This window comes from Lathyrus oleraceus, chromosome 5 (assembly GCF_024323335.1).
Source record: "Lathyrus oleraceus cultivar Zhongwan6 chromosome 5, CAAS_Psat_ZW6_1.0, whole genome shotgun sequence".
NCBI classification, from domain to species: Eukaryota; Viridiplantae; Streptophyta; class Magnoliopsida; order Fabales; family Fabaceae; genus Lathyrus; species Lathyrus oleraceus.
In genome coordinates, this window is record NC_066583.1 from 635,062,602 (window position 1) to 635,134,690 (window position 72,089).

The following is a 72,089-nucleotide window of genomic DNA, read 5'->3' on the forward strand; positions in this document are numbered from 1 at the left end:
CCCCCCTTTCGGATGATGAGTGTCTTGGCGTATATACCAATTCACGCTTTGGTCGGTCACCTATTATATACCCAGTAACCGGTATCCCTGGTGTTCCTTCCTTTCTGCTCCCTATTATGACCTTGGTCCCCTGTGGAGTCAGATTTTCCTGAGTTGATGTACCTTTTTCAGGTCTTTCTCAGATGTTTGGTTGATTGATATCTCTCACCCTCATACCGGTCTTAGATATTCATTCTTCCTGAGTTTGTTACCCTCATACCGGTAACACCTCATTTCTTTGTTGCTTCCCTAGTGGAGTTTCTAGTGGTGATTCTTACCCTCTTGCTGTATTTGCGTTTTCCCCAATATATGCAATTTTCCCGGCAGGGAGGTTCTTTGTGAATCTTTTCCCTAGTCCGAGTTCGAATTTTTATCTGAAGTATCCTTTGTGGGTAGTTTGAGTCAGCTTGAGTCTTTCCAATGGATGTATCCTCCTTTGGAATTCTTTCTTTCCCCAGTGTGAGTCCTTTACTCCCCAGTGAGGTCTCCGGTCCAGTCGTGTCTTGTTCGTGTTGTGTTAGTTTTCCCCTAATTCAGAGTCGTGTCCTGCTCACGCACTCTTTTTCTTTTTCTTATCCCCATGAGAGTCCTGTTAGAGTCTCTGTTCCTGGTGAGTGTATTACTCCGATGGATCGTCTTTTCTTCTTTGTGGATCACTATCCCCCACAGAGTTGTTTCTTTTGCATGCATACATCTACATCATGAGGTCTCTTAGGGACCAAAATTTGTCTCATTACTGTTATTTAAGCCCATTCTACCGCGTCGAGATGAAGATTTCTAAACTTCACTTCTCCGGATAGAATGACCTTAAATAGGGGCATCTGTAAGACCCCAATTTTGTCCCTAAGATCCCTCATGGCATCATATCCTATCATTCATTGCCTCAAGGATCATTGTGCACCTTGCTTGCTTCCCTGTGGGTGGTTTACCTTTTGAGAGTGATTCCTTGATCACCAAGCATGTTTTGCATTTGTATATCATTTCTTTTCTTTTACCACTAACCAAAAGTACAAAAAATATGTCATCTAACCTTTGTCTTGCAGATGAAGCAATCACAGGTCAAAGCAGTCAAAGGCAGTCATTGAACAATAAATGGTGGTCATTCTTGAGAATTTGGACTCCACAGTCATTATCAAGAGTTCATATGAGCTATGATATCATTTTGAATCAAAATCCCAAGTGGTAGAGACTTGAAATTCATCAGAACATTGCCAGGTCATCTGAAGACCTAGAATGTCAACTGCCAGGTCAACTGTGGATTTGGAGGTGGGAAGTGATTAGAAATACTTCATTCATGTTCAAACAAGTCTCATTTGACATTTCAAACATCAACATTGAAGAAAATAAAGTCAGGTCAAAACTTTCCAAAAATGGAAAGTGATCTATAATTCAAAATTGCCAAAAATGGAAAGGTTTTAACCTAACTTCAACTTTAAATTACATCATCAAGAAAGCTTCAAATGAAATTTTGTTGAACATGAAAGTTGTAGATCTTTCTCTCCCATTTTTAAAAAGTCCAAGATCATCAATTTCTCATGTGTGGTTAAGGAGATATGATCAAAACATGACCAAGTGTGCATGAAGCTTCAAATGTGCATAACTTCTCAACCAAAGCTCCAAATCAAGTGGCTCTTTTTTGTACATTCTTCTTTTGACTCCTACTTTCCAAATCATGCATTGCATTTCATGAATTATGATCACATGAACATTTGGTATTTCACTTGATTTTTGGAGGGAAAATGTGAAGTTTAAAATTGGTCAATTATTTGAATATTTTACCACTTCCATTGGCTCTAAAATAAAATTTTAAGTGAAAACAAATGCATTTTCGTGCACTATTCATCATGCATACTATGCATAAGGGTGAAATCCCAATTTTGCATTTACACTCCATTTTAGCTAATTCCAATTACCATTGCCTAAACATGATTAGGAGAGTGATTAGGAGGGAGTATATAACACAAACCCTAACTGTTTTTCACTAACAACATTCATAATTTTCAGATCTAGAAATTTCTCAAACTTTTTCTCTCACTTTTTTTCTTTCAAATTCTTCAAACACATTGCACTTTTCTTGATCAATTCATCATCTGGAAGCATATTTGAGCAAGTTTAAAGGAAGATCCATAGCAATTCGTGCCTGTTTGAAGCAGCTTGAAGCTTTGATGCATCAATGGTGAAATTTGATTTTGGAGAGATCGTGCACATCTGAACTTCAATTCTTCATCCAATCAATCATACAAGCATTGTAGAAGAAGTCTGGAGCATTGCAAGGCCTTGGATCCACCAATTCCAGTTCTGTTTCTTCAAGAGGTCATTGAATCGATCTCTTCAATTCTTAAAGTCATTATGCTATTGTTGTAGATCTTGCATTGCTGAGTAAACTGAGCTTTGAATCATTAAATTCCATGCCGAATTGAGTTAGTTATGCTGATTTGAAGATTCACATGTGAAACTTGATTGCTTCGATTTGCTCTTGATAGTTAGAATTAGGTTAAACCATGCATGGATTCGTGTTGTATGTTGCAAGATCTACACCATGATATGTTTGATTTTAATTTCTGAAAACTTTTGTTCTTGAGCATGGCACTGTTCATGATGAACATGATGAAGATGATGAACTTGCGTTTCCAGAATTTGTTTTGATCTTCCAAATGTTTTCCTGCGTGTTTGCATGTGTTTATGAAATGAAGCGCATGTACTGGTCCACGCTTGCATTCGCCTGGCACTTTGATTGGTTGGTAGCGTTTTGACTTGGCCACATGTGCATTGACTGGCCAAGTCATTTAATGAAACGCTGCGTTTGCAGCTTGGCGCGCTTGGCTGTTTGAAATGCGCATATGTTCGGTTCCAGCTTGTGTCAAAATTTCAAATGCCATGCTATTATTTTCCAAGTTCCCTCCATTCATTCATATGCTATGCTTCATGGTTTTTTTTTCATCATCTTCCAAAAATCATATTAAATTGAATAATGATCCAAAAAATATGAGGTTTGTTGCATTGTGTCACATTTTCTGTCTACTATTTTTTGGTTATTTTTCCATAAATTGTGCTTGGTTGGAAATTTTTTTGCCCTAGGGTTTGTGAACATGTATCATATCTTGACCTTGCCTGGCTTCTTCATTTGTGAAATGCTGAGTTTTAATTCAATGCTTCTGAAAATTTACATGTTGAAACTAGACACTTGGCTTGACATTTTAGTGTTGATTTGGTATTTTTACCATTTGTAGTTTCTGTTTTATGATCATGTGAAGGTAGGTGTGACAATTTGTGTCACACCTTTGTTTGTTCATCTTATGTGATGTGTTTGACTTGCCTATTGATCACCAATTGTCCTGATTTTTTGCATGATGCATATTATGGATGTTGTGAATGAGCATGAATTTTCTTGGAATTATTTGATTGATTTCTGATTTAATTGAGATTTTTCATTCTGGTTGGTCATATTTGAGCTTTAAAATAGTCTTGAACTTCAATTGATCATGAAATGGATTTGGTAATTGATATTGATGTGAGACCTTTTGGATTATTTCAAGATGTGTTTAAAGTTGATTCATGTTAGTTTTCAGCTTCTGTTTTAAATTTTTTCTCCATCTTTGACCCTAGGCTTTGACCTAGTGGTTGGTTGCTTATCTTTGAGCTTTGATTTCAAGTTAAGCATTCAAGTTCCACAGTTGTTGATGCTCCATCACTTGAGCATTTGGTGTTTACCTTTGACTACTAACATTGTGTGTTTTGTAGGGTTGATAACTCATTTGAGTTTGACTTGTGGCTTATGCCTTTGCTTATTGGGTTTGACTGTTGATATTGACTGTTGTTTGATTGTCTGAGTTGTATACTGATTTGTTTGATGTTTCAACAGGTACATAAGTTGCTTAAGTTCACTTTGAACTTGCTTTTGCTTGGTTGCTTAACCACTTAGGTATAACCTCTCTTCTTCATGTAGTCTGGAAGACCTGTCCTGTTATTTGGGCAGGCACCTGTTTGAAGCCCTCCTTAAGAGGCCATGTTCTTGTGTGTTTATTTTTGTGCTAAGCAGGAAAAGTCCTTTGATAAGGCAATTGGCAGATAAAAGAGATGTGTAATCCATCTCCTGCTATTCAGTGTGTCATCCTTTTGCTCACATAACATGTTGATGAATTGTGGATACTAACCCAAGATCTATAGAGTCAATCACTTGTGGAGAAGAGTTCCTACTTTCTGAACTCCCACACCTTCTATTGTTCAAAGCTCTCCCAGGCCAGGGATAAGAGCTATGAGGCACACCCCTCATCTCCATTTCATCTGCTTCACCTTAACTCTCAATGTTAAGGTTAAGAGCTCACATTACCCCGTTCCAGTTGACTGTAAAGTCTAACCCTGTTTGAGCCTAATTGCTTGTGTATAGTGTGTGCCAATTGACTTGTTTGGTTGATTACTTGATTCATCTATGCATACTTGCTTATGTGTGCCTTTATGCATTTATCATCATTAATTGTACATAATTGCATAATCATTGTTCATATCTGTGTGATCATCTTGTTTTGAGGAGTCAACTGTAAGTCCATTTATTGGCAATTGTTTCCTATGACCATTGAGGAGTCAATTGTAAGTCCAGTTATTGGCATTTGTTTCCTGTGATATGGTAGGAGATTGGTATAAGTCCAGTGATTGGCATCCGGTATCCTTGTTTCTTTGCTTTAGGAGATTGGTATAAGTCCAGTTGATTGGCATCTGGTATCCATTATTTGTGCTTCAGTGAGATTGGTGTAAGTCCAGTAATTGGCATCCGGTATCCATTTGTTTTGCTTATTTGTTATTGCTCATTGTTGCCTATTCCAAAGGAATCACTTGAATCATCTTTCATATGATCTCAAGAGGTGAACATCTGAGAAGTTTTACACTCCCTCACCCTCCATCCTTTTGTTTCTTTAAACTTCCATTTGCATGTTAATACCAACTTGAAAACTATTGTGCAAACATTTTCATTCTTTTCAAATTAGAAACCTAGGCCTTAAGCCTTTGATTTTTCAAACTTCATTTTCATAATACTTCTTTTGAATCAAATTCTAATCATACTTTGACCATCTTTTGTGAATAAATTCTAATTGGTTAATCCAACTCATTCAATTGTTTTGTGGCTTTGTCCATTTTTGCTAAGTTTTCATACATTAGCCATAGGTTTGATTTATCCTAGTTGGTTGATGTTAATCTCACCTTTTTGTCCTTAGTGATTGAATTGTAAGACTTCCTTGCTTATTATAGGGTTAACCCCTCACTAGCAAGTTGAAGCTTTTCTCACATGGTGGACTTGTTGTTTGTATAAGGTTGAGTATAAGCTTTTCTCACATGGTTAACCCCTCACTAGCAAGTTGAAGCTTTTCTCACCTTTTAAAACCAATCCACTCATATTTTGGAAATCTTTTAGCCGAACTACGGCGTTTTGATCCTTACCTTCCATGGAAAGGTACGTAGGCAACGGGTTCATCCGTTCAAACACAAAAATAATAACTTGTATATTCTTTTCTCATCCCTTCCATCCATGTTTGCACAATAAATATTTCATAAACAAATAACATTTCATTCAACAAGTGTGAAAAGGGCTCCCTAGGAGTACCTATGACGTTTTGGGTGCCTAACACCTTCCCATTGCGTAATTTACCCCTTACCCAGATTCTCTGATCTTTTCAGTAGTTTTCTATGTGTAAAATTTCTTAGGCTTTTGTTCGCTTTTTAGCCCTTCCTTTGGATAAATAAAAGTGCGGTGGCGACTCGATTCTTTGTATGCTTTGCTTTTGGTTTAATCAATAAATCATAAAGTGACGAATACACCGCTACAGTTTGCCAATTCTCTGTGTTCTTCTCGTTCCAAAAGTCTCTTCTTCTCTCTCTCGTAGAAACTCTTCTAAAATAGTGAAAAATCCCTTGACAATGGTTGGAAATCCCCAAAACGTCCTTACATCTCAAGCCCGGGTAAAAAGCCCAAAAATAGGAAGATTCTGCGCCTGGGCTGACACGACCCGTGTCAGCTCCCTGCCTTGCCATTCTCTCCTGACACGCCTCAGGTGACCTGACACGGGTCGTGTCTGCTGACACGGATGGCCATGTCAGGCCCTTATCTTGGACATTTATTGTATTTGCTTTGCCTTCCTCTTGACACGGTCCGTGTCAGGTGACACGAGTGGCCGTGTCAGGCCTCATGTACTGAAAAATCTCCTTTCCTCGAATGCCGGAACTTTCCACTTTCCCGCATTGAGTTCGTTGGATCTTCTACGTGGACCTGGAGGGCATAAACACAAACAATCAAAGCATAAAATCCCGAAAACACAAAATAAAACTAAAAAATGATAAAATACTTAAATAACTTACGAAAGAGAAAACTAACTCAAATGGTACCATAATGTGCACAAAGTGTTTCAGAATCCTTGGTTTCTTGTCGAATAAGTGTTGAAAACATAGTGAAAATGATGACCGATCAATGTGAAATGTGCATTCCTGAATGGCCCCTTAGAAGACGAATTTTATGTTTCACAACCAACTGGGTTTGTGAAACAAGGCAAAGAAAGAAAACTGTACATGCTGCATAAAGCCTTGTACAGACTTAAACAAGCTCCAAGAGCTTGGCATAAGAAGATAGATGGCTTTCTAAGGGATAAGGAATTTATGAAGTGCAAATCTGAACATGGAGTATATGTAAGAATAAGCAAGAGTGAATTGCTTATACTATGTCTCTATGTCGATGACTTGTTGATAACAAATAGCTGCAAGAAGGAGATCAAAGACTTCAAAGCTGGTCTCAATAAGGAATTCGAAATGTCAGATATGGGTGACATTTCATACTTCCTTGACGTCAAATTCTACAAGAGTGGTAGAGGTTTGATGATACCCTAAAGAAGGTATGTAAGCGAAATACTCAAGAGATTTGAGATGCAAGATTGCATCCCAACTTCGACTCTAGTTGAGCCCAGATTACAACTGTCGAAAGATTCAGATTCAGATGATGTCGACCCAACCCAATATAGAAGACTTATTGGGTCACTTCGATACCTTTGCCACACAAGGCCTGACTTAGCATACAGTGTAGGTATGGTGAGTAGGTTCATACAGAAGCCAAAGGTATCATATCTAGCAGCGACGAAAAAGATACTAAGGTATCTGAAAGGAACTCTCGACTATGGAATTTTGTTTCCTGCAGCTGATGAAGGAAAAGAATGCAAATTACTGAAATACACCGGCTCAAGTTGGTGTAGTGATGCTAAGGATCGAAAATCCATAGCTGGCTATGTGTTTATGCTAGGTGGTGTACTAGTTGCTTGGAGTTTGACAAAAGAGCCAGTAGTGGCATTATCGTCGTGCGAAGCAGAATACATAGATTCTTCTCTTTGTGCATGTCAAGCAACACTGATGGTGAATCTGGTAGAAGAGATAACAGCGAAGAGTCATGAAACAATTAGCATGAAGATCGACAACATGTCAGCCATCAATTTGGAGAAGAATCTGATAGCACATGGCCGAAGCAAGCACATCGAGATGAGGTTCCATTATATTTGAGAGCAGGTAGCAGATGGGAAGATGAATGTGGAACACTGCAGAACTGAGAATCAGATTGCAGACATTATGACAAAAGGAGTGCAGGTCGAAGTGTTCAGAAGACTAAGAGTTATGATGAATGTAGATAGCTTAGACATAATAAATTAGGTGATGTGTTGAATTGTAATTCCTTGTGTCGAAGCAGGTTGCTCGACAGGAACAAGGAAGTGCCGAACTATCCAGGGTGTTGAGTTGTGTTAGTGTGTTGAAGTATCGAAGCATGTTGATTCACATAGGATTTCGACTTAGGCCTATTTTAGTAGTGTTAACTATTTTGGGTTTTTATAGTTTTGGGTTTTGGCTTGAGGTCCAAGTTAACCTAAAATCTATAAATAGAGAGAGTAATCATTATTCTTGTAATGAAGTTAATAGAGTATTCGTAACATTTGTAATTCACAGTATTTTGTAGTCGCAAAATGAATAAGAAGTTTTTCAGAGTTTGTGGGCAGAGAGAAACTCTAAATAATTTAATTTTTCTTCTCCTTCATCGTTCTTTACTTTCTTTGTTTCTCCATTATTCTTTTCTTTTCATTGCTATTGTGTGAGTGATAGCAATCTTATTTATTAAGATTGATTGAAATTCTTCATAGATTGTGAGGGATTTCCAACAAATAATTTGTTATTTAGTATTTCGCTTTTCTTTTTTGAGGAACATATTTTTCATCTTAAAAAACTTGGAAAAACTTTATTTAATTAGTTTACATAAAGTAAGAGAAAAGAAATGCGTGCATTTGTGGGAGAAAAAGAGTAAAAGTTGAGAAGGCAACAAAATTTGGGAGGGTCCAGCTAGCTACAGACATATTGGTGGAATGATATTAGGACAAGTAAGTGTGTACCATATATAATAATATAACAGTTTGTACAAAATATATTTAATTGATAAAAGACTAGAAAGAGAGAACAGAAAATATTGAATATTTTTACAACACAAAATTCTGCAAGGTGCTTATGGCCGAGAGTAATTTCTAAACTCAATATATAATACAATCCTTCAATTTATTCTATATTTTTAGAGATTCTGTAATTTATTACCTTATTATTGTTAAGCAGCAATTAAATTAAACGTCTGTAAACGCATAATTAACATGAATCAAAATCCCTCACTTATATGTATATATCATGAAAATAACCACACAAAAAAAAGAAAAATAAGGCTATTTGATTATCCATTAAACAAGTTATGTTGAACTATTATTAATGAATCAATCTTGATTCCTCAATTGACTGTAAAACCTTTTTATGAAATCTTCCGCTGCCTTATCAACTTGATTGTCTTTCTCATCATCATCTCTTAAAGGGGAACCTGGAGACGTTTCTACAATCGCTTGATCATTGTTAAGGATCTCCAACATTGTCTTCATTGCATTCATAGTCGTCACATCATCGTCATGTGTAGGTGGTGCTTGAGCATTGTGCTTATGGCTGTGATGACGCTTCCCTATTGAGAACAAGTGGTTGGGAGTGTTGCTACAGCTGAATTCGTACTCCCTTGAGTATGTGAATTGGTGGGAGTGGCGGTTTGAGATGGAGCCACCATGGTTGGGATGGTGGGATATTAAATTGGCAACGGTTTTTCCGGCAAGCTTGGTGTGGCGTTTGAGTATCATGTTTAAGTTCATCATTAGTTTACCCTTTGATATTCCTTTTCTCGTCATGATGAAGGCAAGACGTACAAGACTCCACACTCTCTTTGATATGACAGGTAGGTTGTTTTCCATTTTTATAGAAACTGTTTTTCTTTGAGAAAGAGAGATGGATTTGATTTGAGGACAAGAGGGAGGAGGGTGGTGAGGTTATATATAGATGGAGGAAAGCAAAAAGAAGGAAAATAAAAAATGAATATTAAATCCACCATATGGAAATTGAATAAACCGTGGGTGGATACATGTTTTTAGAATATTATGTTATATTTTAATCAGAACATTATTGGAGGGAGTCTATATATGCTTTTGAAGAAGGACTAAAGCAGTGCTTTACTTTAGTTTGTTGAAATAGTTGAAATCAAACATCTACGAAAGCCACAATTGAGTTTGTGCATCCAGCAATGCAATCAAACACGTTTGTTTAAGAAGCTGCGGTGAACTCTAATACACTTGGAGCGAGCCCCAATATAACTACGGTTATAAACTGTGACAAAATATATAGAAATTTTATTTATATATTATTCAAAAAAATTTACTTAACTATGCAAATAGTTCAAGAAAATATTAAGAATTTTGTTTTACTTCCTATGAAAAAAATTGTTTACACAAACAACCGATATAATGTTTATTTATGTACTTTCACCATATTATTTGAATAGATTAAAGTTTCAGTGTTACAAATGATATTTTTATGGTTACTAAGGCGTGCAAGGGTGGGAGGCTGTTATGAATCAAGCTAGCAATGAAATGGAGGGAGTTTATTCAAAAGAGGATGGACCAGTCGAAATTGAAGAGGAGTCCATTCTACAAGTCTAAGAGGAACAATGTCACGTCCAAGTCAAGGATTATGTTACCGTTCCTCTTAAGTAAAGAGAGAAGAAACGTGTCACCTAGAGAGAGTGATGGAAGACATCTCTGCTATGAGCCATCACAATTCTGTTATGTTTAATTCACGAAGATGTTAAGCTGGTGAGTTGTAAGAAATGCATGTGCTCCATCAAAGAATGTACTATTAGAACAAGGACTATGCTACAATTGTGATGAATGTTATCAATGTGGTCACCGTTGCAAGCGACAATTTCACCTCCTAATTGTTGAGAATGAAGTGGTGGATGAAGTAATTTCATTTCAGTTATAGGGTACTGGGACTTAGGTTGAAAATGATGATTCAGATCCCAATCCAGTCCAAATTAGCTTCCATGCTCTGATGGGTCACTCTATCCCACATACTCTGCGCGTGGTGGGCCAGATAGGTCAGAACCCAATTGCAATTTTGATTGATAATGGGAGTACTCACAATTTCCTTCAGGATCGGGTTGCACGATAGACCTCCGCATTGAACCCGTCCAATCCTTTAAAGTGTTGGTAGGGAATGGAGAGGAGCTCCACAACACCTTCATTTGTCCTTAAGTTTCACTGTTCTTAGGCCCTCATAAATTTTGTCTGGACTTGTTTGTCTTACCCCTAAGTGGAGAAGAGCTAGCCCTTGGGGTCAAATGGCTCAAAACCTTAGGTCCAATTATGAATGATTATGCCAAGCTTACCATGTGCTTCTCGAAGGATGGCACACCGTTTCACTTAATTGGGGTCCCAAAACAGGGTTTGGAAGAAGAGAACATTCATCAACTTCAACATTTAATCACCACCGACGCCATCGACACCTGCCTTCAACTCCAACTCATAGTTCCTGAAACTGAAACCACCACTCCAACACACCCTAACCCTCTAATTCAACAACTCCTCACCAAATTCTATCCACTATTCCAAAATCCCACCACCCTACCTCTTAAAAGGCCAATAGACCACAAAGTTCCCCTCAACATAAATGCCAACCCTATTAATGTGCGTTCATACATGATATAGTACCATAAGAAGAAGAAAGATGTAATTCTCATGTATTGATTATTAATAGAAAGGGTACAAAGGCACTTATATATAGAAACCTCAAGACTAACAAACTGTACAGCTGGCATACAGCTGTAACAACACTACACAATAACAAACTATTAGTTGTAACAGCACTACACAATAGTAAACTAATCTACTCTCTATTAGTCCCCCTTAGAAACTGAGGGTGTGTCAACTAAACTAAGTTTATTGAACACTTTCAGTTTGTCACGCAGTGGTAGGAACTTAATGGCTGAGAGAGGTTTGGTCAACAAGTCTGCCCACTGATCTTGAGCAGGAACATGCTCCACAATTAGGTTCTTAGAGATCACTTTCTCCCTTACAAAAAATATGTCCAATTCCATATGTTTTGTCCTATTGGGCAAAACAGGGTTATGTGCAAGAGTTACAGTGCTTAGGTTATCACAAAGCAGTTTAGGAGTGTGAAATCTGCAGTGAAGTTCCTGCAGTAGAGACTGCACCCAGATGATTTCAGATGCTAGCTGAGCCATGCTCCTGTACTCAGCTTCAGCACTTGACCTTGCCACCAACTGCTGTTTCTTGGACCACCAAGAAATAAGATTAAGACCTAGAAATAAGCAAGCTCCTGAGATTGACCTCCTGTCATCAGGATCTGATGCCCAGTCAGCATCACAGAAACCAAGTAAAGACAGCGGTTGATGAGGCACAGCAGGCTGAATCAATAAACCATAGTGCAGAGTACCACTGAGATATCTCATTATCCTTTTAACTTCTTTCCAATGCTCCTCCAAAGGGTTTGACAGAAATTGGCACACTTTATTAACAGAGAACGAGATCTCAGGCCTGGTGAGTGTAGCATACTGAAGAGCACCCACCACAGACCTGAACTGTGTGGGATCAGAGACTGGTTCAGACCCAAACCTAGAAAGTTTACTAGTAGACACCATGGGAGTGGGCATGCCATTGGCATTGAGCATGTTTACTTTAGCTAGCAGATCAGTCAAGTATTTGGCTTGGGAAAGAAGCAAGGAACCATTTGGCAGATGAGTCACTTCTATGCCAAGGAAATAGTCCAAATTCCCAAGTTGTTTGAGGGAGAAATCAAAATTTAACTTAGTAATTAAGCCACTGATAAAAGCAGAAGAATTGCCAGTGATGATTATATCATCAACATACACCAAAACCATAATGCTTAGGCTACCAGTATGAAGGAGAAAGAGGCTAGGATCACACTTGCTAGCATGAAACCCATGACTTAGGAGAGAACCCTTGAGTTTATCAAACCAGGCTCTTGGAGCCTGCTTGAGGCCATAAATGGCTTTGTTTAATTTGCAAACCAGAGTCTTATCTGCAGCTTCAAAACCAGGAGGCTGCTGCATGTAAACTTCCTCTTCAAGTGTGCCATTTAAGAAGGCATTATTCACATCAATTTGCTGTATAGACCACCTGTGAGTCACAGCAAGAGTGAGAACAGTTCTGACAGTTACAGGCTTGACCACAGGAGAGAAAGTTTCTGTAAAATCACTGTCAGCCTGTTAATGGAAACCTTTGGCCACTAATCTAGCCTTGTATTTGTGGATGGTTCCATCAGGGTTCTCCTTGACCCTAAAAACCCACTTGCAGCCAATTGGCTTCCTAGAACCAGTTGAAGACACCAAGGTCCAGGTCTGATTCTTCAACAGTGCATTATACTCATCTTTCATTGCCTGAAGCCAATGAGGAGAAGACAAGGCTTGTCCAACAGAGCTAGGTTCCATGTGAGTAAGTAAGAGAGTAGGATGAAGTTTAGGCTTAGTGATGCCACTCTTAGCTCTTGTTTGCATGGGGTGAACATTGTTAGGATGAAAAGAAGGGTTAGGAAGTGTGGGAACAGAATTGTTGGATGACTCAGAGAGAGGGGTAGAAGAAGAGGAAATAGTGGCAGCCTCAGCAATGTCAGAATGCAGAGGAGTAACAGACAGAGAATTGGCTGGTGTAGCAGATATAGAAGAATTAACAGAGTCTGCAGGCATAGAAGGTAGGGCAGAAACAGGGGAAGCAGCAGAATTAGCATGAGTAGGACTGAAACTGCTAAGAGTTGCAGAGTGAGCATGAGAAGGAGTGGTGGGAACAGAGGGAATCTGAGTAATAGGCACAACAGAAACGGCCCTAGTAGCAGAAGCAGGGATGGTAAAAGCAAGAGGAAAAGACCAGTCAGAAGAGGTAGAAGAGGATGATGAGGGTTGCATAGTGACAGAAGATGGGAAAATAGTAGAGTAAGGAAACTTAGACTCATTGAAAATAACATCCCTAGAGACATAAATTTTTCCAGAAGCAGATAGACACTTGTAGCCCTTATGAATGGTGGAGTAACCAAGGAAAACACACTCTTGAGATCTAAAATCCAATTTGTGAGCGTTATAAGGGCGTAGGAAGGGAAAACAAGCACAGCCAAAAACTCTTAAGTGAGCATAATCAGGAAACTTGTGAAACAGCTTGAAATATGGAGTTTTATTCTCAAGAGACACACTAGGAAGTCTGTTAATGAGATAAGTGGCTGTAATAAAGGCATGATCCCACATTTGAAAAGGTAAGTGAGAGTGAGCTAATAGGGACAAGCCTGTTTCAACAATGTGTCTGTGCTTGCGCTCAACAATACCATTCTGATGGTGGGTATGGGGACAGGTAAATCTATGAACAATTCCAAGATCATTGAGGTATTTGGTGAGAGGCCTAAACTCACCACCTCCATCAGTTTGAACTACTTTGATCTTATGGTTAAATTGAAGTTCTACCATAGTTTTGAATTGAACAAATTGGGAAAAGGTTTCAGACTTTAGCCTAAGAGGGAAGATCCAGGTAAACCTAGAGAAAGCATCTACACAAGTCAGAAAATAGGTGTAATCACCTGAAGATTTGATAGGTGCAGGGCCCCATAAATCACAGACCACTAATTCCAAGGGATGAGTGTAGACTGTGGTAGAGAGGGAAGTAGGAAGTCTGTGAGATTTGCCTAAGCAACAAGCAGAACAAAACTCTGCTGCAGACTTAGAAGGAAGAGAAATGCAGCAGGTTTTCAGCACTTCAGCAAGGACTTGATGATGGGGATGACCCAACCTGGTATGCCAAAGAGCATACTTGCTGAGAGGGTGAACAGAATTGGCAGTAGAATAAACCATAGGCAAATTAACAGCAGAAACATCACTTTTATTCACAGAAAATGAAGTATTACAATCAGTAACAATATGACTATTGTCATTAGAGTGAGAAACAGTGTTACATGAAACCCTATGATTACAATTATTCAAGTCTAAAGTTGTGCTAGAGTTGAGACTAGACAAAGACTTGGACACTTGAGAAGAGGAAAGCTGAAACTTGTAAAGACCATCATCTCCAACAATACCATGAAGAAGAACCTCAGAAGAACCCTGAGATTTGACAAGACAAAAATAGGGGTGAAATTCAAAGAAAACCTGGTTATCTTGTGCAAATTTACTCACACTAATGAGGTTTTTGGTGATGTGAGGAACAAGAAGTAAGTTGTGAAGTGTGTGTGGTTTGTGAGACAGATGAGAAGAGGGAAATTTCATGGAACCTATGGAGTTGATGGACAAACCTTGGCCATTTCCCATGAAGACTTGTTCAGAACCAGTCACAGATTGAGCATCAGGCACGTTAGAAGAATCAGGTGTAACATGATGTGACGCACCTGAGTCTGGATACCACCATTGGTTGCTGAAGTTGGAATCAGAACTAGCCACAAAGGCTTGAGGTAGAGAAGGTCGTGGTGCAGCTGATCTAGGCGAAGGATAACCAAACGCAGGAGCATAAACAGGACGAGCATTCGCCAGAAATGGATTGAAGGGAGCACGTTGCGGTGGAAACGACATTGAAGAAGACTGGGAGTACCTGTAGTAACAGACAGATGCATCGTGTCCACCTTTGTGACAGATTTGACACTGAGTCTTGCCAAAACGACCATCATTACGACCAAAACGACCGCCACCACGCCCTGAACGGCCTCCTCTTGAGTTGTAACCATTGTTTTCAGCGTGAGCAGTGACGTGACTAGTACCAGTGGGAAACGAGTCAGAAGTCTGAGAAACAGAATCAGCCGGAGAAGATGATTCAGACGACGAAACCTGCGTTAAATTAACAGATGCAGGTTCAGTAAGAATCACTTTCCTGTGTTTCTCCAATCGCGACTCATGAGCAAGAAGACTTGACTCAAGATCCTCTAACGTACTGAGATCTTCCTTGCTATTGACAGCAGCAACAATAGAATCATACTCCTCAGGAAGCGCATCCAGCACAATTTCAATTAGGTTATGAAGCGGAACAGGATCGCCAACTGAAATCAACGATTCATTGATTTCACGAACACGCGCCATGAACGCATCAATCGTGAGATTGCCTTTGGACAAACGACGTAGTTCGGAGCGTAATTGACGAGCCTTCGTCGTGAGTTGCGCGACGAAGTAACGGTGAACTTCCGTCCAGACTTGCCACGCGTGAGTACAGTCAACGAGTTTGGGAAGAAGTGAGTCAAAAATCGTGGAGAGAAGCCACGTGCAGACGAGAGCATCCTGCTGTTCCCAATCGAGATACGCATCCTTGACTTCACCGAGATTCGGATCAGAAGACACCGGAGATCGCCGTGGAATCATCGGAACAGTGAAAAAGCGTTGAAGCTTATGGCCACGCACAACTCCATCGATTTGCTGCTTCCATTGCTTGAAATTTTTTATCATCAAGCTTAATGGAGAACTTGACGTGAGCGGAAGGAAAAGCGCCGTCGCTGCGAAACGGTGACGCCATGGACGAAGATCACTGGATCGGGAAACTAGAAGCTCTAGATACCATGATATAGTACCATAAGAGTGAGAAAGAAGAAGAAAGATGTAATTCTCATGTATTGATTATTAATAGAAAGGGTACAGAGGCACTTATATATAGAAACCTCAAGACTAACAAACTGTACAGCTGGCATACAGCTGTAACAGCACTACACAATAACAAACTATTAGCTGTAACAGCACTACACAATAGTAAACTAATCTACTCTCTATTAATACAGATACCTGCATTTACAAAAGGCGGAGATTGAAAATCAGATTAAGGAAATGTTGTTAAATGGGATTATTCAACCTAGTTCGAGTGCCTTTTCATCACCTGTCTTATTGGTGCGCAAAAAGGATGGTACTTGGCAATTCAGTATTGACTACAGAGCACCCAATACTGCCACAATTAAGGATCGCTCCCCAATTCTAGAATTTGATGAACTCTTAGACGAACTCTATGGTACACATTGGTTCTCAAAGCTAGTTCTGCGTTCTGGTTACCACCATATTCGCATGGCTTCCGGTGACATCCATAAGACTGCATTTCAGACTCACCAAGGACATTCAAAATTTTTGGTAATGCCCTATGGGTTAAGCAATGCACCCTCTATTTTTCAGTCCACTATGAATATGATATTCGAACCTTATTTGCATTGTTTTGTGATTGTGTTTTTCAACGACATATTAGTCTATAGCCCTACCTTAGATACCCATGTCCAACATCTAGAAATTGTGTTGTAGTGTTTAGTTGATAATGAGTTTTTCCTAAAACAATCTAAATGCTCCTTTGCTCAAAATTCAATCGAATATTTAGGTCACATTGTTTAGGAGAAAGGGATAGGGACAAATCCTGCTAAGGTTAGTGCCATGGCAAACTGGCCAACACCTTAAAATGTGAAGCAATACATAGGCTTTCTCTGTCTCACAGGTTTCTACATAAAATTTGTGCGAAATTACTCTACCATTGCCTCACCTTTAACTGCACTGTTGAAGAAAGAGGCTTCCAGGTGGGATCAAAATGCTCAGGCTGCATTTGATCAATTGAAAGTGGTTATGACTAAGGCCCGGTACTAGGTTTGCCCAAATTTAATGAGAAACTTATTCTGGAAACTAACATTTCAGGCTTAGGGATGAGAGTAATTTTGATTCAAAATAGGCATCTTATATGTTATTATAGCAAACAGTTCTTCCCTAGAATGTTACAAGCCTCTACTTACGTTCGTGAGTTATGTGCCATTACGTTCGTAGTGAAGAAATGGAGAACATATTTATTGAATAATACCTTCACCATTCACACGGACCAAAGGAGTTTACGTGAGCTATTGACACAGTTTATACAAATACCAGAGCAAAAATTTTACTTGGCTATGTTGTTAGGCTATTCGTATGATATTGTCTAAAAATCAGGAGCTTAAGACCAGGTTGCATATGCTCTATCCAGAGTTCAATCCATGGTTATTACAATGCCACACCTTGACTTCATACTCGAATTCAAGGAACAATTGATCAAAGATGAGGGATTCCAGACACTATTAGAACAACTTCAGAGTAATCCCAACGAGCATGTAGAATTTGAAGTATTAGATGGGTTGTAATTTATTAAAGGAATTTTTTTTATCCCAGCTACTTCACCACTTAAGTAAACACTATTGCAGGAATTTCACTCTTCATCCATTGGAGGCCATAGTGGGGTCCATAGAACATTTGGGAGACTCCAAGAAAACATGTTTTGGTACGGAATGCGCAAGTATGTGACACAGTTTGTCAAAGAGTGTTCCATATGTCAACAGACAAAGCATGTAGCTCATTCCTCGTATGGTTTGCTGCAACTTCTTCCTATACCAAAGAGAATATGGGAAGGCATTTCTCTTAGTCTTGTAGTAGGGCTCCCTTCCATCCAAAATCATACTATGATACTTGTAGTGGTGGATCACTTAACAAAGGTTGTGCACTTTAGTATGCTACACACCCACTTTACCGCAATTAAAGTAGTTGAGCTCTTTGCGCACATGATATGTAAACTCCATATGCCTAGAAGTATAATCTCAGATATGGATCCTATATTTTTAATTCACTTTTGGCAAGAGATTTTTCGATTGAGTGGCACCATATTACACATATGTCACACCCCAAATTTTACCCCTAGATTTCATAATCATTTGCGTCCTAGACATCATTCATGCATAGATAACCTCAAGATCAAGATATGTCTGGTTTTGTTTCATTTGTGAATTAGGATTTCCCTCAAAGAGCTCAAAGGATTGATCAGTCAAAGTTTTAGATTGCTCATTAATAAATAAAGTTCTCATACACTTAAGAGATCTATCTCCATCAACAAATAAGTATATTATATCCTAATCACAAGTGCATCAAGCTTTACTTTCATCTGGCTCACCAATTAGGGTTTCTCAGCAACATTCAATTTCATCTTAGAATTTTGATCAAGACATGATCTCAAGCCTTGAGACATGACTCAACACACTCAATTACATCCTTATAGCCCATACAGTATGTTAAATTGACTCAAGATTTTGAAGTCATTGAAGATCAAGAAATTCAAATTCATATGATACACAACCAATGCACTACAAAGTCATACCTTTGACTTTTAAGATTTATGATCAAATATGAACTTCTCAAGTTAAATTTCATGAAGGTATGTTTAATTGATGAATTTTATCAATAAAAATCATGATAATTGAGGTTACGTGCAAAAAGGGTAATCTTGAAGACATTGAAAATTTCACTAAGTATCCAAATTTCATGTCAAAAGTGGCCAACTTCCCAAAGCCATAACTTCCAATCCAAGTAACCATTTTCTTTGCTTCAAATCATAAATGAAATATATTGTTCCATATGTCAACTTTGTACTAGAGGGTTGATTCCCTAAAAGTGTAAGTATTTTGAGTTATGATATCATGAAGTTGGTGTCTCAAATTGAAACACTTAGAAAATTTTCAAGTCAACTTTGATCCCTCAAAAGTAATAAATATTAGATCCAATTTTCATTATGATCCACTTTGATTCAGGAAAAACTCAAAACATGAAAGTTGTGGAGAATGTCTGGGGCTTTCCAAAAAGTACAAGTACATGTTTTTCCCATGCATGAGCTATGATTTTATAAAAGGGAAAGTTAGGGTTCCAAACTTGAAGCCATGCAAGATCTTTTATTAACTCCACCTTTTCCTCATGAAGCCAACTTGAATTTTTGTGCAAAATGAAACCAAGCATCCAAACTAGAATTCAAATTGAACTAAGATCAATTTCGCGAGTTACTTAAGCCCTTTAGAGCCTCTATAAATAAAGGTCCAAGCCTTAACCATCAAAACACCAAGCATCGCATCCAAAACTCCATTGTTGCAACTTCCAAACCTCAAACTTCCAAATTCCATTTATGTTGAAAATTCTTCAAACCAACCATCCAAACACCTTCTAAACATCAAATAGAAGTTGTCCAAGCCATTAAAACACAATTGTAACACCTCCATCATCATTTTCCAACTCTCACTTTGCACACTTGAAAGTTGATTTGGTCAGAAGAATCCAAGGGTTCTCAAGCACAAGTGAGCATTCAAATAACTTCCCTATGGTACAAGCAAGCTCACCAGATCATCAGTTCTCATCTGTAACCAGTAGAAGAAGCATTGGACTTTCTTCAATACGTAAGTGCACTTCCACTTGAAAACTCTTGTGCATGCACCATTCTTGAATATTTATTGAAGTAAAAATGTAGTACATAGTGTGTTTGTTGTATGCTTTCTATTGTATGCATTATACCATGGTCATACATTGAGATTTTATTGTTAGAAAGTTAAAAGTGAAGTTCTGGTTTTTCCCTTGACATACTTTGTACATTGAGTTTTAGGATGAGATAATGATACCATTAGATTCTTTACAAAAAAATAGAGCAATTTATGTTCTTACAGTTTTTAATTTCATGGAAAATTGAGAGAGTTGTGGTTGTTAGAAGTTTGAGAAAAAAAATGAAAAGAAACAAAAACAAGGTCGTGAGGTTGAAGAAGATGGTGAGTTGGCGCCATTTTTAAATTTCTGATTTTGTTTTATTATATAATTAATTGTTTGCGATTTAGTTAATGGATGTATCACTTCCCCAACGGTTAGAGCGTGCGTGTTAAGGCTTTGTGTGTGCAAGAGGTCTGGGGTTTGAGTCCTCCTCGCCCCTGGCCCATTTTATTCATTGTTTTTTTTGCCTATTTATTTTTGTTATTTTTCATAACTTCGAAGGCTCATAACTTGATGATCCATAAGCCTCTTTTAGCCACTCTTTTTGTTATGTGTTCATAATTTTATCTATTTTATGATGATGAAAATAAAATCCAGAATTGATTTATTTTTCACATACTTATACTTGTCTAAAGTTGGTACCTTTTTATGATTGTTTTAGGGTTTCAAATGACTTTCTTTGGTTGATACTTTAATTTTTCTTGATCACCATGACTTGTATGAATGTTGTGCATCATATATGAACTTTGTTTGATGTTGTTAATATGTGCCTCTTCGTTTTGACATAATTTTGACTTACTTTAATGTATGTTTACATGTTTATGTGCTTTGAACTTTGCTATTATGCCATGAACTTTTGTGTGTTTACTTTTCCATTGATCCATGATTCACATGTCATTCTTTCATGTATTGTTGAACCTTTATGTGCATGTGTGATTTTGTGTTTGTCTTTGTTTATGTGTTTGCAAATGCTTTAAACTTGTGATAACATGTGTTTGTATGACTTGTATGCTTACATGTTCAAACCTTTCGTATGATGTTGAACCTTTGATTGTGATCATATTTAACCTTAACATGCATGTCTTGAATACCTTATCTTGTTTTCATGACTAAGTTGATGTTATGTCTAAAGCATATCTTACTTCATGCATATACATATTCATTCATAATTATTATGACATCCATATACATGTTCATGCATTGTTATGTCATTCATCTTTGTTTCTTCATGATGATATAGCCATGTCATTAATATTCATGTTAACTTTATACATCTTTGATTGATGTTGTTGTATCTTTGTTCATGTTTACATGTTGCACATATGTGTTTACATACCATGTTTGATATTGTTATGATCATGCTTTCATATCTTTGTATTTATGTCATGTATGAACATCTTCTTTATTTGCTTATCTTTGTAGATGTCATGCTTGAACATCTTATGCATTTGCTTATCTTTGTGGATGTCATGCTTGAACATCTTCTTTATCATGTGTTTACCTTTATGGATGTCATGCTTGAACATCTTTTTCATCCTTGTTTGTCCTTTTTGATGTCATGCTTGAAAATCTTCTTTACCATTTGTTTATCTTTGTTGATGTCATGCTTGAACATCTTCTTTATCATGTGCTTATCTTTTTTGATGTCATGCTTGAACATCTTTTTCATTTGCTTATCTATGTTGATGTCATGCTTGAACATCTTCTTCATTTTATTATCTTTGTGGATGTCATGCTTGAACATCTTTATTTACCATTTGTTTACCTTACCATTTGTTTACCTTTGATGTCATGCTTGAACATCTTTCTTTATAATTTGCTTATCTTTCTGGATGTCATGCTTGAACATCTTGCTTATATTTTGTTTATCTTTGTGCCCAAATCCAAGGGAAAGAACTCTTTATTGACTTAATGTCATAGATAGTTTAGTAATCTCTAGTTTAACCTTGTTAGAGTCATTTTCACTTTCAACTTAGATTTAAGTAAGAGTTTATAACTCTTTTAAGTGTGCTTGTTATGAACACTCACTTCCCCTTTTGGAACCTTGATCACTATCAAGTGTTATTTCAACCTAAGTTAGGTGAATTACGGTTGCTTTGATTCCATCCTTATAAGGATACGTAGGCACATGACCGCGAAGTTTTAATGAGCAAACTTAATAAAACCTTTAGGTCCTTCCCAATAATTTTTTTCCAAATAATAGAAAATAAACAATAATATAACACAAATACTTTCAAAAGGTGCCTATAGGATACTATAGATACTTAGGATGCCAATACCTTCCCTTAGTATAACCAACCCCCGAACCTTAGATCTCTTCGCATTATTTTTACATTTCACAATTAGGGTTTTATTCGATCTTTTCCTTTTCCCTTGGATAAATTAAAGTTTGGTGGTGAACATTCAATGTTTTGTGATTCAAGTTAATACAATAGCCTGATATCTGATTCTCACCGCGACAGCATGTCTGCAACGTATCAGCCTTAAAGTAACAAACAAATGGAGATTGTCAACAAGAGTTTGCAGCAGTACCCTAGGTGTTATATGTGTGACAAACCCAAGAAATGGGGATTGTACTTACATTAGGAAGAATGTCACTACAATATGGTCCCTCATACCTCCACTGGTGTCTCTCCATTTCAAGTGGTGTGTGGTAAGAGTCCAAATACTCTTCCAGATTATATTCCTAGATCTTCATCATTGTAGGCAGTGGACTGTAGCTTGACTTACAGAGTTGTAATATTGCAGCTTCTGAAGAATAAGTTATCGAAGGCACAAACAACTATGAAATAATATGCATACAATAAGAAAATTCTTCATCAGTTTAAAGTGTGTGACTTAGTCTTTGTGAAGCTAAGACTTTATAGGAAAAATTATATGTTAGGTAGGAGGATCCATAAGTTGTCTAAGAGGTTCTATGGGCCATTTAAATTGATTAGTGCAGTTGGGGATGTAGCCTTTAAATTGGAACTTCCTCCCTCTAGTAAGATACATCCGGTTTTCCATGTATCCCAGCTAAAACCATGCTTTGACAATTCTGTTGTAGCATTGGAATTACCTCTCAAAAATGTTGGAAATCAACCAAAGATTCAACCTTTAACAATTTGAATTGGAGGCAGGACACTATTACTGGACATGAACATGTGTTGGTTCAATGGGAGGGACTTTACCCTGAAGATGCCATCTGGGAAGAATATGAAGACATCAAGGCCACCTATCCTGAGTCTGACCTTGAGGACAAGGTTATTTTTTATGGAGCAGGAGATGTTATGAATCAAGCTAGCAATGAAATTAAGGGGGTGTATTCAGAAAAGGATGGGCCAGCTGAAATTGAAGAAGAGCTCATTCCACAGTTGAGGCCTAAGAGGAACATTGCGAGGCCCAAGTACTTGAAGGATTATGTTACCACTCCTCTTAGGTAGAGTGAGAAGAAACATGTCACCTAGAGAGAGTGATAGAAAGCATATATGCTATGAGTCATCACAATTCTATTAAACTTAATTCACTAAGCTTTTAGGATAAGGTGATAAGTTGTAAGAAATGTATGTGCTACATAAAATAACGTGATATTAGATTCCTTTCATAGATAGTATTATTTATGTGCAATTTATTGCATATGAATAAAGCAGAGAATTTAGCCAAGAGTTCAATTGGAGTTTTTTTACTTAACTGATAACTTTTCTATTTTTTCTTCTTTCATACCTTTATTCATAACAGAGGCAGAAGGAACCCCGGGGATTCCCGAAGATTTTTCCATGATATTCAAATTCTAAAAAATGGGACATACACCATCTTCTTAGCATTGGAAAACATGAACAAGTTCAAGCACCGATTGAACTTGTCGCTAGTTACTATTTTGGTCAATATATCAATTACACTTTTTGAAATATGATCATTAATATCTCTTCAATATGCAAGTGATTTTTTTATTTTGTAAAACCCCACACAATATGTATGATCCTAGTATGATATATCTGATAATTAGCAATTTAATGACATTATGATGACTATCACAATGTAGCTAAATTCCACCATTCTCAACACCAAATATCCTAACCAATCACACTACTTAAAAATGTCATCTTTCATAAGGGAATTTAAACACATTTTGGATAAATTTCAAGAGATTTTAAATGGACTGTTAATTTAGACAGTTAATTTGGATAAATTTCAAGTGATTTCAAATTTATTCATGATTCTTGAAACATTATGGAAACATTCATGGTTATGAAAATACTCTAGAATTTTGAATTTTTTTATGAAATCACTCATAACATTTTCAAAACAATATGTCTTTTTAAAATAGCGCTCACATTTCCTTATTTATGATTGGAATTGAAAAACACTTAGATATGCAACAAAATAAAAGAAAATCATTAATTATATTAAATAGCGTCAAAAAACTTAATAGAGAATGAAGTATTGATTAAAAATATAAAAGTATCAAAATTTGTCAACAAGTCGAAGAAACTCATAATTTTTCACCAAGTTGAAGAAAACTTATAATATGACATGTTGCATTTCTCTTTTTTTTTATAACTAACATCTTTCATTAAAAAGACACAAACGAAGACCGTACCGGGCAATCAGACAGTATTGGAATGAAACCTAACCAAGTTTTACTACTGATCCTTCTACCTAATCCAACTAAATTATAAACACCAACATTGAAGGTTTTCCTAATAAAAATAACATAAACAAATTCAAACTTGTTCATTAAACTATTACAATCCACCACCAAAGGGTCAAGATTCGCACACACTATCAGATGATTAATACAATCAACCGCAACCTTAGTGTCAGGATGTAGCACAATATTTTTTAGGTTTAAATGGCAATCCAACCCGAGCTCGTTCAATTTTCATTGCTTCCATTGTACACGGGTCTACATCAACCTATTTCTTACAACAAGAAGACATAATCACATTGCGATTGTGATCCCGAATGACAACTACCATTGTCATTACTCCATCATCAAAACACCATGCATCCACCTGTGCAATGTAACAACCAGACAAGTAATCCACATTCACATCCCCATAATGAATCTTCTTCTTAACGCATAAATGGGGATTATCAACATTAAACTCCATGACATAGTCCCAAGCCTGTAAGCCTGTAGGAAAACATCATGTGGTCGCAACTGCGCATTAGAGAAGACACTATCATTTCTTGCTTTCCAGATTTTCTAGAGGGTTGTTGATCAGTCACCGTTTATGCTATATATTATGTCACTTATTTGCCAAAAATCCAGGTAACTTGTATTACTTTGTTCTTAGTTAATGATCTGTTGAGTCAATTTCTTTCATCGATAGTTAATTTTATTGTTTCATCATTTTTAGTGTCATTTCTATTTTTTGTCGTATTTTACGCTTTGGGTGTGTGTCTTTTCTGTGTTTCAGGTTCAAGCGGGTACTAAAAGCCGATCGAATGTAGAAACCAAGGAAAAGCGAAAAGAATCGGAAAGATGTTTTCATGGTCGAGTAGGCCTGCTACGGCCACCCATAGCACCTTCTACGGTCAGCCGTAGCACCTGCTACGGGCAGTAGCAGGAAGTCCTGAAGCACATAGTAAAACCATCCAAACAGGGGCCTACTACGGCCACCGGTAGCACCGGCTATGGGCGTAGTATAGGGGTCTGGCACAGAAGCAAAACCCACCTAAAACAGTGGCCTGTTACGGCCACCCGTAGCACTTGCTACAGGCCGTAGCAGGGGACCTGGGACAAGACCACCAAAATAGTGGCTTGCTACGGACACCCGTAGCATCGACTACGGGCTGTAGCAGGCATGCGTGAAAAAAGTCTAATTTTGTCTCTTATTTTGTTATTCTTAAGTGATGGGCATTTTGGTTAATTAGGAGGCGGATGTGATGGACTTTTGTGGATTTGTTTGAGGAGAGAGAAGAATTTTCTATTAAAAGTGGAAGCTTTCAGACAAAAGAGGACACTTTTTGGAGAAGCAAGAATTCACACGATTCAGAATTAGAGAAATCAAGGTTTTGGGAGAAACGAGATTTTTCATGAGCGGAAGCAATTGAAGATCAAAGTTCATCTGAATACTTGTAATGTCTCGATTTTATATTTTGTTTTGCTTGAATACTATGAGTAGCTAAACCCCCCAATGCTATGGGGGTACCTGATTTAAATCTGTAATGACTTTGAGTTTATATTTGCAATGAAAATATTGTTTTTCATAATTACTTTAATCTTGTGATGTGCTTAATGCTTTCTCTTTCAGAACAATTGAGATTGTTATACGATTATCAATTAGGCTGGTGATAACGAGAAATTGTATCGTGCTTTTAGGCTTATTTCACATGTTATTCGTCTGTGTTTTCATGTATTTTATCGCCTTTTACTTCCGTTTTATTTGTTTTGCATTTGTTAGCCGATTTCATTGGAGATTTGGAAGCCTTGCAGAAAAGGAAGGAAAAAGGAGATAAAGAGGAGCAAAAGAGTTGGATTTGGCCATTCTGAACAGATGGCATTCGCCACCTACTATATGGAACTCGCCACCTCCAATGCCTGCCACATCACTTAAGTTTTGAAGGAATGATGTTCTCCATTCCCCTAATGGAATTCGCCATTATCATGCAGAATGCAGTTCTGCATAGTGGGCAATTTTTCCAGCAGTTTCTCAACCTCCACTCCCTGGTCTACACGTTCCAAGCAGTTGCCAAGGGCTTGAACTCTCTATATAGGGTCATTTTTGGAGTGTTTGGCATCCACCGGAATTCGCACGGAAGCTCTATCGAAATTTCTTCTTAGTGTTAGGCAGAAAATTACATGTAAAGTGACAATATCTCACATCGAGGTGTCACACCTTTTTAATTTCCGTATCATTTGTACTTTTGATCAAGAACAAGCTTGCCACCATTTTCAAGTTCAATTTAATTCAAGTTTCATTTTACGTAATTTCAGGGTTTTTTTACCGCTTTTAATATTTGTATGCTTTATCGCTTTTCATTACTTGCATGCCATGTTATTCTCAGTTTTAAATGCTTTAATCATGTTGTGTTCAATTAATACCATACCTTGCTAAATTATCTTGAGTCCGGCGTATGAGGATCGTCGTTACCGACGGGACTCAATAGAAATAATAGGCGCAAATATAAGATTTAATTATGTTCTGGCTTTAGTTTCCAAATGTATGTTTTATTGTTTTGGCACGAGAGTGAAGAACAAATCAAGATTCAGTCTGATAGCGCGGGAGTGTGATGAAGGAACCGAACTGTGGAAACTAGGCATCGATCCTAAAAACAGCGAGAGCGCTTTAACATCGTTTAGGATCTCATTTACTTTCAAAATATGCTTTCTATTTAGAAAGGGCGAGCGAGAGCAAAATCCTGTGGTTAGGAGGTGTGGTTTTTGTCGATAGCGTGAGAGTGCGAGACGAGACCTTTAAGTCGATATTTTCTGCATAGCGTAATAGAGTCGTATTTAGTACCCGATTTCTACCTAAGCCCTTAGGAACACTGAATCCATATTTCGGGATCATTTTATCATAACTTTTAAACCTTTAGAAATTAGTATCTTTACTCCCGTTCATAACCTTATAACCTTTAGCCTTAGCTTTGCACTACAATGATAGATAACATTAGTTTGACTATTAGTCTCTGTGGGTTCGATAATCTTTTAAAACTACATGATAGACTGTGCACTTGCAGTCATCATCTGACAGATACGTCTGGACACGATCAAGTTTTTGGCGCCATTGCCTAGGACTAATTTAGTCAATATTATGATTCCTTTGTTGCGCAGTATAGACTAAGGAAACAAATTTTCTTTTTCTTTATCGATTGTATGCCAAGCACTCACTCTCAGAGCAAGGAGTTAGAGCAACCAATTGACGATATCGAGTGTTATCTTAATTTAAAATGCCGAATCAACAAATTTCGTATTAAATACAATCTTTCAGATCCTGTTATCCCAGTTCCAGAACCGGAACCAATTATGGCCGAAAGACCACAAAATCGTTCGTTGAAGTATTATGATATTCCATCGCAAGCAGAACAACATAACAACATTGTTGCCCCTGCCATCAATCGAAATGATTTCGAGTTGAAACCTTCGTTGTTATCAGCCGTTCAACAAAACCAATTCTCAGGTAGTCCTACAGATGATCCTAACTTACACTTGTTAGTGTTTGTGCAGTACGCAGACACAGTGAAAGAAAATGGTGTCAGTCAAGAAGCGATTAGACTACGTATTTTCCCTTTTTTCCTTAAGAGATAGAGCTAGAGCTTGGTTCCAGTCTCTACCTTCAAACTTTGTAACCACATGGGACGAGTTGAATAAAGTCTTCTTAGCCCGATATTTTCCATTAAGAAAAACAGCTACGCTAAGAGCTCAAATCAACGGATTTAAGCAAAAAGATAATGAATCTCTTTTCGGCGCTTGTGAAAGATACAAGGACATGATGCGACTTTGTCCACGCCATGGACTTGAAGAATGGCTGGTTATCCATACTTTCTACAATGGTCTATTGTATAACACTAATATGAATTTAAGCGTTGTCGCTGATGGTGCTCTAATGGACAAACCGTATGACGAAGCTTATGAACTCATATAGAACATGGCTATAATGAGATTGTTATGGAACTTGTGTCAAAAAGCTGATAATTTGTGGGTAAAGTGGGTTCACAATTACTACATAAAAAGGGGCACACTGATGGACATGGATAGTAAGCCTCACCATTCTTGGATTATGAAGTCCATCTTAAAACAAAGAGTCATGCTGTCTAATATGCAAAAAAAATCGGATCGAATGAAGCTAACTAATTAGTTTAGTATGAAATACATGTATATGCAGATGAAAGACAATGGTTCAGAACAAGTGTCTTGGAAGAGGATATTTTATATAAATGCTACGAGACCACAAGCTTTGAAGACCTTGTGGCTTACATGTCATGGGAAACTACCCACTAAAGAGAGATTGCATCGATTTGGGCTTTTAGATAATAATATGTGTTGCTTCTGCTCAAATGTGGAGACTGTTGATAATTATTCTTTGATTGCATTAAATTGAAGACCATTTGGAAGAGAGTGCTTGCTTGGATCCAAGTCAACCACGATTCGAAAGATTGGTTTTATGAGATAAAGTGGATCATTATGCATAGTAAAGGTAAGGGTTTGAGGGTTGTTATCCTTGAGTTATTGTTGCATAAACAATCTATGGCATACGGAGATTTCACAATGATAATTGTTTTGGCAATGGTGTAGATAATACAAAAATAGTGGATGAGATTATAAATATTATAATTTATATGGGGTGGTATAATGATAAATTAAGACCACACATAGCAAAATGGATGATGTAGTGTGTTTTGTCTTGTGTAGAGGGCTGGATCCTTGAGATTGCAATGTTTTATCTATTTTTTGAATTAATAAAAATTATTTTCTAATTTAAAAAATCACATTCAGATAAAAGATGCTAAAAAAAAATGGACCACATTATAGATGCAATGTATGATATACACTTTTTTTTCTTCTAAGACCTTTGTTGAAAGCTGGTTTGTGTGTTTTCCAACTATCGATAGTTATTGTACTATAAAACAAAAAGCATTACAAAGTGGAGTCTGCAGGATAATTATCCAGAATAGGCATAGTTATCCAAATTTCAGATAGAGCCCTATAATTGTCCCCAAAAAAAGTGATTAAAAAGCCAAAATGAAATACAATGGTCGTGGCAAACTATTGAGTTGGTAGTATGTGTTTTATACACCTAATCCAGGTGTTTTTTTTTTGTTAATTTGAAACTAAAAGATTATTGGAGTTGAAATTACACAAGTTGTAACGATTGATGGAGTTGAAATGACACAAGTTGAAATTGTTGATGGTGTCGCCGTTATGCCATGGCTGGATGGCAATTACATGCTATTAGAGAAGACTAGTCAGGAGGATCATTATGAGATTTTAAATTTTCTAAAGCAGGTGTTGGTATTTATTTTGGATACTTCATCTCTACTTGTTAATGTGTCATACTCTAAATTTTATCTTGTTTTTTTTTCATCAGCATTAGCATAGCATGATTATTCCATCTGACCATATATTCTATCTGTCAAAAATATTCATTAGGATTTAGGTGAAAAATCAAGAGTTTTGATGTCTTATCTGATCTTAATGACATTCATTCATTCATCTGTGGTTTGAGGAATCAAGAGTTTTTTCTTAATCTCAGTGCATCATTCATTCCATTGCATCAGGTCTCATAGGTCCATAGGGATGACAGTCAAGAGTTTTATTATCATCTGAATCTTTGTAAGGTTTTAACTATCATTTATGATTGAGAATTAGAGGTAAATAATCAAAGAGTTGACTTTTTACCGTTATTTCTCTATTCCTGAATCCTTCTGCACACCGTTATCTTTCATCAACATACTTTTATGATGAAAGTCAGAAGTCAAAGATTGACTTTATTGACTTTTATTACTATCTCATTTGCATTGTCTATTTTTACTCATATTTTTAATTTCTCATTAATATATATTTAAGAATATGTTAAAAGTCCATGAATTGACTTTTGACTTTGACTCGTTATTGGTTAATGATTTTTTATTTTTTATTTTTTTATCTCAATTCATTTTATTTGTTGTATTCTAATATTCCATGAATATTTGAATAAGACAAAGTTGAAATTAATTTGAAATGAAAAATAAATTTTATTTTATTAAATAATTGTATTTAAAAAAAAATTAAACATGATGCATCCTGGGATTATACTTTAGATGTTTTGTGATTTTCTTTAAATAATCTATTTTTTCAATTAAAATTTCAAAATAACCATTTTTTTGAAATATTTATCGAAATAATCATGTTCCAAACCTAGGCGGCAGTTGCATTGGCGCATCCAATAAAAATGTTAGTCATTGGCGCCACATGCACTGGCGCGTCCATGGCTAAGACGCTAGTAGGATTGACGCATGCATGTGTAGGCTCCACATGCAATGTCGCATGCATGTGTAGGCGCCACATCCAATGGTGCATGCATAGTCCATTTTATGTGCGCGCCAATGCATGTGGTTACTGCTCCATCATCCATTTATAAATATAGAGATTCATCTCCCATAATTTTTCACACAACTTCTTACCCTCTCCTTCCATTTTCCTTCATTCTTCTTCGATTTTCTTTAAAATGTCCTCATATTCGTATTTGTGTCCTTATATTCATAAGAGAAATGCCGATTTAATTTTTCAGTAGTACAACCTACGATGAAGATCCGACTTTGAAATGTAGATACATTCGAACATCTTAACAGGATCTTGAACCGTTGGTTAGATGAAGAAATTGCAGATGGTGAAAGGATCAGAAGAGTTCAATGGCTTGGGACGACGTTCAACAAAAATGGAGAAGTTCGTTTCTAAGTTAATATTAAAACTGACAAAGACGTTCACAGGATGATGTATATTTTTCACAATTTTTTTTTATGGTTGTAATCGCATAGTTATGGTGTTTATGTGTTGTATTTGTTTGTGTTGTTATTTTATTTGTTGTAGTTTCTTGTGTTGTTGTTTAATTATTGTATTTGGTATGTTTATCATATAAAATGAATGTTGTTTTTAATATAAAGCAAAAGAGTTACAATTAAAATTATCTTGTTATGCTTGTTCCTACACTGGGATAGTTAGTACAATTATGACCGGGCTGACGACATGAACTACATAATCTAACCAATTATGCGGTTGTTGTTTGGGAGGCCTTTTTTATTTCTTTGCATTATTTCATTGTACCAGAGAATATCCCCTTGATATGCAAGTCAATAATCCTATTTTTCTACCACTGAAAAGCTAATTTTGTAAATATTACAAAGGTTTATGACTTTGTAAACGTCGGATAGTAAGTTGGAAGAATCCTATTGAACCTTTGAAGATGCCGCTATGACATGGGAGCAGGGCATACGAAAGGCTTAGAACTTTCCGCGGTCGTATCAACCTTTATCTAGTTCCACTCGATAGTGTCCCCTTGGCATGCCTTCATTGTGGTCCATTGACTTTGCAACACTATATCAACCTTTAGTACGGTCAAACACCGTGACCACATGTGTGTTAGCTTTGGCAGCTTCCTCTTTAATGAATTTCATTGAAGCATCATTTAACAACTATCCATATTGTAACACTGAACTCCATTTGGAACGTCTGATCTAAAACAACGCCCTTAGCCCAAAATAGACTGAGGTTCATACTTTGGGTCAACCTAGGGGTCAAGGTATTAATTTAAAATATCTTAAACAGTATTATTCAAGTATAACATTAAACGAAGAATCTACGATGTCATTTCCTGAAAGTACTGGTAATACGGTAAGTATTATGTATTTGTCGTTGTTACGAAACATAAATAAAGTAGGCACGTATAGTTAGGGTTCAACTGTTTTCTCCTATCTATATAGTTTGTTGTGTAAAAATGCCAAAAAAAAAATACTTGTACGCTTTATTCTTGCACATATTTCCTACAAGTATGAGATTGATCAAGAATTTCGTCACTTGCCCCGGTCAACGAGAAGTCATTCACATTCTCCTATGCAATAAAATAAGTTTATCTTAAATCTTCTAATTTGTTAGACTTTATACTACAACTAATTATAACTAATATATTTTCAATCTTTTTGATCTAGGTGGTCGGTTAAAAGGGTGAACTACAACAGGTGTCCCAAACACGTTGTAGTAGTCTATCACAATCTTTTAGACCACATTCGACCAGACGATGTATTACTACTAAACAACTCTACTTTTGATTTAAAAAAGTTATTCAATTACATATCCTCTAATCATGTCAAATTCTTATACAAATTATTTGGAGGTCGTATCTGGGTCTTGATCGTCAGGTTAACCATGATGATGTTGTAGTTTGGTAAGCAAAAACATCAATCATCTGGTTCACTACTGTGGAGATGCACCAGAGTGACCGTGTAAAACTGCAATTCGACATGCAACAACAAATTCCAGAACCTCCGACGTGTTTGGGAGATTGACATCAACAAAGTGTCGATGGCCAATGGGATTATTCTGATTTGATAGACTTCACAAAAGAAATGTGTCGTCATTTGAGGAATCGTCGACAACACATCTTAAATGATCTAGGCATACATAGTGCTAGACCAATTCAATATTATATGGTATGGTTTAGGTCAGTTACAACGTCATAGTTTGTGTCTGAACCAAGGTATTTTATCGACCTACGTCAACGAGCTTCGTCATCAAACGCCCAACAACAAATCCCCGCCCAAGGTATTTGATGACAAATCTCTCAAATACCGTTGGACCTTCCAGCCGACCTTCACACCATCCATCATTGCATCATGTCAACACTTAAAGACCCCAAACACCTCAGAAAAATCGTGGGAGACCTCGAAGGCAGGCTAACACACTAGGATGTGGAATAAGGGGCGTTTCAATCGGGCGGGTCATTGATTTTCTTGTGCGTTTCAATCGGGCGGGTCATTGATTTTCTTGTCAATTGTTATGTATTTTAACTTTATATTATAATATTAATAATTATTTTTTATTTACCTATTTAATTTAATTATTTATAAATATAAAATATAATTAAAAAAATTATATAGAACATGTGCCACATGCAATGGCGCTTACACATGATGTATTGTATGTATGCCACAATTGCATTGACTTCATTGCATGCATGCGCCAATGGTATGGACGCCTATTCTCAATGAGAAAATAGATGCGTCAGTCCAACTGGCGCATGCTTCATGAAAGGTGGTTATTCCGATAAATATTTTGTAAAAATGATTATTTTAACATTTTAATTGAAAAAATAAATTATTTTAAAAAAATCATGTTTTATTGACTAAAGTGAAATCATTATCATAAAATATATTATTTATTATCATTATAGATTCTCAAAATACCACTATTTATTAAAAAAAGTTCCACAAACACTAAATATATTATAAATAATATCCACACTTTAAAAATATCAAATAATTTGTTTAAAGGAAAGATAAAATGATAATTATATTTAAAAAGACCTCATTTAAAATTTATATTGTAAACTTCAAAATACATTGTCCCAATCATATTTAGATAAAAGATGCTAAAAAAATGGAGTAGATTATAGATGCAATGTATGATATACACTTTTTTTTCATCTTAGACCTTTGTTGAAAGCTGATTTGCGTGTTCTCGTACTATGGATAGTTATTGTTCTATAAAACTAAAAGCATTGCAAAGTGGAGCGTGGAGCTGCAAGGATAACTATCCAGAATAGGCATAGTTATCCAAATTTCAGATAGAGCCCTATAATTGTCCCCCCAAAAAAGTGATTAAAAAGCCAAAATGAAATACAATGGTCGTGGCAAACTATTGAGTTGGTAGCATGTGTTTTACACACCTAAGTCATAGGTGAGTTATAGTATAATCAATATCATATGTTTGAATTATTGGCACCACAATTACGACAATATATGTTTTGGGACAACCTCTTTACTTGTTGTGTAAACAGTCAGAAGTTGCAAAGAGCAAGAAGCCAAAAAAAAATAATGCGTTGCTGGCTGCAAATTAACTTAGGCTTTGGTGGAAGTTTAATTTCAACCAAGTTAAGTAAAGCACTCCTTTTGTCCTCTCCAAAAAGCATAGCCTTTCTCCAATAATTTTCTGAATAAAACATAACAAAAAACTATTAAAAAATGTAAAGGTAATATGCAAAAAATGAATGCATTTCTCATTTTCCTTTGCCTTTCCTCACTATATATATCTTCATCACACTTGTCTCTCTCTTGTCCTCAAATCAAATCCATCTCTTCATCTCTCTTTCTCCCAAACTCACTCTCTCAAACTGTTACAGCAAAAGAATAATTTTATTAAAAAATAAAGCATGGAAAACAATGTACCAGTGATATCAAAGAGAGTTTGGAGTATGGTACGTGTGGCCTTCTTCATGCTGAGAAAAAAATTATCAAAGGGAAAATTAATGAAGGATCTAAACATGATGCTCCAACGCCGCCGCAAGCTTGCTGGAAAAGCCATTGCTAACTTAATGTTCCATCATCACCACCAAGGCTCCACCTCAAGCTGCCGTTCCCACAACTCCTTCACTTTCACTCAGGCACTTTCTACATCGCATGATGAGAAGATGACTATGAGCGCAATGAATACAATTCTAAATATGCTAAACAATGATCAAGCGATTGTAGAAGCATCTCCAGCATTGTCTGCAGTGAGGCAATTGATCAGGGTGACTGACTCTCCATTTCCTTTAAGAGATGATGATGAGAAGGACAACGAGATTGATAAGGCTGCAGAAGATTTCATAAAAAGGTTTTACATCCAGTTGAGAAAACAAGATTGAGTGAATAATTAATACTAATTCAATCTACACCTTGTCAATTAGTTAACTTAATACTGAGTGTGTAAACGGTTGTTGTGAATATTTTTAGGATATATAATCTAGAGTTGATAAATGTATATGGGTCAATGTTTTGCACATGTTATCTCAAATATTATCATGTTAAGTTCTTTTTATTCTAAAAATAACATTCATTCAAATGGATAGAGTACATCGAATAATACAAATTTAAAGTCTTTATAAACTAAAAAGGATGAATCTGTTAACAAATTCTCAACATCTACGTTAATAACATATAACGGAGAAATGTCTACAAATGTGACAAAACTTACAAATATGACAAAATTAAAATGTTCGAAATACCCTTGTTTTCGAGTCTGTAGTGTTGATGACATCAAAGTCATTGATTGAATATACGCTAAATCAAAACTAATTTATCAATCTGAACCGAACAAACATTGCACCAAAATGAAAAAATAAAATAACATCGCAATAAAACGATGACCAATACAACGTCGTACTAAGACGATGAAATCGAAAAGAAAAAAACTAAAAGTATATATGTGAAATCACTTATTTGAATGAAAATAAAAAGAAAGGAATTTAAAGAGATAATTTTGGATTAAAAATTGACCCTAAAATTATCCCTCTTTAGTGGATGAAGAAAAAGAAAAAACTAGGAGTTCAAGAAAGAAGATTTGATTATTACTTTAAATTCACATATTTTTTTAAGTCAGAATTTATAACAAAACAATCATGTATGTTTGTTGGCGAGTGTTGGTGCACAAGGTGATAAAGATGAATAATGAAAATAAGAGAGAGAAGAGAGAATAGTAATAAACTTTCACTACTCTTAAAATTGCTTATAAATGGTTGCACACACACTACAAAAAGAATAATAATACTCACACCACTCACTTGCTTAAATACAAGTGGAACTAAAAGAAAATACTAAAATAACCTCTAACAAATTTTGTCAACAAGTTTTTAAAAATGAATTAATTCTAACATCATCCCTTAATTCATATTCAGCTTAACCAAAACTAACAACACCAATTCCATCCCTCAAGCGGAGAAATTGATTAGGCTTGATCGCCTTCGCCAGAACATCTGTCAGCTGCTTCTTGGTGCTACAATGCACAACTTCTAGCACTTCATTCTGAACTTGATTTCTCATAAAGTGATACTTAGTCTCAATACGTTTGCTTCTCCCATGCAGCATTGGGTTCTTGGCAAGATTGATTGCATACTTGTTCTCAATCTCAGCTTCAGAGGCTTGCTTATTTTGTTCTTCAGATCCTGCAGTAAATTCAGAAGCCACGCAACTTGACATGCAGTCATATCACCTGCAATATATTCTGCTTCACAAGTTGACAAAGCAACAACGGGTTACTTCTTGGAACACCAAGAAATTGAACTTCCCAGAAACTTACACAAGTACCAATAAGTATTTCTTCTGTCAACTCTGTCTCCACACCAATCAGAATCTTAGTAACTCAGAGGTTCTGAGTCAGTTTCAGCACCAGAATGGAACAAAATTCCATCCTTTAGATTTCCCTTTATATACCTTATAATTCTGACATCAACTTGGTAATGAGACCACCTCGATTTACTCATAAACCTACTCACTATTCCAACTGCATAACAAATATCAGGTTTGGTATTACACAAATACCTCTGAGACCCTACCAACTGCTTGAACGTTGTCGCATCTACATCATCGCCATCAGAATCAGAATCCAATTTCTAATTTATATCAGTCGGTGTGACAACAACTTTACAATTCAACAGCTCAAACCTCTTTAGAAGCTCAAGTTCATATTTCAGTTGATGTAAAATTATGCCTTTCTCAGAGTACACAATCACCATCCATAGAAAATAAACCATATTTCTTAGATCAGTCATCTGAAACTCATTCATCAACTCTTTCTTGAACTTAGTTATCTCATGCTCATAACTTTCTATTAGCAATATGTCATTAACATACAAACACGCCATAATCATATTACCTTCAGAAGTATGTTGAACATAGATACCATACTCCATCTCTATTTTCTTAAATCCCTGCTTCTTCAAAAATGAATCAATTTTCATATTCCAAGCTCTAGGGGCTTGCTTCAGTCCATACAGAGCTTTGGGTAATATGTACACCATCCCTTCTTGATTCTTTTTTCACAAATACATGAGGTTGTAAAACATAAACCTCTCCTTCTAATAGTTTGTCCATAAATGCAAATCTCACGTCTAAATGCATCAGAGGCCAATTCCTATTAGCAACTATCGCATTCACCAGCCTGGTTGTTTCATGTCTTACTACATGCGCAAACACTTCAAAGTAATCTAACCTAGGTTTCTGCAGAAAAGCTCTCACAAATAAACTTGCTTTTTGTTTTCCAATTGATTCATATGGCTTTAGCTTCACCTTATAAACCCATCTCACACTGATGGCTTTCTTGTTCTTTGGAAGTTTTGTCAGCTTTCAAGTCTTGTTTCTCTCTATAGTATCAGCTTCTTCTTTCATGGCCTTCAGCCAGACTTTCTACTTGAAAGCTTCTTCCGCACTCACAAGTTCATAGTCTACTAACATGGCACACTGAATAACTTCCCCTTCAGAATCTACTTCACTATCTTGCAGCATGTCAAACTCTGTAAACCTTCTCTGAATGTTTCTGATTCTTTGTGGCCTCTGAACTTGTTCAGAACCTTCTGATTCTGGAACAGTATCAGATGATGGAACTCCAGAAGTACCAGCTTCAGAAGTATGATCACCTTCAGAATTTAGAATATTCCCAGAATCTGGACTACCGCCAGAATCTGAATCACTATCAGAATTTGGATCAAAATCAAGTTCTTCCTCAGAATAAATCTCGCCATCTGATTCTAACTCACTCTCAGAATCATTTTTAGGCTCTGACTCATCTTCAGAATCAGAACCAATATCTTTAGAAGTTAACTCTATACTAGAGTTGGATTGAGAATTGCTTCAATATCATACTTTGGTGTCTTTCACAACAACATCTTTGTTGACTTCAACCTTATTAGTGAATGGACACTAAAGCTTATAAGCACATGTACTATGATACCCCACCAGTAACATCACCTTGCTTCTATCATCCAACTTCTTTCTAGTAGCATCTGGAACGTGTTTATAGCAGACATAACCACATACTCTGAAATGACTCACGCTTTGCTTATCTCAAATCCACCTCTCAAAATAAACAATTTCCTTCAGCTTCTTGGTTGGACACATGTTGAGCACATATGCTGCAGTGGCAACAACTTCTCCTTGCCATATCAAGCAAAGTTTGGTTTCTCCTTTTAGCAAGACCATTGTGTTAAGGAGTATATGGAGCAATCACTTCATGCTCAATTCCATTCTCCTCACAAAACTTCTTGAACATTGTAGAGTTATACTCACCTCCGCCATCAGCTCTAAGAATCTTCAGAGTCTGACCACTCTATTTCTCAGCCTTGATTCTGAATTTCTTAAATTCAGCAAACACCTCGTGTTTGAACTTTATAAGGGATACCCATGTCATCCTTGTGAACTCATCCACAAATGACACAAATCATTTATTCCCTCCTATTGAACATTATGGAAATGGTCCACACACATCAGAACGCACTACTCCCAAAGCATGTTTTGCTCCTAGAACTACTTCTGATACAAATGGCAGTCTTGGTTGCTTCCCTCTCATGCACACATTGCATGACTTTTCTGGTTTCTTAATTGCAGGAATTCCTCGTACTAGTTTCTTTAAATTCATGTGCCCTAAGCTTATGAAGTTCAAATGACCAAATCTTGTGTGCCACGACTCACTTTCCTTCACAACACTTGTTGCGCTAACGAATTCAGAGTCTGTAATTTTAACATTCACCTTGAATGTTCTATTGCTTCCCTATTCCGACTCCATAATCAGCTTCTAATTACAATCATCCAGCTTCAAAAAATTGTTCTTCATGGTAACTAAGAATCCCTTTTCAATTATTTGACCTACACTCATAAGATTTATCTTCATGCCAGGAGCATACCAGAAATTCTAAATTAATGCAGATTTTCCATTATTCATAATCACTCTAATATTTCCCATTCCTTCAAAATTCAGATACTTATCATTATCACATCTGATCTTGGCCCTCTTCCCATAGTCAAAATCAACCAACCATTTCTTATTTCCAGTAAGATGGTTTGAACAACCAGTGTCCATATACCACCAGTCTTCTAGAGACGCGTTATCAGAATCAGAATCCATTAATAGCACATGTTCATCATCGAAACTTCTGGCTACATTCGCTTCTTCTGATTTCCTCTCCTTATTTGACCAACAATCTGCAGCGAAGTGACTAAACTTCTTACAACAGTAACATTGAACTTTTCTCTTGTCATACTTCTCATTCCCCTTCTGACTCCCTGTAAGACCTCAATTTTGACCCTAAGATCCCTCATGATATCTCATCATTTGCATTGGCTTTGGGATCACACCTTAATATCCTCTTCACCCCTCATTCATTGGGTTTTCATTGGGAGAGATTACCAAGCATATTTGATTGTATCATACTTTATTTTCCTTTGCTTACTAACCAAAATACCAAAAATATGCCTAGTATAGTTTCATTTCTTTTGTAGGTAGTGTGTGCATCGACCTGTACCTCATCAAGATGACATATAGGGTTTGAGACCCTCAATGCAAGGAATCAAGTTAACAAAGGTCTACATTGGTTCTAAGCATCACATATAGATCCCCATGCTCTTTATTTGTCATTTTGATCAATAATTCATCAAGAGTTTGAAGCTTGTTTGTCTATTGAATTGATACTTTGAGCATGCTAAAGAATTAATGCATTCTACGATATGCTAACACTGTCCAAAGTACACAGTATGAGCTACTAAAAGGTTTTACGTCATTAAAACAAGGACTAAGAACCTTTGTCCTCACAAGCATTATCTAGTTAAGGGTAGGTTCTTTATGATAGGTCAGATCTAGGTTTAGACTACTTAATCCCCTTACTTATAGGATATAAAGTTTTCTGGTAAGATGGTATCCCTAGAGTCAAGGATTATACCCTTGTTTTACCATGAGAATGAGCAATTCTTCCTACAGTAATCCTTCGAGATAAGTCTTATCTAGGCGGGACCTTAGTAACGACCCTTGCAGGTTGATAACATAAGGTCAGCCTGAGCTAAAGGGGTTCTAGAAGAGATCCCTAGAGTCATGGACCAAATTCAAGGTTTTAGCATGAAGAAGTGTTAGCATTCTTATGACAAACTCTTTGAATTGATCTACTCTAGGAGGAATCGTCATCAAAGACCCCACGGGATGAGAACCCCACTGGCCAAGATAGGACGATCCCTCACTTAAACTTATTACTTTTTCCTCAAGCTTGAGTTTTGGCTTCACACATGTAACAACCCCATCCACATGATATGTAAAAGTAATAATAATTCGATGAAATATACAATAATATATATATATATATATATATATATATATATATATATATATATATATATATATATATATATATATATATATATATATATATATATAATGAACAAATAAATAAATAGAAAACAAGCAAATAAAGAACACGCATCCCTCAAACCAAAGGTTAGGACGGACTCTCTTTAGGGAAAGTATAAGAACTCCCCAGCAGAGTCGCCAACTGTCACAACTGGAAAAATGACAGAGTCACCACCATCTTTTAATCGTTCCTAAGGAACAGATAAATAATGATAAAACCTAGAAATTAATGGTAAGATGCTAGGTTCGAGAATCGGTTAAATAAGGGGAAGGTGTTAGACACCCTTTACCTCCATTTTACTCAATAGGATCCTCCTTTAATTCTAGGGTTAATGTGTTTCTAAGGAATGTTTGCTTTAACGTTTATTAATTGTTTAATTATTGAATTATTTATTTATTTACAAAAATGTTTTATTATTTTAATAAGGGAAGCCCTAAAAATTGTATTTTGATTATTATACTCACTTGAGTCTTACAACTTTATTTTTACGTACACTCAAATTTATTGAAGGATCAGAGCCCCGTAGTTTATCTTAAAAATGTTGGTTGGTTGGTTGTTTTTATCCCTTGAAGTTCTCACGCATCGGAGGCAGAGAATCAATTGATTTTGAAAAATGCCTCAATGCACTAGGGCAGAAGACTTGTAGTTTGAGGTGAATTTAAATTGATTGTATCCCTTAATTATTTTGGTGATTATACTTGAAATTCCATATTTTATTTATCCCGATTTTATCCCTTGAAATTCCATATTTTATTTCATATTTTTATCCCTTATTTAATTGCAAAAATACAATTTAATTTGGTTAAGAAAATAAATTAAATTAGATGCAATATGATATATCCCTTCACCCAATTTTATCCCTAATTTTCATCCCTCAAAATCTTAAAAGTTATCCTTAATTTTATCCCATATTATATCCCAAACAGATAGCCATAAATATGTATTAATCCTTTAATTAATTAAATGTGTTTTCTTCTAATCATTTAAATAATAGAATAATAAATAAATAAAATATAAAATAAAAATTTATAATATTGAAAACCCTAATTCTTAATTTAGTAAAACTATTAAGAGTCAATTAATTAAATAAAACCCAATTTAATAACTAATTAAATATAATTATATATTAATTAAATAAATTATGAAATAGAATCAGGAGGTTGATCCGCTGTCGCACACGAGTCAAAAACGAGTAATAAAATATAGTAAACGGGAAGCGACACCTCGAGTATCGTATCACAAGGACTCTTGAATGTTATAACCAAACGAATGGAAAAAAAGGGGTTTTAAAGGTTCAAAACTTAAATCGAAGATAATTAAAGGTAAAAGCAAAATTGATAAATAAGCTAATCTATTGTATCAATTTCTGACTTATCATCGATTCTTATAATTTCAATTCCCTAGCGGATTCAATCCCATTCGATTACAATACCCACTGACAAGCGCAAATTGATATTATATGATGTATGTTCCTAATTTCCGAATTAAGCAAACAGATTTAAGCAGACGCGAATTAAGCAAACGCGACTTAATCAAACACGATAACTGATAACATGAAATTATATCACATTTTAGGACTTAATTCAATTAAATTATATTATTATTTGCTTTAATTTATTTCATTTTATCAGATATTACGCGGTATTTCCTTTCTATTTATCTCAGGTATCTATTTGAAGCAAAAGTAAAAAAAAGGAAGAAAAGGAGGTGCAAAAAGAAGTTTTTGGAAACAAATAGCAAAAGCCAAGCCAAGCCCAAAGAAGGCACAGGCGTTGTGCCTGTGACGAGCGTCACAGAGGTTGTGACGAGCGTCACGCTATATGCACTTGTGTGACGAGCGTCACACATGGTGTGACGGACGTCACACCATTCCCCTATATTTGAGGCACAAGGAACGCTTCAGAGTTGAGTCCTATCTCCACGCCCAACTATTCTGCACGTTGAAGACTTTTGACGCGGAAGGCAGTTGCAGGAGGTAGCATATAAATAGTAGCTTTTTGGAAAGCTGGGGGGTCCACGCTTTTTCCAGATTTTTGCCGTTTTCGCATTTTTCTGCTTCCAGCAGCTTAGGCATATTTTTACAGTATTCCTTTTACAAATTTTTATATTGTTTTCTTTTGCAATTCTATTTTCTTTTCTAGCTCTTAATTAATTTTTCGCACAATAGTTTCTACACCGGAAACTATTGTGTACCTTTTACCGGATCTAACCTTACGTTAGAATCTAGTTTTTTTTATTCCTTCGTTTTATTTTTCTGCCTGATTGAAGAACTCAAGAACAAATCCAACCAGTTTGTGGTGGAGTGTTCAAGACTGCTATTTAATTATTCAGGTTCTATATTTATTTGTTGAATTTATATATGCTTGTTTTTACTATTAATTTATACTGTTTGCCTGCGATGAGTCTGTTTATGCATGATATTTATTTAAGTCTGTTTAGCATGTCTGGCTAATTTATTTAGGTATCGGTATGTAAAGTAAGCGGAATGAAGGAATCAAAACTAAGTTGGTTTATTTAAGTTTAAAATTAAAATCACTCTTTTTACGGTCTCAATTTACAGGTTTAATAACAAAGTTTTTGTACGAAAGTAAAAGACATAAAGAAGTTAAAATCAATAGAGCGAGAATTTGAGGTTTTGACTGGACAGTGTAAATTGGACATTAATTTTAGATCAGGGCGAGAGCAATTTTTAGAGTTAATTAAATTCTAACCTTTTTTAAAAAATATTTTTAAAGATTGAATGTGAGGGCGAGAGTTAAGCATTTGAACTTAATTATATAACCTAAGTCAACAGAGCGAGAGTTTGAGATAAGGGTGTTTAAATGATTAGTGTTTTCTTAAAAAGAGTTTCTACGGATTCTATTGTTTTCAAAAAGTGATTTTTGACTTAACTATAAGTGACAACTACGTTAATATAAAATCATAGTTTATTCAACAGAGCGAGAGTTTGAGATAAAACTTTTAACCAATACCGTCAACTGAAAAGATTTATTTTTAAAACCAAGAAACCAACAAAGAATTGATTCCCTAATTACGACGAACTACGTACCGATATCTGCTTTATTGATATTTAATCTAGATTTTAGTTTAGTTTTAACTTTTCCCCCAAACAATCAAAATATCATTTGCCTTAGCTTTACGAAGTAACCTTAGATAACGGTATATCGATTTATAAGTCCCTGTGGGATCGATATCTTTTAAAACTACGCGATAGAACTGTGCACTTGCAGTTTTACCCCAAATTCGACTCATAAAGTCGAGCGATCAATAACGAAAAAGCTACGCTAACGTGATTATAGTTAAGGATCATACAAACAATCAAATTTAATCAACTCTATCCTATAAGAAAAAATCGAATTAAGCAAACGAAAGTAATCGAATTAAGCAAACGAGTTTATAGGAAGAATTAAAAAGAAATCGAAATTAAATTGAAATTATTAAAAACCTCAAAGTGGAATTTGAATACAACAGATCAGCTCTTTGGGAATTAGCTCTCCATGAAATCTTCTAAGCAATATTGTCTCATCAAAATTCAGAACTCCATCCATGTAGCAGTGGAAGACCTAATATAATAAAAGGGAAATTCGGGCCCTTATGGGATCCGACCCAAAAATTACAAAAATCGGCTCAAACTAACTATTTTAATTAAGTCTGGGATTTTAACGAATTATTCGACCATTCTTCATTCTGAATATGCTTTTGACTTCAACATGAAACTTGTAGTTCTTTCTCTTAGCTTTTCAACAACTGGTAGCACGCCTCGATCCATTACTCCTAGCTCCAGTTATGAATTTATTCGTGCAGACTTCTAATGCTGAAAATAAACTGCGAAAAACAAATAAGTGTAAAAATAAGATAAATTATAAAAACACATTAAAAGGGAAAAATAACCAAACTAAAACATGGAAATGCATAAGTATAAATATAGAAGAATGTGCATCAAAATGCACTGATTAAATTCCCCCACACTTGAACTTTTGCACTCCGAGCAAAATTTAAAATAAAACAAAGAAAACACAAACACATCATTAGTTACTCATCCTAGGCTACAAATCTTCTTCGGTTAAGTTTGCACCGATAGGTACTAATCTTGCACTCTAAGGATATCGTAGGAACACTAATCCATAATTGTGCAGTCATAAACCTCCTGAATACACAAATAAACTCGAATCATGTTATTATGTTAAAGCCTAACTTACTCATCCTTCTTTTTGCTCTTTTTCATTCAGGCGCAATCATATTAAGTCCGTTATCTCCACACCTCCATAGCAAGGCGACCGGTTAGTGACTTTGATTCTTTTTGCACGGGATTCTAGTACTTACGTGGCATAACCCTTTACTTACTCAGTTGTAGTTGCGGGGGATCGGACCGTAATCCGCCCTACCAAGTTCAGCACCAGAAACCGCTGAACCAACTGACAGCGAGTCTTATTTTCAATTTTTTTTTTAAGGTTCTACATCCGTTGGGTTAAGTGACCGGGTGAGGGTCACCAAACTTAGAAGGTGCATTCCCTTTTCTTTCTCTTTTTTTTCCGGAACACTCACTTATATTCATCGGCTTCCCTGCGTAGAGTGTGTGTGAGATGGTGCTGACTGCTGAAATAAACTACTCAAGATCTGTCAGAGAATGAGAATTTAAGGCTAAAACATAATAAGAATTCGAATCAATTTCCATATGCAGGAGACTTACGGTGTTAAGACGATACCGATCTTGTGAATTTTTCCCCAGTCTCCGCAAACTAATCTCAAATTAGTCAGTCTATAGCCTAAAACTTTCAAGAAGATGCATTTTTTTATTTTTTATGACTGAAAACAAACAAAACACTAACAAAAACAAGAAAAACAAACGAAATAAATGATTTCCCTCCCCCACACTTAAAACATACATTGTCCTCAATGAAAGAGCATAAATATAAAATAAGAGCGACAGAAAGGAAAGAACACACCCGAGGAGTCAAGGCGGATAAGTGATTGCATAAGCAGCCTTTCCCAAAGAGAGTTCTTCTACAGTCTCTTCTTCCAAAGTCGGGTTCTCATGTAGTAGCTTTGGGTAGTGTCCATTGACCTTGAAATTTTGATTAGTGCATTCGCCTTGTATTCCAGGATCAAAGAAGAATCTTTGATAAGTAAAAGTGTTGAATGGGCGCGTGAAAGTGATCTCATTTTTCACAATATCAAGAATCAAAGGATTATGGGGCTGCCTCACTACTTTTATTTCATCTTTAAGTGAGATCCTATGCATACATATGGAATGACTAATATCACGAGTGTCAGCCAATGTCCATCAAATTCCCTTCTTATGTTTCTGCTTAAGTTGAAGCTTTGATGAATAATATGAATTCTCGGAAAGTGGTTTAGGCTCTATAGAATGTGGTTGTTCAATGGATGATATGTCTGGGGCAGCTGGAATGTCAAGAGCTTCAGCTACATAAACAACTTCATTTACACTATCACCCTTCAAGGCAGCATCAATCTCAGCACAAACAACACAAAAGTTAGTGTTAGTACAATCATCACATGAGTAAATATCATCAAAACCAGATAGAGTTGGAAAATCAGCTGAAAACAAATCAGAATAAGCTTCATCAACAACTTCAGAAACCAACTCTATTTGAAAAACAGAATGCTTTTCCTCGTCAACCTTCTTATTTTTCAGCACTCCTTGTGGGAAAGGGATTGATGATATACACTTTTTTTCAACCTCAATAACAATAGAAGGTTCAGGTTTATTTTCAGGTGTTACACTAACAATGTTTTTATTTTTTTCTAGGGCTGGTTCTGTAACTTTTTCGGATCTCAAGGAAATTACACTCACATTAAAGCCTTTTGGATTAACTACTGTTTGGGCATGTAGTTGGTTTAATCCTTGAGCTTGTTGCATGACACTCATTGAAGTGGCAAGTTGTCCAAGTTGTGTTTGCAAAGTATGAATCCTATAATCTGTTCGCTGCTGAAATTGAAGACTGTTTACAACCATTTGCTTGACAAGTTCCTCTAGTGAAGGTTCAAAAGGTGAAAATGTGGTTACTTGTGGAGGGTTATATGGTGGTGGAAGGGGTAACATCAATTGTTTCACTAAAGAGGTAAGTTCATCAATTCTGATTTCTAGAGCTTTGTTGGAAGAAGAAACCTGAATCTCATTCACATCTTTTGTTTGGACCATAAAAGTATCCCTTGTTGTGAACTGTTGGGAGTTAAGTGACATATTCTCAATCAATGATTTGGTAGCAGTTGGAGTCTTATCAATAAGTGCTCCACCACTAGCAGCATCTAAAATATTTCTTTCCATTGGTAGCAATCCCTCATAAAAGTATTGTATTAGTAATTGTTCAGAAATCTGGTGGTAAGGATAACTCGACACTAACTGCTTGAATCTCTCCCAATATTCAGCCAATGATTCCATGTCAACCTGTCTAATACCACATATTTCTATTCTGATTGAAGAAGCTCTTGAAGTAGGGAAAAATCTTTCTAAGAATATTTTCTTCATATTATTCCAACTTGTAATAGAACTTGGCTCAAGATAATATAACCAATCTTTTGCAGCATCTTGTAGTGAGAATGGAAATACTATAAGATTAACATGATCTTCAGTAATTCCTTGAGGCCTCAATGATGTAAAACACACAATCTGAAATTCTTTTATATGCCTATGCGGATCCTCAACTGCAAAACCATTAAACCTTGGCAACAAGTGTATTAAACCATATTTCAATTCGAAAGGTACAACACCAACCGGAAATTCAATACATAAAGCATTATAATTAACATCAGGGGCGACAAGTTCTCTGAAGGTTCTTTGGTCAACCATGTTAAACTCAATAGAAAAGAAAAAAAATCAACAAACAGTGAGAAAACACAACTAATTCAGCAATGCAGCAACAAATAGAAAAATACCGACAATGTCCCTATTAAGTAAAAACAATTGAAATACGAAAAAAATGATTAAAATAAAATAAAATAAATACAAAAACACAAAAGTTAATCTAATAACGTCAATTAAGAATTTTGAGAATTTTTTCAGAATTTTTGAAACTACCAAAACAGAAAATAAATCATAAAAAATAGAAAACTAAGCAATTTCGGTTTTTTAGGATGACTTCCACTATTTAGTCCCTAAATAGAGGGTTTTGATCCTTGATTTTTTCCTAGTTAATCGACAAAGAATCGAAATAATTTGAGACAATTTTCTTAAAAAAAACAGATTTTTTTATCCTAAAACGCAAAAACACCAGAACACAAGAAAGTTAGGGCAAAAAAAATGCTAAAACACAACACCTATGACTATAATAATAGTTAGACTATAATAATGCTTAAAATCTACAAGAATCCCCGACAACGGCGCCAATTTGATCCGCTGTCGCACACGAGTAAAAAACGAGTAATAAAATATAGTAAACGGGAAGCGACACCTCGAGTATCGTATCACAAGGACTCTTGAATGTTATAACCAAACGAATGGAAAAAAAGGGGTTTTAAAGGCTCAAAACTTAAATCGAAGATAATTAAAGGTAAAAACAAAATTGATAAATAAGTTAATCTATTGTTTCGATTTCCGACTTATCATCGATTCTTATAATTTCAATTCCCTAGCGGATTCAATCCCATTCGATTACAATACCCACTGACAAGCGCAAATTGGTATTATATGATGTATGTTCCTAATTTCCGAATTAAGCAAACGGATTTAAGCAGACGCGAATTAAGAAAACGCGACTTAATCAAACATGATAACGAAAAAGCTACGCTAACGTGATTATAGTTAAGGATCATACAAACAATCAAATTTAATCAACTTTATCCTATAAGAAAAAATCGAATTAAGCAAACGAACGTAATCGAATTAAGCAAACGAGTTTATAGGAAGAATTAAAAAGAAATCGAAATTAAATTGAAATTATTAAAAACCTCAAAGTGGAATTTGAATACAACAGATTAACTCTTTGGGAATTAGCTCTCCATGAAATCTTCTAAGCAATATTGTCTCATCAAAATTCAGAACTCCATCCATGTAGCAGTGGAAGACCTAATATAATAAAAGGGAAATTCGGGCCCTTATGGGATCCGACCCGAAAATTACAAAAATCGGCTCAAACTAACTATTTTAATTAAGTCTGGAACTTTAACGAATTATTCGACCATTCTTCATTCTGAATATGCTTTTGACTTCAACATGAAACTTGTATTTCTTTCTCTTAGCTTTTTAATAACTGGTAGCACGCCTCGATCCATTACTCCTAGCTCCAGTTATGAATTTATTCGTGCAGACTGCTAATGCTGAAAATAAACTGCGAAAAACAAATAAGTGTAAAAATAAGATAAATTATAAAAACACATTAAAAGGGAAAAATAACCAAACTAAAACATGGAAATGGATAAGTATAAATATAGAAGAATGTGCATCAAAATGCACTGATCAGAGGTGTATGAGCAAATATGGAAAATGTCTTTTAAAGTTATAAAATTACATAAAAGACTAAATTACTTTGATAACTCTTAATAAGGTTTACCAACAAAGAGAAAATATGGTATATATTTGTTTTACTTTATAAGAGTAGAAAATCCAAATTAATTTAATAAATTTAATAATTGACCTACTAATCAAAATGAAAACCTAAAGTAAAGAAAAAAGTTTTTGTAGTTTTTTTTATTTTTTATTTTTTATTTTTACTTGATTACTTAAAGATTCTATAAAAATAAAAGAGACATGATTTGTTTGTGTTTCCTCGTTATATTGATAATCCAAAATTACTTAATATAAATTATGTTAAAAAGATGTTAAGGAAAATAAAAGAGATATGATTTGTTTGTGTTTCCTTATTATATTAATAACCCAAAATTACCTAATCTAAATTATACTAAAAAATCTTATAAAATCAATTAATTATAGTCAATGTTAATTCTTTGTATTTATTTATATTTCCTAATAATGATAATTAATCTAAAAAAATATTTTAAAAAAGAAAGTTAGAAGGGGTGTACTAATTATTCAGGAATATCAATGGATAAAATGATGGAACCTAATGTTACCCAATGTCCAAACCAAAATAAATCATAATTTAATTTCAATAAAAAAATATAAAAAGTAAACATAGATGGGGTGTCGCTCCCCTTTTTCTTTTTTTTTTACACATAAAAATAATCAAATCAATTTAATATGAGGATTTAGTTGACTTCTCCAATCAAAATATGCAAATAACAATTAAATAAAACAAAAGAAATTTAATTAAAATAAGAAAAAACCAAAATGAAACAAAATGGTAGAATATGTACATTACCTCTCATTCTCTTTCTCTTTTCCAGGTCAAAATTGCAGAGAAACAAATGAACAATTTTTTCGTTCTTCCATTAATCCTTTCCCATATTTCAAATTGGAAATCCACTCAACCTGTTAATATAAAATTTGATAAAGTTTCTAACTAGATTGAGTTTCAGAGGTGTAATAGAGCATGGTTTGAGAGAGTATATTAAATGGAGAATCTTTATTAATTATTGTTAATTATTTTTGTACAAATAAAATAAAGGGATGTGAGATAAAAAATTTAAAATAATAAAAGACATATAAAAAACTTTAAAAAATATATATTCAATTAGAAAATATATATTGTAAGAAAATATAATTAAAATATATATATATATATATATATATATATATATATATATATATATTCTTAGTGAATGATGAAGGTATGGTTGGATGTGAAAAAAAATGTGTAACTAATACAAATAAGAGGTAAAAAAATTTAAAAATAACCATGAGATGGATATCATTTGATTTAAAAAATTAAATTAAAATCAAGTAAAACAAAAAAATTAATTTAAAATAAAATTGTGACTCCTTGAAGACAAACATCATTTGGGAACCGGTAAACGTGTGTATGTCCCCCTCCAAATTGTGGAAAAAAAAAATCTTATTTATAAGAAAAATATTGGACTTGAACCGATGACATCATGTTTGTACTCTTTGTTATTATCCAAATATGCTATTCCAATCATTCAAAATACAGTCCCATTAAAAATAATTTAATTTAAATATTTAATGAACTATTTAACTTTAAGGATTAATCATAATCAAATTCTAATTAATAATAATAAATCTACTCTAAATATGTTTCTTATTAGTCCTAATTTCTTTTCTAATGTAATGATTATATGTTATCCTAATTAGTTAATTAATTAAAATTATATATTAAATTAAAATTAAAATTATATTCCAAAAAATTCAAAATAACAACTAAAATATGATGAGATCAAAACTATTAAATAGTCAAAATGATTTCTCTTTGACTTTTAAGTCATTTGAATTTTAACAAATAACTTGTATGAGACTCTAAACATATCAATGATTTAAACTTTAAATTAATTATTAAAAAAAAAAAGAAATGATCAAAATTTGGAGATCGACACATATTATTTATTATAATAAGGAGATCTTCTCAACTATAGCTTCAACAACGTTTCATATTATGCTTCTATTTTTGTTGATGATGTATAGTCTCATTGGCTTATGAATCTATGCTTAAATCTTTGTTTTAGGGCCAATTCAAGAAAATAAAATCACTTGATTTCTCCATAAAAATGAAAATTGGAAGATAAGATTTGTGTTGGACGGTTGTTATGTTGCATTAGATTAGCTAAAAGTTGCAAATCTTGTGCTTCTTGTTGACAATGGGATTAAAGCGTAAAAGTTGTTGCTGCAATTGTGTAAGATGTTATTTAATAGATGTTATGGCTCATGTTGTTTTGATAGCGTGTTTACTTGTCCCTACACTGGAGTATTTTTTTTCTTGAAGGATTTACATTCCTTTTATGATTACATATGTTAAGAATTCTTTGCAGCATGGTTATTGATGTGGAAAGACTATCCCACATTGGTTTCGGAATATTAATAAAATATGATTCCACTCCCTTTATCATACTGTAGAAAATAGAACAGTCATTCTCAAAAATATAACTTTTGACCATAGATAAAAATCAAAATAGAATCACCCTCCTTTTCTTTTAGATCTCATGCAATTCACCATCTAATTTGATTTTAAAACATTTTTTCTCATTACTTCGTATTATTCCCTCGTAATTTTTTCCCATTTTTTTCCTTATTTTTAAAAATTTTAAATAGTTATTGTTGCCAATTATAAAATGAAATAAAATATGCAATTTCCAATACTCACACGTATAATAAAACTTAAGTATTTGAATTTGAATCACCTCCTTTGAAGGTAACTCGAGAGACTAGTGAATAATTGTTAAGAAGGAAAGTGTACAAGGTAAGGGTGACTTTTTCTATACATATCTAACTTAAACTATTGGTTAAAAATAATAGACTGAAAAATAATATCCTGAATCATTCATAAAAAATAAATTTGTTAATTTAAGCTGTTGTAGACTATGTTTTCTTTTCAAGTATGCTTAATATTTCAAGTTTTATCTATATTTAAATCTGAATATTATGATTTCATTAGTATATGATTAAAACTATTGTTTTTTTTTTTTTTGTAATTATACGTTATTATGAGTATATGTGTTATGTGGTGTCGTTATTATGAGTATATGTGTTATGTGGTGTCGTATCTTCAATTGCGATACAAAAGATGTTGAATCTACATAGACCAATGTCAACATACTGTGTTCTATCGTCGCTTTGTTAATCTAATGCTAATCAAATTTGGTTGATTTGTAAAATATTAGAGATTTTAAAATTTTAATAAACGGAGACTGGAATGTGATTTCCGATTTATCTTTGGAACTCAAATAATTCTCGACAGTTTGTTTTGCTTTAAAATATTTTTTTTTAGGAAATATTTATTTAAATATATTGTTCACTTTCGCACAGTCCATGTTATGTTGAATTGTAATTCCTTGTGTCGAAACAGGTTGCTCGACAGAGTAAGGAAGTGTTGAATCAACTAGTGTGTTGAGTTGTGTTAGTGTGTCGAAGTGTTGAAGCATGTTGCTTCACACATGATTTCGACTTATGCCTATTTTAGTAGTGTTAGCTATTTTTGGTTTTTATAGTTTTGGGCTTTGACTTGAGGTTCAGGTTAACCTAAATCTATAAATAGAGGGAGTAACCCTTATTTTTGTAATGAAGTGAATAGAGTATTCATAACATTGTATTCACATTATTTTATAGTTGCAAAGTGAATAAGAAGTTTTCTACAGATGGTGGGCAGAGAGAAACTCTGCAAAATTTTAATTATTCTTCTCCTTCATCGTTCTTTACTTTCTTTCTTTCTCAATTGCTCTTCTTTTTTATTGTCACATTGTGTGGGCGATAACAATATTGTTCATCAAGATTGATTAAAATTCTCTATAGGTTTTGGGGTATTTTTAACACCTGGTATCAAAAGCTCTGGTTTAATCGATTCGTGGGAAGAAAATCACCACGACAACGAATCATCCAAACGAGCATTTTCCAGCAAATCTTCTGATTCTCAAGAACAACAATTATGAGAATTTGTGCAAGAAGATAAATATTGTGTTCTGTTATCAAGATCTTTGGGATCTTGTGAAGGAAGGAGTAAAAATGCTTGCAGAAGCCACGACAGATCAAGAAAAGGTTGCACATAAAGAATTGAAGAAGAAATATAATAAAGCTCTCTTTCTAATCCATCAATGTGTTGATGCAGATAACTTTGAAAATGTTAGTGATGCAGAGTCAACGAAAAAAACATGGGAAATTCTGGAGAAATCGCTTGGAGGCACTAAGAAGGTGAAAGAGGTGAGGTTACAAACTCACAAAAGAGTGTAGAATTGCTTCAGATGGAAGACAATTAAAGCATGACTGATTTCTTCACCAAGGTTACGAAACTGGTGAATCAAATGAAGGTATGTGGAGAAGTATTAACATTAAGATCTATTGTTGGAAAGATCTTGAGGTCGTTGGCTCCAAAGTTCGACCACGTGGTAGTAGCCATAGAATAGTCGAAAGATTTGTCAAAATTGATAAAGGAAGAGCTTCAAGGGATGCTTGAATCTCATGAACAAAGAATGGATGAAAGAGTTGCAGGAAAGTCGAAGAGTGATATGGCTTTGCAAGCTCAATCAGCAAAAGAAAGGAAAGGCAAAGGAAGTTGGAATGGCAACAAAGGCAGAGGAGGCTACAACAATTCGACTTGTCGAAATCAGCAAGAAGGAAATTGGTCGAATCAGAGAAAACCCTGGAACCAAGGCAACCAAAGAGGTGGTGTTGTAGGTAGATGAAGAGGTGGTGGTCAAAAGCCAGACAAGAGTCACATTCAATGTTACAATTGTCAAAGGTATGGTCATTATTCTAGTGATTGTTCAGAAAAGCAGAAGAATTAAGAAACTTATGCAAAGCTAGCGAAATATGAAGAAGAAGAGACGTTGTTGATGGTTAAAATAAGAGATGAAGAGAGATTCAAGGACCAGTGGTACTTGGACTCAGGATGCTCATCATACATATCTAGAAGAAAAGACTGGGTTGTCAACATAAAACCCTCTATGAAGAATATGGTGAAATTTACAAATGACAACACTCTAGGAGATGAAGGTGTTGGTGATGTTCTGATTATGAGGAAAGATGACAAGAGGTCAGTAATTTCAAATGTGTTGTACATATCAGGCATGAAGAGCAATTTTCTCAGCATACGGCAGTTAATCGAAAAGAATTACAGAGTGTCGATCGAAGACAAGATGATGAGAGTTCTCGACTCAAATGAAAGGTTGATCTTGAAGGCTCCAATTTCTCAGCATAGAACCTTTAAGATTGAACTAAATGTGATGGAGCATATGATACTTTTAGTTTGAACTTATTTACTATTTATAATTTGACATGTTTTTATTAAATGGTGAAAAAGAAATTACTTTAAAAATAATTATGATATTTTTTTCATTTTTATCAAGAAAAAAGATACTGATAAAACATATACCGACTAAGAAGTTGGTGTGTCATTAATGTCTATAGCAGAAAAACTCAAAACCACTTGTATAGCCGAATAATTGATACTAACAATTTTTATTCCAATGAAAAATAACCGTAGGTATAGACATGGAACATTTTTATTCCGATGAAAAATAATCATAGGTATAGACAGGGAACTAGTTCTAAGAATTCCTATTCCTACGAAAATATCTGATGGTACAACATGTTAATTGATTTCAATTGATGTCTTAAAAATCAGATCAGAAATCGAACCGATGGAAATTTGCGATTTTAGATTTAATTGGTCCAACCGATTAAACCTACTGTCGAATCGTTTATTGAATAAATTAATAATATGAAACTAAATTTCATAGATATATCACATATAATCATACGTTCACAACTTAATAAAATAAATATTTCAAAAATCTATTACAAAGTTAATACAATAATATTGATAATACATATATTAACATAACATAGTTCTACTTCATTTCAATTTTTATTTAACAATAATTTGATCAAATTAAAGAATTATAATAAAATAAATTAAACTAATTCAAATCAAAATTAAAATAAAATTTAAATAATTAAGAATACCTAAATTAAATAAGATAGAATACTAAAAATAAATAATACAATATACTATATTAAACAATAAAAAAATGAATTTGAGTTGAACTACGAAAAAGAAGTCTTAATTGATAACAACAAACAATATTGACTTGAACTACAATAAATATTGAGTTGAATATCGTGATTATGTTTAAAAGAGGATGATGATGGAGTATGGTTGAAATAAAAACTATAATTGAGCGACAAAATTTAGAATTTTGTATGGTTATTAAAAAAACATGAAATTATTTTTTGTGTTTGAGAAATGTATATTAAGTTTTGATATTGACATATTATAATTTCAAAAAAAATGATTAATTTGATATTCTTTTTTTTAATTGGGCGGTTTTATAAAACCGGCTCTGGTTCTTTGGGTTGAATTGTTTTAGAAGGTTCAATCCTATTTTTCTGATTTTACTCTGGTTTTGATCCACTAACGATTTTGAAAGGTTGATCCAACTGGATTCATCTCTGGTTCCCGGTCTAATCAGCTGGACCGGTCGATTCAGTCAGATTTTTAAAATATTGATCATAACATAAAGCATTTATAGGTATATACAACTAATTGGTACCAACATCTCCTATTCCTATAGAAATAGCGTAGGTATAGCCAATAAATTGGTTTCAAGAACTCCTATTCAAACGAAAAATAATCTTAGGTAAAATATTGTCACTTTATCCAAGAGAAAAAAGTTATTGTTATAGACTATTGCGGTAATAATTTTCCTTTGGTATAGAAAAGTAAAAATGACGGAGAAACAATATCGTTGGAATAGGGTTTTCGGGCTATACCCATATAATTGTTGAAAATCCACCACAACCTGTGACGAATTTCAATCAATCTTGATGAACAAGATTGTTATCACTCACACAATAACAATGAAAAAGAGAAGAACAATGGAGAAAGAAAGTAAAGAACGATGAAGGAGAAGAGTAATAAAATTCTGCAGAGTTTTTCTCTGCCCACAAACTGTGGAAAACTTCTTATTCAGTTTGCAACTGCAAAATACTGTGAATATAATGTTATAAATGTTCTATACACTTCATTTCATTACAAGAATAAGGGTTACTCCCTCTATTTATAGATTTAGGTTAACTTAAACCTCAAGTCAAAGCCCAAAACTATAAAAGCCCAAAATAGTTAACACTACTAAAATAGGCATAAGTTGAAATCTTATGTAAAGCAACATGCTTCGACACTTTGGCACACAAACACAACTCAACACCTTAGGTGGTTCGGCACTTCCTTTCTTCTGTCGAGCAATCTGCATCGACACAAGGAATTACAATTCAATACACCACCTAATTCATTGTGTCTAAGCTATCTACATTCATCATAACTCTTAGTCTTCTGAACACTTCGATATGCACTCCCTTCGTCATGATGTCTGCAATCTGATTCTCAGTTCTGCAATGTTCCACATTCATCTTTCCATATGCTACCTACTCTGAAAGATAATGGAACCTCATTTTTATGTGCTTGCTTCGACCATCTGCTATCAGATTCTTCGCCAGACTGATAGTTGATATGTTGTCAATCTTCATGGTCATTACTCCATGACTCTTCGCTCTAATCTCTTCGACCAGATTCACCATCCACGTTGCTTAACATGCACAAAGAGAAGCAAATATGTATTCTGCTTCGCATGACGATAATGCCACTACTGGCTCCTTTCTCGAACTCCAAGCAACTGGTACACCACCTAGCATAAACACATAGCCAGCTGTGGATTTTCAATCCTCAGCATCACTACACCAACTTGAGTCGGTGTATCCCACTAATTTGCATTCTTTTCCTTCATTAGGTGCAGGAAACAAAATTTCATAGTCGAGAGTTCCTTTCAGATACCTTAGTATCCTCTTCGCCACTGCTAGATGTGATATCTTTGACTTTTGCATGAATACTCATCATCAGGACCGTCCCAATCAATTTGGAGGCCATGTTCTATTTTAAAATTAGATATTTAATAGATGAAAACACAATAAATAAATAAAATATATTTAATTTAATTTTAAATAAAATTAAATATATAGAGACAAAGATAATAAAAAATACGATGTAGAAAATTGATTTATCGAAGTTTAGTTATTCGCATTTTTCTTCTCTTACCATCTTCGATTTATAAAAAAAGTTCATACCATTTAATAACAGGAAAAAATTCTTTGTACAATTTCCACAATATTAATAATGGAATTTTTTATTTAATAAATAATCAATAATGTAAAATTATAAAATTTCAAACTATTATTTCAAATTTATTAATGTAGTGATTCACAATGATACAAAAATATAAATATTTTCAAACTTACATCTCAAATAGTTTCATAGATCTATAAAATATATTAATAAAAGAAAAAAATTGATTAGGTTAATTGAGATATTAAATTTTAAATGAATTTAAAAGTAATTTATTTAGATTAAATAATATGGTGGCTTTTTTTTATAAAAGTAAAAATATACATAAAATGTAAGAACAAGGAATCGAACTCAGGTTGTATTACTACCAAAATTATATAGCCACCGCTCAGCTACACTACAATAATTTATTAAAATAGAATTAATGATATATATTCGTTAGTACCATATTTATATTGATTTTATCTATCAAATTCGAGGCCCTAAAAAGTCAGAGGCCCTGTGCAGGAGCACTCCTCACACCCCACAGGGTCGGCCCTGCTCATCATACCTACATTATATGTTAAGTCAGACCTTGTGTGACAAAGGTATCAAAGTGACCCAATAAGTCTTCTATATTGGGTTGTGTCGACATCATCTTCATCTGAATCTTTTGACAGTTGTAATTTGGGCTCAGTTAGAGTCGAAGTTGGGTTGCAATCTTGCATCTCAAATCTCTTGAGTATTTCAAATCCCAATGAAATATGAAATGTCATCCATATCTAACATTTCGAAATCCTTGTTGAGATCAGCATTGAAGTCTTCGATCTCCTTCTTGCAGTTACCTATTATCAATAAGTCATCGACATAGAGACATAGTATAAAGATGTCACTCTTTCTTCTTCTTACATATACTTCATGTTCAGATTTTCACTTCACAAATTCCTTCTCCCTAGAAAGTCATCTATCTTCTTGTTCCAAGCTCTTAGAGCTTGCTTTAAGTCAGTACAGGGCTTTATGCAGCCTGTACACCTTTCTTTCTTTGCCTTGTTTCACAAACCCAGTTGGTTGTGCAACATAAACTTCTTTTTCTAAGGTGCCATTCAAGAATGCACATTTCACATCCTTCTGACACATGTGTCAGTTGTTCATGTTTGCTAAACCAACAACCAACCTGATTGTTTCAATCCTAACAACAGATTCAAAATCTTCATCGAAGTCGACTCCTTCTTTCTGAAGAAATCCTTTCGCCACAAGTCTTGCCTTGTGTCGAGTCACTTCTCCTCTGGGATTCAACTTCACCTTGTATACCCACTTCACATTGATTTCCTTCTTTTCTTAGGGCAATTTGACAAGTGACAAAGTTTTGTTGACTTCGATTGACTTCAGCTCTTTGTTAATTGCTTTCATCCACTTCAAATCTTTCAATGTCTCAGTTGTATTGACTGGTTCGGCATCTGCGTAGAAAGCATAGTGTACCCGCTCACCTTCTTCATTGACCATATCATCTGATGTAATCACACATTCTTGCAACCTTGCAGGCATGTATCTTGTTCTTTAAGGTCTGCTTGTGCTTGCTTGACCTCTGACTTCTTCATGTCGAACTTCTCTTTCTACTTCAATTGTTGGTTCTTCACATAAGATTCTCATTGAATCCTTCTTAACATTCTTATTCCAATCTCATTCCTTAAGTTCATATATGATGACGTCCCTGCTGATCACCACTTACTTATTCACTGGGTCGAACAACTTGTATCCTCTAGTCGAATAATATCCTATCAGGATCATCTGAATCGACTTGTCATCAAGTTTTCTTCTCAACTGATCTGGCACATGTCTATGTGCTATATATCCAAACACCTTCAGATGACTCAAGCTAGGATTTACATCAGACCAACATTCTTTTGGCGTGATTCCTTCTAGCTTCTTTGTTGGACATCTGTTTAGGATATATGTTGCAGACGACATAACCTTCAGATGACCTTTCAACATATTTCTCACCATATTCGAGATGGTTCTATTCTTCCTATCTGCGACTCCATTCTGTTGTGGAGTGTAGGGTGGCACAACCTCATGCGCAATCCCTTCTTTCACACATAATGCGTCGAAGTCTTTCGACACATATTCTCCACCATCATCAGTCCTCAAAATCTTGATATTTCGATCGCTCTGTCTTTCGACCATATATTTAAACTTGGCAAATACCTTGATCACTTCACTTTTCTTCTTGATCAGGTAAGACCATAATTTTCGACTAAAATTATCTATGAATGTAACAAAGTATTTGTCACCTCCAATCGAACCCACCTAGCTAGGACCACATACATCAGAGTATGTGACTTCAAGAATTGCATTTGACCTGCTTCCTGTATCCTTACTGAAGTTTTTCTTATGCTACTTCGCCTGCACAGATTCTTCACATACTTCGTTTGGAATGTCAATTTCTGGTAATCCAGAAACCATATTTCTTCTCTTCAAATCTCTGATGTCTTTGAAATTGATATGGCCAAGTTTATAATGCCGTATCCATTCATCTTCATTGGCAGATGTTGCAAGGCACTTATACTCCATCACATTAAGTTAAATCTTGAAGGTTATATTATGAGACATTAGAGCCTTCAAGATCAACCTTCCATTTGAGTCAAGAACTCTCATAATCTTGTCTTTAATCGACACCTTCTAGTTATTTTCGACTAACTGCCCTATGCTGAGCAAATTGCTCTCCATGCCTGGTATGTACAACACATTTGAAATTACTGACCTCTTACCATCTTTCCTTATAATCAGAACATCACCAACACCTTCAACTACTAGAGTGTTGTCGTTTTCAAATTTCACCATGTTCTTTATTGAGGGCTTTATGTTGACAAACTAATCTTTCCTTCCATACGTGTGTGATGAGCATCCTGAGTCCAAGTATCACTGGTCCTTGAATATCTATTCATCTCTCATTGTAACCATTAGCAATGTCTCTTCTTCTTCATGTTTTGCCAGTTTTGCATAAGTTTCTTGATTCTTCTGCTTTTGTGGACAATCACTAGAATAGTGACCATACTTCTGACAATTGTAACACTGAATATGACTTTTGTCTAGATTTTGACCACCACATCTTCCTCTACCTGCAACACCACCTCTTTGGTTGCCTTAGTTCCAGGGTTTTCTCTGATTCGACCAGTTTCCTTCTTGCTGATTTCGACCAGTCGAATTACTGTAACCTTCTCTGCCTTTGTTTCCATTCCAGCTTCTTTTGCCTTCCCTTTCTTTTGTTGATTGCGCATGTAAAACCATATCACTCTTCGAATTTCCTGCAGCTCTTTCATCCATTCTTTGTTCATGAGATTCAAGTGTCCCTTGAAGCTCTTCTTTTGTCAGTTTTAACAAATCTTTCGCCTCTTCTATGGATACTACCACATGGTCGAACTTGGGAGCCAACGAGCTCAAGATCTTTCCGACAACAGATCTTGATGTCAACACTTCTCCATATACCTTGATTTGATTCACTAGTTTTGTAACTTTGGTGAAGAAATTAGTTATGCTTTCATTGTCTTCCATAGGAAGCAATTCATACGACCTTTTGTGAGTTTGTAACCTCACCTTTTTTACCTTCTCCGCGCCTCCAAACGACTTCTCCATAATTTCCCATGCTTCTTTCGATGACTCTGCATCACTAACCTTTTCAAAGTTATCTGCATTAACACATTGATGGATTATAAAGAGAGTTTTATAATCTTTCTTCTTCAATTCTTTATGTGCATCCTTTTCTTGACCTACCGTGTTTTCTGCAAGCGTTGTTACTCCTTCCTTCACAAGATCCCAAAGATATTGATAACAGAACATAACATTTATCTGCTTGCACCAATTCTCATAATTGTTATTTTTGAGAATCAGAAGATTTATTGGAAAATGGTCATTTGGATGATTCATTGTCGTCGTGATTTTCTTCCCACGAATCTTTTAAATCGGGGCTCTTGATACCAGATGTTGGAAATCCACCACAAACTATGGAGAATTGCAATCAATCTTGATGAACAAGATTGTTATCACCCACATAATAACAATGAAAAAGAGAAGAACAATGGAAAAAGAAAGTAAAGAACGATGAAAGAGAAGAGTAATAAAACTTTGCAAAGTTTCTCTCTGCCCACAAATTATGGAAAACTTCTTATTCACTTTGCAACTGCAAAATATTGTGAATACAATATTATGAATGCTCTATTCACTTCATTTCATTACAAGAATAAGGGTTACTCCCTCTATTTATAGATTTATGTTAACTTGGACCTCAAGGCAAAACCCAAAACTATAAAAGCCCAAAATAGTTAACACTACTAAAATAGGCCTAAGTCGAAATCTTGTGTGAAGCAACATGCTTCGACACTTCGACACACTAACATGACTCAACATCCTAGGTGGTTCAACACTTTCTTACTTCTGTCGAGCAGTCTGCTTCAACACAAGGAATTACAATTCAACAATAATCATTTAGTTTGGGGTTTTTATTGTCACTGTAAGTTAAATTTTGTTGTAATGTAATTTAAAAAATAAATTTTGAATTTAAATAGTTAGGTCTTAATCAAACAATCACAGATGCATCAATTGCGTGAATGCGATAGAGAATATGCATCCTAGAGATAATTGATAAATGTGCATTCATATACACTATATTCTTTTCGAAAATTGGAGAACAACATGATAAGAGGATAAAAACTACATGGAATACTAATGAAAAATGAAAATATCTTTTATCATTATAATAATTGAAGTTTTTTTAAATTAATAGTTGAAATTAATATAAAATTCTTTGTGATTATAATATTTGAAGTTAATTAATGTGATTGGTAACCCTGATACGATTTAAAGTTAAAATGGATTGTACTTGGTTATCCAACCCTCCAAGATTTTGTTGAGTTTCTCCTTTTTCTCTTGTACTTAGTATTGCATTTAGAGATTTCATTTTAAGGGAATGTGATGCTGAAGCTTTTAGCATTATTTTAGATTCATAACCTAGAGCGACATTGTTATAAGATGCTCTTGGATTACCTAGAAAAAAAGTTCAAGTCATCTCTTCCTTTGGTAAATTTATCAAGTGTGTTATGTAAATCATCAATTTATTTCTCAAGATATTGCATTGTTCACATTTGGTATTTTTAACCACACCCTCATGAGAAGGATGAGAAGGGGAAGTTGTAACTCCTTAAATCTAAGAATTCATTTTTAATGAAAAAAAACATGTATAGGATGTTACTTCATCAAAACTCCCATACATAAATATACAACTAAATAATTTACAACGGAAAATAAAAGAAAAACATATCATAAGTTTGAATAAAACATCTCTAAAAACTCCATAAAAGAGAGTCACAACTCAATACATGTAAATACAAGCGCCCAAATTCCCTATGTTACAAACTAGAGCATTTATTCGAATAAATAAAAGAACAGTAAATGCTAATAAGGTGTCACAACCATCTCATGGTCATCATAATCTATCATTCCTACTGATTACCTATACAACATTGCACAAAGCCAATCCAACAAAATAAAGAAGGGGTGAGAATACACTTACAAATAATAACACTGAAAATTAACAACAGGAATGATAAACGAATATAATAATAATAATAGTAGACAAGCACATACATAGACACAAACACAGAGATCAATCTCAAAATATGCAATACTATTACGCACCAACTCATTCACCTATATGCATGTGATACAAAGTTTTTGTGGATATCAGAGGCATATTATTCATTTCTTCCACGGTCTCCAGTCCCTAACTTGAACTGATGATCCTCACCAAATAGATCTGAGACCTGCCTCTGGTCTCTCAACTAGACCAACGATTCCACCAAATAGATCGGAGACCATCGAATAGAGCGAAGTCACACCTAACTCCAATATATATGCATGCATGAGAATGCTAGTAGTCAAACAATACAGTTCACCCAAACAAGTATAAGTCAGTCAAAGTTATTTAAATAATTATCCACCAAAAATAAGTTCCGAGTATGAACCATATAACACCAATAAAGGCCTCCAAAAATAATCATCGTCTCATTAATATTTCAATTTGAAATTATCACAATTTCATTGATCCCAAAGTCATCCATTTTCCGCTTTCTGTCGTATTCTTCAAAAGAAAATTATAAATATTTTATTTTATTCAAAAAAAGAATTTATCTCATAAAAGGGTTGCATTTATCTCCAATAGGCTTCTGAACTTGAAAAATGTCAAAAACAATCGAAAATGCCTGAAATCTCCCGAACTCGTCGGCCAGCTGCCTCTGGCGCCATATTTTCAATTTTTTGAATTTTCCCGATTTTTCCGATATCTGATTTTCAACTTTTTCTTATCTTTTTTTTTTTCGTACAATCGTGCGATTCTGAACCAAAAATCATGATTTTCTCAAAAGTTCACCTTACAATAAGTAATACCCCTACCTTAATCGAAGGTTTAAAAATTTCTTCACGTTTCACCCTCTCCAAAGTTCTCCTTTTCGACTCTCGGATGCAGTGTTTCTCAAAAGTTGGGATTTTCTATCGTATCCCAGATCTTAACCTCATATTATTATTTATAGTCTCAATTATCCCATTTTAATATTTCACCTCCTACTTAGTCTCACATCCCACAAGTGTTACCATTAAAATTTCTAACGTTAAAAAATCGATTTATTTTTATTATTAACAAAATAATCCCAATTAAATAATTAATTTAAAATATTATAATTAAATAAATATTTAATTAAAATATTATAATTAATTCCTAAAACTCTAATTATTTCTATTATTACTAAATATCTTAAAATTAACTAATTATCACCAATGACTCAAATAATTCTAATTTTCTAATATAACGCACTCAACTCAACTATTTTAGTAATCATTAAATTACCAAAATACCCTTATAACACCCAAATCATCAAAAATAACAAAGTTAATCGAAATAAATTATACCAGACGCTAAAACCAAATATCCTAATATTTAATTAAAATATTAAAATAAATTAGGGGTGTTACAACTAGACATGGCAACGGGGCGGGTCGGGGACGGTTTTTACCTCCCCCAAACCCAAACCTGAATCCCCAAACAGTTCATGTTCCCCTCCCCAAACCCAAACGGGGATGGAGAATCAAAATCCAAACCCGTCCCAAACGGGTTCGGGTTGGGTTTGGGTATCCCCGCCCTGCCACCATTCATTTACTGAAATCGATTTTTTTAATAAAAAATTTTTTTTTCCAAAACAAAATTACATTACAAATAATAAAATAAAACGATCTAAAAAAATTCCATACATATATTTTAAATAATACATTCAAATTAAAATATCAAAGCATTGACCACATATTTAATATTCTAAATCATCAAAAATAAATAGTAACGTACATAATAAAACAAATGGGGCGGGTTCGGGGTGGGTACTAGTGTCCCCATTACCCGACCCGTCCCCATATTTTATAATCGGGGAAAACCCAAACCCAAACCCAGTCAAAGCGGGTTTTCCCCGTCAACTTCGGGGTGGGTTCGGATGGGTACCCACGGGTACGGGTTATGTTGCCATGCCTAGTTACAACTCTCCCGCACTTAAAAATATTTTCGGCCCTGAAAAATTACCTTGCGAAAATAGATCAGGATATGATTCCTTCATTCGGTTCTCCAGCTCCCAAGTCATACTACCTCCAGCAGGTCCTCCATAAAATACCTTCACAAGAACAATCTCTTTGCCACGTATTTGTTTCACTTCTCTATCCTCAATCTGAATAGGTGATGCCTCAACAGTCAGATCATCCCAAACTTGCACATCTTCCATTTAAATCACCTGACACATGGAACACATCATGCAGGTACGAAAGATATGGGGGTAAAACCACACAGTAGGCAATAGCTCCAACCCTTCTAGTAATCTGATATGGTCCAATGATGTAAGAAGTAAGCTTATTAGACTTCATAGCACGACCAACACCAATCACAGGAGTGACTCTCAGAAAAAAAACATGATCACCTTCTTGGAATTCAAGATCCTTCCTCCGCTTGTCGTGATAACTCTTCTGCCTAATCTGAGATGCCTTCATCTTTTGCTGGATCATTTTGACTTTCTCAGTCGTCTACTCACAATCTTGGGTCCAAGTACAATACTCTCTCCAGAATCATACCAACATATGGGTTCCTACACATCCTACTATACATAGCCTCAAAAGGTGTCATGCCAATACTAGATTGATATGTGTTATTATATTTGAACTCATTCAGTGACAAATAGATACCCCAAGCACCTCCTTGCTCTAAGACACAAGCCCTCAACAAGTGCTCTAGAGACTGGATAATCCTCTTAGTCTGACCATCTGTCTATGGGTGATAGGCAGAACTCAACCTCAATCTAGTATCCAGAGCTTCCTATAAGCTCTCCCAAAACCTAGAAGTGAATCTCAGATCTCTGTCGGAAACTATACTCGACGAAATGCCATGCAACTTCACAATAGTGCCTATGTCTATTTCGACCAATCTCTATAACCAATAACTGATATTAATCGGTATGAACTAAGCCGATTTAGTCAGCCTATCAATAATAACCCAAATTGAATCACTCCCTCTCAGAGTATTCCGAAACCCAGTTACAAAGTCGATTGAGATACTGTCCCACTTCCATTCAGGTATACCTAACGGGTGCGTCAAACTATACGGCTTCTAATGCTTAATCTTCTACTTTTGACAAGTCAAGCAAACATAAATAAAATGAGATATATCTCGCTTCATACCCGGACACCAAAACATCTTCTTCGGATCTTGGTATATCTTAGTATCCCTGGGATGAATACTAAAGCTACTTCTATAACTTTCCTCAAGAAACATACGCTTTAGTTCTGACACGTCAGGCACACATAATATATTCCATAATTTCAACACACCATTCTCGTTAACTTTAAAATCCTCATCTTCATCCTGACCAACGGGAGATAGTCGATCAACCAAGTTTATGTCCAGCTTCTGACATTCTATGATATCACCGAGGAAACCACTGGTAAGCTTCAGCATTCCCAATCTCACACTACTAGGAGTCACCTTTCATTTTAAGCTTATATCTCTGAGTTGCTCGATCAAGTCCAGTTATTTTACCATCATGGCTAACATGTGCAACGATTTCTGACTTAAAGCATCGGCTATAAAGAACAACATTGGCTTTACCAGGGTGGTAAGTTAGACCAAAGTCATAGTCCTTCAAAAACTCCCCTTGGAGAAGAACAAAGAAGAAAATCCTGAATGATCCAAATCCTGAATTACCAGATTATATAAAACCATTGTCTTCCATCATTAAGAAGAAACTGGTACAGGAAGATGAGGCAGGAATGTTTGCAAATTTTAAAGAAATGTTGACTACACTTTAGGTAAGTATCTCATTTCATGAGGTTTTGGAATTAATTCCCAAGTTTACTAATTTTATGAAGGCGTTTCTCAAGGATACAAAGCATAAGTTGATAAAAGGACAGGTGAACATCAGAGAATGAGGAGATGGCAGCATATCAAGAATTTCCACCAAAGATGAAGGATCCAAGAAAGTTCACCATCGGTTGTATCATTGGTGGGGAAAAGATCCCACATGATTTATGTGATTTAGGGTCGAGCATCAATGTCATGCCACTGAAAAAATTTAAGTAAATGAAGATAGGAGAGGTCATACCGAGCAATATGACTCTCACTTTAGTTCATTCATTTGTTACTCACCCGCTTGGTATTGTACAAGGACATGTTAGTTCATGTCGATGGTTTGAAATTCCCTGCAAATTTTGTGATGATTGACATGAAAGAAGATTCAGGAAGTTTAGTTATTCTTGGACGTCCATTCTTGGCAACCGGGAAGGAAAAAATAGATGTCGAGAAAGGTGAATTAGTTTTGAAGTTCAACAAGAAAAAGATGGTGTTTAATGTGTATGAATGGACACCATATATGGAGGATCTAGAGACATGCTACCAGTTGGAAGAAAAAGGTAGTAAGATTCATAATGAAATGACAAGAAGAGCTTTGACAGGCATGAGGGTAGCCCTTGCGCCTGACATGTTTTAATCATCGGACGTCAAACTAATGATGGAAAATAAGTGTTGGATGGGAGGCAACCCATCAGTTATAACTAGTTTTTTTATGTAGAATTTATATTATATTATTCGTGACCTTCAAAGATAAGAATTAGCTACTCTAGCATGCCTTTTTCCTGACTATTTATGTTGTCTTTAAGGAACAAGTTTATAGTTGTGAGTTTTTTTTTTCAGATTTGCAAGTTTAGCACTTTAGCATTGAACATATGGATGAGAAAAGAATGACCATCATAATAGAAACTCTCAAATTGAAGGCAAAGGATGAGAAAAGAATCAAAGGACTTGTACTAAACTACTAAGGTTTGAGCCAAATCAATTACATTGTTCACTTTTCTTTCTTTTTGAGTGTATCCATGCATTATTATTTTATCTTATTTGATCTATTTCCAATTAAGTTCATCTGGTTTGACTAACATACACTGAGGCAGTTTTTGTTTTTAACTTTGAGCCTTTTAAAACCACCATGTGTATATTGATCAACGTCTTGGCTATGAAAAGGCAGGAAAAGATAAGGTTTATAAGCTGAGAAAGGCTTTATATGGCCTTAGGCTGGCTCCAAGGGCCTGGTACAAAAAAATTGAGGAATACTTCAATCAAAAGAATTTTGAAAAATTCCCTCATGAGAATACATTGTTTGTGAGGCATAGTGAATATAAAACATTGATTGTCATCTTGTATATGTAGATGATGAAGGTAGAGAAAAACAATAAAGGGGGGGTTTGAATTGTTTTCAGAGTAATTAAAAACTTTTTGCAACACCACACACACAAAGATAAATGCTAACAACACGAGGAGTTTATCCTTGTTCACTTGAAAATCAAAGTTACTCTAGTCCACCTGGCCAAGGTGATTTCGCCTTCAATAAGGACTTAATCCAATAATCTTAATAGATTAAAAAATGTATAAGAGTTCAACAATCTCTTAGTCCTCTCGAGTCTACAGATTTAAATAAGTCACTTGAGGAATATCAACAAATTGGAGAATTACAAGAGTTTTATCTTAACGCTTCTAGATAAGCAGTATGAAGACAAGTTAAGAACAATGAGACAATGACCACACAATATGAGCAACGATTCTTGTGTGATTACTGAATATTACAAAGAGAGATATGAATATATGTTATTGATTGAGAGTTGTAGATCTATGTGTTGTGTATTCGGGTATGTTCAGCATGTTGTGATGAGACATTTATATAGTACTTTGGGATGATACCGTTGGAGGGAAATCATTGGATATTTCTTGCCAACTATGGGAATTAAAGGTATTAAATTCCTTGTCCTTTCCATATCAGTCTTGGGACATAATCCATAATTTCCTTAAAGAGAATTGTACCTTACTTAGAATGCTTCTTGATTAATTTTTTTGATCTGGTGATGTTAGATAGAGTGTTGAGCATGAATCAGAGTAAGAGGAATCAGAGTCTTTGAGCAGAGTCTTGCAGTCTTCAGATATTCTCTTGAATAGTCTTCAGATATTCTCTTGAATAGTCTTCAGATAGATTCTCCTGAATAGTCTTCAAATGTAGAGTTGAACTGTCTTCAGATATCAAAGTTGAATTGTCTTCAAATATCAGAGGTTAATTGTCTTCAGATATCATAGTTGAACTGCCTTCAGATATCAGGGTTAAACTGTCTTCAGATATCAGAGTTGAACTGCAGCGTCAGATTATGTATGTGATTGCTTCTTAGAAGTGTTCTTATTCAGAGTAAGATCTTTTTTTCTTCTTTTTGGTTCAGCTTTTCTGGACTACATCAGATGCTAGATATTAGTTTTATTAGATTTATCTTCCCTTAGAAACCTGCACACTTAGAGAAAATTATTAGCAAACTATTTCATTCTTTGTTATCATCAAAACTTAGAGATATGTTGCAGAATCAAAATCTTGTTCTAACAATCTCCCCCTTTTTGATGATGACAAAAACTCATATTTTTGATGAAACAATGATACTTTATAAAGATACAGATTTAAATGAATCAGAGTCAGATAGTGTAGTGGGGTATTCATTACCATTAGAGATATTGTAAATCTAAGGTAAATCATACAAGTCGAGTCGCCACCGCACTTCTATTTATCCAAAGGAATGGTTAGAAAGCGAACAAAAGCCTAAAAGTTTTATCGAATCAAAAACTAGTAAAAATGACAGAGATCTGGGTAAGGGGGTTGGTTATGCAATGGGAAGGTGTTAGGCACCCAAAACATCCTAGGTACTCCTAGGGAGCCCTTTTCATACTTGTTGTAAGGTTGGTGTTTTGTGAAAATTTGTTTGTGCAAACATGATTGAAGAGATGAGAAGAGAATATACAAGTTTATTTACATTTTTGTGTTTGAATGGATAAACCCATTGCCTACGTACCATCTTAAAAAAGATTAGGATCAAAACCTCGTAGTTCGTGGTAAAAATCTCAAAACAAGTTGGTGAATTGATTGGTCCAAAAGCCTTAAGATCTTTTGTTATCCAAGGGAGAAAACTCAACCTAAAACCACAAATCCACCATGTGAGGATAGCTTCAACATGCTAGTGAGGGGTTAACCCTATAATAAGCATGGAAGACTCATTGTCCATCACTAAGGATGCAGGTGAGTATTATATCTACCTCAAGGGTAACTCAAACCTAATAGCTAAGGGTTATGAAAATTTTGATTAAGAAGGTGGCCATTGAAACCACAAAAAGGTATTTGAATGAGTGGTATTTACCAATGAAAAGTATTTACAAAATATGGTCAAAGTTGACTTAAAAGTTCAATTCAAAATAAGTGTTATGAAAAGAAAGTTTGAAAATCAAAAGCATAAAGCTTAGGTTTCTAATGTTTGAAAAGAAGTGTTAAATGTTTGCACAAAAGTTTTGGCTTAGGTTAGGGTGGAGGGAAGAAGAAGAATGGCTAAAGTCCTAATCATACAAGAGGTGAAGGATAAAGAATAAGACCATAATGGATTTCCTCTCTTGAGATCATATTGATGATCCAAGTAGCTCCCATCCTTTGGAATAAGCAATCACATAAGCATAAACTCGAGCAATCAACAATCAAATGAACTCTTGGAAGATCCCTCTCTCTCTTAGAAGCTCATGGCAATGGTTCCTCAATTTAGGATCAATGTTGGAATCCCTAGCACAAAAACACACACATCAAAAGGTTCTATTAACAATCAAAGAATGGACAAGAGGGAGTTTAGAATATGGTCCTTTCAATGTTCATCTTCAAGCTTTAAGCATTCTAAAGGCATGAGGCCTAGTTGCTCTTTGACATTTAAGCACTCTAAAGGCAGGAGGCCTAGTTGCTCTTCAAACTCCATTAGCTTGGGTAAAGTCCTAAAGTCTAAGTCCATTTTGTCCAATTCTTTGCATTTTGGTTCACAACAAACAGACAAACACAAGCACAAAAGATATTTACACAATTATGTGCTCAAGTGAGCAAAAGGCAAATTGCATTAACATAAACATGTGCTCAAATGAGCAAAGGGAAAAGCAAATGAATAATATGTACAAGAATAGTAAATTGCATAAAAGTAAAGTGCAAAAAGTAAAGGTTAATGGTTAATGGTTAGTGTTAGTAGTTAGTGTGCCATAAGGCAAATTTAGCGCTATGTTAAGCAATCGTAATTGGACTTATGAAGAAGTCACAACTATCTGAGGCCGGTCAATAATAATGTAGGCAACAATACAAGTTAGAAGTCTTGATTAGTGAACCAAGTTCCAACAACTTGTCATGCCAAAAAGAAAAGAGAATTGATCTTGTATTGGTTTAAGTCCTTTGCATGATTTAGGAAGCAACATATCCTTAATGCAAAGCCATTCACTTGATCATATGAACAAGATGAATTAGATTTGAATCAAGGAAGATTAAACCTCCCTAATCAATGCTAACTTATCAACCTTCAACTCATTGATCAAAAAGAAAGAAGAAGAAGAAGAAGAAGAAGAAGAAGAAGAAGGGGATGAAGAATGGATAATGGATAATGAAAGAATAAAGTGCATTAAATGAAATAAAATGTACCAATCAACAAGTGTTGACCAATGACATTGAGGATCATGGTCAAACAACCAAAAATAGAAGTGAGATGAAGATTGGAAGTCAAGAAATGAACAAGATATTTTTGGCATTTTTTAATATTTAAAATAAACTTGAATTAAAATAATAAAGAAAGGTCAAACTTCAAAATCACTTCAAATCAACCTTGAAAGTTCCAAGTGATTTATCCTAAGTTCAACAAGGTCAAACAAAGTTTGACAAAAAATTTCAGCATTTTTAAAAGTCAGAAACTATTTTTAATCAATTAAAAATGAATAAAAATAACCTAATTGAACTAAAATCTCAAATAAATCTCAAATCAATTAGAAAATTGATGAGAATATTTTTCATAGATCCATCATCATTCAAATAGGTTAGGAAAATATTTTTGTATTTTTTGAATATTGAAAACTATTTAAAATGAATTAAAAATAACCAGAAAAGAGAAAATTCATAAAAAATATCAAATGACAAAATAAAAAATATTAAAAATCATTTTTAGAAACTAGAATTTAATTGGAGAAGAATGCAATTGGTCCCATATTTTTTGGATTAAAAATAAAGAAGTTATGAATTTTTGAAATTAAAGGAAATAAAAGAAATAAAATCAGAAATTAGAAAATAGCAAAAATCATGGAACGTTGGATTGAATCTCATTAATTGACGTGGCCAATCCTAAGGTCCTCAGGCGCGCGCTCATGGTAAGTCCAAGTCAATGAGAAACATCCAACATTATTGAAAGTAAACCAAACGCATGGCTGAGATTAAAACGTGGGAGATGCATCTAACGATCCAGATTGAATCTGGCATGGTGGACGGTGGCCAGCGCCACCGTCTTCTCCGGCGAGCACTCAAGCTCCGGCCA

The 72,089-nt window shown here is 34.9% G+C and overlaps 3 protein-coding genes and 1 long non-coding RNA gene across 4 annotated transcripts; 2 read left to right on the forward strand and 2 right to left on the reverse strand.

Moving 5' to 3' along the window:
- Positions 1–8,810: 8,810 nt before the first annotated feature.
- On the reverse strand, positions 8,811–9,326 carry LOC127082585 (uncharacterized). The gene has a single exon (XM_051022817.1). The coding sequence runs from the start codon at positions 9,324–9,326 to the stop codon at positions 8,811–8,813; it is 516 nt and encodes a 171-aa protein (XP_050878774.1).
- A 19,900-nt stretch (positions 9,327–29,226) lies between these two features.
- LOC127087446 (uncharacterized) lies at positions 29,227–31,282 on the forward strand. Its single transcript, XR_007789969.1, has 2 exons — positions 29,227–29,618; positions 30,883–31,282. It is a non-coding gene; the product is annotated as an uncharacterized LOC127087446 (long non-coding RNA).
- Positions 31,283–33,973: 2,691 nt separating this feature from the next.
- On the forward strand, positions 33,974–35,186 carry LOC127087447 (uncharacterized). The gene has a single exon (XM_051028331.1). It carries the CDS (start codon positions 34,516–34,518, stop codon positions 34,987–34,989), a length of 474 nt encoding a protein of 157 aa, XP_050884288.1. The 5' UTR covers positions 33,974–34,515; the 3' UTR covers positions 34,990–35,186.
- Positions 35,187–36,474: 1,288 nt separating this feature from the next.
- On the reverse strand, positions 36,475–37,032 carry LOC127082586 (uncharacterized mitochondrial protein AtMg00810-like). Its single transcript, XM_051022818.1, has 2 exons — positions 36,853–37,032; positions 36,475–36,732 (listed from the first exon to the last, which is right to left on the reverse strand). Exons 1-2 carry the CDS (start codon positions 37,030–37,032, stop codon positions 36,475–36,477), a joined length of 438 nt encoding a protein of 145 aa, XP_050878775.1.
- Between the last annotated feature and the right edge of the window lie 35,057 nt (positions 37,033–72,089).

Coding starts and splice junctions, on each gene's coding strand:
- LOC127087447 (XM_051028331.1), top strand. CDS start 34,516: ATGGAAAACAATGTACCAGTGATATCAAAGAGAGTTTGGAGTATGGTA.
- LOC127082586 (XM_051022818.1), bottom strand. CDS start 37,032: ATGGAGTATGGTATCTATGTTCAACATACTTCTGAAGGTAATATGATT. Junction 36,733..36,852: donor TGGTTTATTTTCTATGGATG/GTGATTGTGTAC, acceptor GATATAAATTAG/AAATTGGATTCTGATTCTGA.
- LOC127082585 (XM_051022817.1), bottom strand. CDS start 9,326: ATGGAAAACAACCTACCTGTCATATCAAAGAGAGTGTGGAGTCTTGTA.